Source organism: Schistocerca nitens, chromosome 4 (genome assembly GCF_023898315.1).
Source record: "Schistocerca nitens isolate TAMUIC-IGC-003100 chromosome 4, iqSchNite1.1, whole genome shotgun sequence".
Lineage (NCBI taxonomy): Eukaryota > Metazoa > Arthropoda > Insecta > Orthoptera > Acrididae > Schistocerca > Schistocerca nitens.
The window spans coordinates 75,315,519-75,387,607 of record NC_064617.1 but is presented as its reverse complement, the minus strand read 5'-3'; positions in this window follow the sequence as shown (position 1 = coordinate 75,387,607).

Below are 72,089 nucleotides of genomic sequence, written 5' to 3'. Positions count from 1 at the left end.
GTGTAACAGTTGCAGGTGCATCAGAGTGTGGTTAACAACCTCATGAAATGTGCCATGTCTATTTTTTATTCTTAAATGTTTATCGAAATGACTTTGATCATCATTTTTATTCAGTTAACTGATTTAAATGCAATTGTTTAATTCCTTTGTCACATAATTTTAATCATATCAACTTCTTCGTATGCCTTCATTTTTCTTCCTATCATTCTTTATCCACATGAAATCTTTGTTCCTGTGTTTTTAATTAATCTGATCAATTAAGTGTGATTTAATCTCGTTTGTATTATCGTCCTGTTTGTTCTTCGTTCACGTTATTGTGTTTATTACATCCATTTCTTATTTTACTTCTATTTCGTTCTACTTGTAAACCCGTTTTTCACTTAAATTTTCATCTGCGTTAGTTTGTCGATAATGCAGTTGGTATTTAGTTTATGTTTTAAATGTTTGTATGACGATTACTATGTAAAAAAATTGCACATTGTACTCCGCCTCCCCCTCTCTGTACAACTCATCTTGCCCCATACCTCTCTGCTCAGCCAAGCCCGTACGCTCGCGTACCACCTGGAATGCATGTTGATACTACCTGCACAACATGCCGGTCTTCCAGGGCAACCGAGACCTCAGATGTCAACAAACTTTTTCACCCCCACTCCCAATGAACACACTGTCAAGAAAGCGAGTTAGTGCTGCATTGTCATCCAGTGCTGAACTATGTTTAAAATTGCACATTATTGGGAGCTAGTTTAAACTCAAGTTCAAAATGTACCCTGACCACAAAGACAGACAGTGTGTTAAAATTAAAAAGTTAATGATAGGGCTGTTTTGATAGAATGTGGACTTCATTCAGTTTTAGCGTGCTAACCAAAGAGCATGAGTCCAACAAATGAAAAGGATAAGTTATAAATATGAGTTATGTCTGTTCTGTAAGATGCGTGCGACAGAAAAGAGACGACTCGCATCTGTAATTCTATGGGCGCAACGGCCGCTTGATGAAAACGTTTCAGTGCATATGCACAGCCAATTCCAAACTCCTACGGGAATCCGAATCTTCGAGTAAGGAATTAATGACCAGATGTCGCTGCGGTGCGGCGTGCGACAAGTTGGGAATTTTGGTCTGAAGGGAAGAGTGTCTGAATAGACGACGTTCTTAAGGCAGCTGTTCTAGAGAAGCGGAGCATACGAGCTCTAGTCACAGTCCGGCACAAACTTTCAACTCTCGCCGTAGCATTGGCGCAATGCCCCGTGTGACTGGAAGCCATTGTTTTCGTTCTATCTCTTTCCCATGCCGTTTCCTTTCCATTTCTTTCACCACAATTATCGATGAGGATGAGTAAGGTCGGGGCTGTTGACTTCTTTCCTCCGCAGGAGAGGCGTCTGGCGCTGGCGAAGCTGCTGCACACGGAGGCGGTGGAGCTGCTCAAGGAGAAGGGCCTCGCCTTCATGCCCACCCAGCCCTGAGGGCCCAGCTCTGAGGGCCCACGACCGCCGGCTCTGTTCCGGAGGGCTCGCACTGCCTCAGACACCGGCGTGTGTCCACCCTGCAGCACCTCTAAATCGTCGTGACTTTTTAAATAAATAAACATACGACAGATCGTCTAGTCAGACCTATTCTTGCTAAATTTCTGTACTATATGAGTTATGTTGTCAGCAATAGGAGATTTGAATACAAAAGAGGGGCCTGCCTGCACAACTAAGAAGCTGTTATTCATAGACTATTAGTACACTCTACATAAATCTTCGCAATGTTTTTTTCTTCCCCTCAGAGAAGATTTGTTTCATTGACAACGATATGCACCCTATCACTTTGTACTCGATGAAATTATACAAATAACAGCTGAGTACGCGATGTTGCCAGGGTATACATTTATTCTAATCATCTATTAGTCCAGCTCCTTGTTCCCCCTTCTCTGACCATCTGCTCCATTCTCTGTTCATTCTTTTCATATTCTCCTGCCCATCTCTCTATCTCCTCCTACGCCTCTCTCATCTGTCTGCTCTCCCCTCTCTCTGTCCGTCTGCCCCTAGGCCCTCTGTCCGTCTGCTCCTCCCCACTCTGTCATCTCCAGCACCCCTACCTAATTCCATCTCCTCCTCCCCAATCTCTTAGTCCATCTGCTCCTCCTCCTCTCTCTGTCCATATCCCCCTCTCTATTTCCTCCTCCCCTTCTCGCTGTCCATCCTCTCCTACCCCTCTCTCCGCATATCTTTTCGTCTCTGTCCATTTTCTCCTATTCCTGTGTCTGTCCACCCCCTCCTCTCTCCTCTCTCTGCCCTATTCCCCTCCCTCTCAGCCTGTGCACATTCTCCTCCCCCAGTATTTGTGTCCATCACCTCCTTCCCCCTCGTGGTCTGTCCGTCTACTCCTCTTCCTTTCTCTTTGGGTTATCACCCCTATCTCACGAGGAGGCTGGCGGTTCTAAACGCCACAATATTTCTTTCGAGATTGTAATTAATATGCGTACCAAATTCGGTTGTAATCGTTTCAGGGGCTTAGGATGAGCTCTTTACCCGTGACTTTGAACACGTATGCACATGCCAAATATATTTCACATATATTTGACATATTTCACTCATATTTACATACTTCTCTAGCGAATTTCGCCCTCTACTTTCATTTTCTCGTAACTGGATGTTTGTGACGTTGTATCTCCTGAACTATTTTGCAGGTACATCTAACGGTATAAGCGGCTACTATCTGTAAATTCTATTGTGTACAGAGTTAGGAACAAAAAAGTAATAAATTAAAACGTCATGCTTCGTGCGGCGGTTTTACTGCATGAACAGCGAAAATCTAATAACCAATAAACTTTTTTCCTATCACCGTTTTGCGGAGGTTGTCAGCGCGAAAAAGTATCATAGAGGCATTAATTATTTGTAAAATTTGTTTCAAGTCACTAAGAGCCCTCATTCACAAATACTGTCTGGAGAAAATATGGACATTTGGTCGTCGTGAGCTACACTGTTTGTTTAGCCCCACGGCTTTGCTAGACAAGCGGTTCCAAACCACACAGTGATTCTTGCTAGACAGTAAATGATATGTATACGAAGTTTGATTGATACCAGTCCAGTAGTTTGAGATTTGAAAATACCTACATGTAAATCAATTTCATAATATGTGAGAATGCGGATTTAGCTTATCTCAAAATTATTAGTGAAAACTGAGACGCGTGACTATGTTGATAGTAGAAACAAATACACTCCTGGAAATTGAAATAAGAACACCGTTAATTCATTGTCCCAGGAAGGGGAATATTTATTGACACATTCCTGGGGTCAGATACATCACATGATCACACTGACAGAACCACAGGCACATAGACACAGGCAACAGAGCATGCACAATGTCGACACTAGTACAGTGTATATCCACCTTTCGCACCAATGCAGGCTGCTATTCTCCCATGGAGACGATCGTAGAGATGCTGGATGTAGTCCTGTGGAACGGCTTGCCATGCCATTTCCACCTGGCGCCTCAGTTGGACCAGCGTTCGTGCTGGACGTGCAGACCGCGTGAGACGACGCTTCATCCAGTCCCAAACATGCTCAATGGGGGACAGATCCGGAGATCTTGCTGGCCAGGGTAGTTGACTTACACCTTCTAGAGCACGTTGGGTGGCACGGGATACATGCGGACGTGCATTGTGCTGTTGGAACAGCAAGTTCCCTTGCCGGTCTAGGAATGGTAGAACGATGGGTTCGATGACGGTTTGGATGTACCGTGCACTATTCAGTGTCCCCTCGGCGATCACCAGTGGTGTACGGCCAGTGTAGGAGATCGCTCCCCACACCATGATGCCGGGTGTTGGCCCTGTGTGCCTCGGTCGTATGCAGTCCTGATTGTGGCGCTCACCTGCACGGCGCCAAACACGCATACGACCATCATTGGCACCAAGGCAGAAGCGACTCTCATCGCTGAAGACGACACGTCTCCATTCGTCCCTCCATTCACGCCTGTCGCGACACCACTGGAGGCGGGCTGCACGATGTTGGGGCGTGAGCGGAAGACGGCCTAACGGTGTGCGGGACCGTAGCCCAGCTTCATGGAGACGGTTGCGAATGGTCCTCGCCGATACCCCAGGACCAACAGTGTCCCTAATTTGCTGGGAAGTGGCGGTGCGGTCCCCTACGGCACTGCGTAGGATCCTACGGTCTTGGCGTGCATCCGTGCGTCGCTGCGGTCCGGTCGCAGGTCGACGGGCACGTGCACCTTCCGCCGACCACTGGCGACAACATCGATGTACTGTGGAGACCTCACGCCCCACGTGTTGAGCAATTCGGCGGTACGTCCACCCGGCCTCCCGCATGCCCACTATACGCCCTCGCTCAAAGTCCGTCAACTGCACATACGGTTCACGTCCACGCTGTCGTGGCATGCTACCAGTGTTAAAGACTGCGATGGAGCTCCGTATGCCACGGCAAACTGGCTGACACTGACGGCGGCGGTGCACAAATGCTGCGCAGCTAGCGCCATTCGACGGCCAACACCGCTGTTCCTGGTGTGTCCGCTGTGCCGTGCGTGTGATCATTGCTTGTACAGCCCTCTCGCAGTGTCCGGAGCAAGTATGGTGGGTCTGACACACCGGTGTCAATGTGTTCTTTTTTCCATTTCCAGGAGTGTATATTCGTGGTACCAAGGATACGTAATGAGTACAATCTACGAGTATGTACATTATCCCTTCCCACAATTCCTTGTAAAAAGGAATTTCTTTGCATTTAGACATACTTCTTTCTTGGTAAGTGCCTCGCATACCGCAAATTCGCCTGTGAAATCGGTGCTAAAATTTGACCGTGAATGATGCTGTGGATCGTTTTTGCATCCGCTTGGTTCCTGGGGTTTTAGAAGCAAACTCGAATTATGAAGTTCTAAATGAACTTGTTCGTGGACCCTTGTGATGAATTCGAAGCCTGCCTTCGGAGTTATTTTAATAACGAAGATTAAAAATTTAATTCTTCACGTGGTTATTTGAGACATTTATTTACCTATCCTATTATTATTTGTTACTGATTTCGTTGCCGTATTGCTACTACTACTCCCAGCAATTTAGACACAGAGAAATCTGCCAAATGCATGTAGTAATCGAAAATAGGTCTTCTGTTCTCCAGCCTGTTGCGCTGATAGCTCGGCCAGCGCACCTTTCCTTGTGAGTGTTACCCTAGCGCGAAAGTAACTCGCAATCGTAAGAGTTCTCAATTACTCGGAAATTAAGCATTTACAGACCAAATATATGATGATGAAAAATGCTCCGTTTTCAGTTACCAACATATCTCGTCAATTTTGAGTCGACTGAACTTTGGGGCTTCTTTTCTCAAAAACGGTTAGGTAGTGAGCCAAAATATATGAACCTATGTGGTTTTACCATTTCGAATCACCACATATTGTTAAACCCAGGTATTTGCGTGAGTCGAGTGATTCCTGGTATGACTTATCGATATTGTGCTCACAAGATTTTAATTTTCACCGTTTGTGAAGTGCTCAGATTTACGTTTCTGATAATTTAAAGCACGTTTACAAGCTATGCTCCTTTTTGAAAGTTAGTAAATATGTGCTTTGATATTTTTTTTATCTTCCCATACAACTTTATTATAGGTAACATCACTGATCGCAAGAAATCCTAAGCTGCTGTTCATGTAATATGCCAGATTACAATGTAGGACATGAGGAAAGGTCCCAGTACACTTGTCTGGGTTACACCTGAAACTAATTTCGCTTCTAGAATGAGATTTCCACTCTGCAGCGGAGTGTGCGCTGATATGAAACTTCCTGGCAGATTAAAACTGTGTGCCCGACCGAGACTCGAACTCGGGACCTTTGCCTTTCGCGGGCAAGTGCTCTACCAACTGAGCTACCGAAGCACGACTCACGCCCGTTACTCGCAGGTTTACTTCTGCCAGTACCTCGTCTCCCACCTTCCAAACTTTACAGAAGCTCTCCTGCGAACCTTGCAGAACCTGTGAGTACCGGGCGTGAGTCGTGCTTCGGTAGCTCAGTTGGTAGAGCACTTGCCCGCGAAAGGCAAAGGTTAAAAAAAAAAAAGTTGGTAGAGCACTTGCCCGCGAAAGGCAAAGGTCCCGAGTTCGAGTCTCGGTCGGGCACACCGTTTTAATCTGCCAGGAAGTTTTAATTTCGCTTCTGTTGATGACTCTCGTTCTACGATAACACGATGCGTCGTCCCTACCTACATGTCATCGAGACAGTCATATACATGTCATCCATCCAGTCATACATTTTGTTTGTCACCCGATATGATCGGACTTCTGCTAATGAATGTTAGCGTGGCACCGAGTCGCGTGCTTAAATGAAATCAAGAAACTCGGCATCCACCTGATTACCTCGATGACTTGCGAGAAAAGAGCTAATTTCTTCTCGCATTACCGGTACCTTTGGAACACATTATGGTCGCCATCCAGGAGATTGTTCTGGCAGAGACACTCCATTTTGTTTGATTTCGAAATAAGTTCTAGGATTCTACTATAGATGGATGCCAATTAAATAGGAGAATAGTTCCGTTGATCACTTTTGGGATGTCATCTGTGCTTCCCACCGTCCTGCTACTGGGTTGTATTACTTAAGAATTCCTCGAGCTACCCACGTGGAAAGTATTTCTTTCTAAATCGGTGTTGATTTCTGGACGGGAATTTAATCTTCCAACATGGTCACGAATTCTGCAGCAAATCGACGTCATCGATACTGGTCTGTAGTTTTGTGGGTTTTGTGAGACAGTTTTCTGTATGTTAAATATGTTACATCGTTCTTAACATTTTGATAACAGTCTATACATATTATAAAATTGCAGATCTTCTCCTGGACCCCTATGTTGATTGTGTACCAATGTTGGTACACAATCAACTATTGCTTGGGAAGAAACACTGTGGAGGTAATTATCATCTACTTTCTTTTGGGGTGGTACATGGTTCCAAAAATGTAGTGTCTAAGGTGATGGACATAGAGTGAGAGGGGGGGGGGGCAAGGAGAAAATGGGGAGAGAGAGAGAGAGCGACGAAAGAGGTGGTGGACGGAGAGAGGGAGGAGGAGAAGATGGGGGTGGCAGAGGGGAAGGAGGAGTGGGGGGAGGGGTAAGGAGAAGATGGACAAAGGGAGAGGGAAGATAGACAGAGCGAGAGGAGGAGGTGGAGACGGACAGAGCAGAGGAGGGGAATATGTTAAGACAGGTTCAAGATGCAGAGGGTTAATGGACAGGAGGAAAAATAAGAGGATGTGGGAAGTGGAAGAGGGGGAGATTACGAGGATGCAGGTGAAAGACAGGTACGGTGTGAGTAGGAAAGTGGAAGAGGCACAGGAGGTAGCTGGATGAGGCGAGAGAGATACAGAAGGGTAACGTCTACCATCATGGATTTACTTGACTTGGAATACTTTTAAAGTATGAGGAGCAATTTGCTTCTTATTTGTGGTGTTCAGCGTGTGAACCAGGAGGCGAGAATGACTGCGGCTGCGCCCCTATATTTTCGTCACGGCGGAATACCACCGATAAAATTAACGTACCGTCCTGGGCTATATGGTGTAAAACAACAGGTTCAGATACATATAGCCGACCGTGGTGGCCGAGCGGTTCTAGGCACTTCAGTCCGGATCCGCGTGACTGTTACGGTCGCAGGTTCGAAACTGCCTCGGGCATGGATGTGTGTGATGTCCTTAGGTTGGTTAGATTTACGTAGTTCTAAGTTCTAGGGGTCTGGTGACCACAGATGTTAAGTCCCATAGCGCTCAGAGCCATTTGAACCATTTTTTTCAGACACATTGAGAGGCACCCACATGCGTTGCTCATACTGTGGCATCAAGCAGTCAGGTCTGCAAGATGAGTGGTCTGCCAAGCGAGAGGATTCTTTCTTATTTGACGAGTAACATGAACTCTAGTACTCACACTTAGTTACAAGTTATCCTCCTATATGATTACTACGCAACGGAAACGCATATCTGACTATCAGTGATTTACAGAACTCTGACTGTACACTACGCACTGGCAATACCACATTTTCTTTTTGTCTTTTATTTAACGGCTTTTATTAACACGTGGCCATCCCACTGAATATGAATGGCGCACACATTATAAATTCGGGACATTATGACAACATACAATTCAATGGAAAAGGCCACCAATCTTTTTCTTTTCACTATCTTATTTATTCCGATAAATTCTCTAACCTAAACACACAAATTCTATAACCTACAACAATAACATATGAGAAATTCCGCGCAGTGGGCATGGCTTTACATTAGTGAATCTCTATATTATGGTCTCGTAACTATTTAACTCTACAGTGCACTTTCTGGATAGGATGGTGGATCTTTTATTATACCTCACACTTCGACTCTCACAATCATCATCACGAAACTTTCCTCCAAACCGAGCGGTACCGAAGGAACAAGCATAACCCACTAATCTTTTGAAACTACCTTGCTACTCTCCCATGAAAACCACACTTACCCAAATTACATGACATACATCACACTACAACATGAATACAAAACACAAAATAGTCACAACATTATCACTTTCAGCTTTCCCACTTCAATTTGTATTTATCCCAGTTTCACACGACACTGCCCCACTTTGTAATTCTACTTTCCTACTGTGAACTCTGGAGATATATGCACGTCTTCCTGTGCAATGCAAGCCAAGTGGCGTTGCTGGATAGACGGCCGACTCACCTTGATTCTCTCTCAGAGTTTAAATCTAGCGTCACGCAGAATCCTATTACGCAAAGTAATATTAAGCACACACGCGAGTCCTCAACTGATACCATGGACGAGTACTTCTCTTTATCCTTTGTCTCATACACAGATTGAGACTCACACAGTACTCACCATGTGGAAGTACTCGTCTCTAATTTCAAGTCCTGCACACGCCATTTCTTAAATATTTCAACTTATGATACACACGCTATTTCTTAAATATTTCAACTTGTTGTACACATGCTAGTAATTCAGCTTAACTTAAGCACACGGGAGTATTTCAGCTTATTGCTACACGTGGTTTCAATGTGACCGTTGGTCACTTCCGAAGATTACTACAATCCCCTTAATATTACCTGCCTGACATTTAATTCTCCCCACAAAAGTTCCTGAGATAGAGAAATTATTATTTCAAACTACTCTTAAATATTCCACAAGCATACCATGTCTCCACTCTTTCGTCATTTCGGAGCACAACTAAAACAGGTCTTAACAGCACAAGATCCGGCGGCAGAGTGCTGAAACATGGCCGTATTCAGGTTCTCTCGCACCTCTGTCGAAGTGGGAGAAGCACCTTGCTACCTTATTGGTCAGCCACATTTCAGGCGCTCAAAGCTCTGGTAAATTTCATGTCTTTGGTCCCACCAAAGGTGGCCAAAGGATCGACTCAAAGATGATCATATATTCACATTCACTATCTCTGGTTAGCAGACGACCATACATTCATTCATTTCACAGATCTCACCAAACTGGATGTAGGGATTTACTTTGTGGGAGTGCACATGTGATCAATTAAATAAATAAATTGTCATTCTTTCCCACACTGGTATCCGGCTTCGCTGTATTAATTTAAATTGAGTTATTTTACAAAAAAATGTGTTGTTCTGACAAAAATAATGAAGTATTTTGTACCTATTTTCAATGTCGGGCGGTACTGTACCCTTTCACCACCGGCTACCCATGCAGAAAAAAATGGCACGGTACTATCCTTGCAATGCGAGGGTAGTTCCGAACATTTTTTTAGGAAAACTGTATTAGAACAAAAATAGCAAGTCATCAAATAACCAGGAGGAGACCTTAGCCCCTGGTGACCTCAAATTGACGACCAAATGTTGTTACTTTACCAAATTATTGACACAGTTGTTGCATTATTGTACTCTCCACAATGCGGAGTAACGTACACATACAAATTTACAACAATCCACATGACAAATAAAACATTACATCATACAACTAAAAAATAATGGTGAGATAAAAATTGGCTTAGTTACCGGGATCTCCGTTATTTTTATGAGTAATCCAAACTTCACTAATTCTATGACAAATGAAAGAAAATACTAATTGTACTCGTGAAATTTTAAATAGCTCACCGTCCAAACACAGAACAAGTAATCTGACATTCATAAATTGCGTTGTAATAATCTTTACCCGGCAATGTCTAAATACAAAACAAAATCAACAAAAGAAAAAAATTTCGTACACTAGTTGCACGTAGAAGTCAGGCTCCATACCAATACACGCAATAAATAGTTAGCAATAAATGCTTGAATCCACCAGTAGCTCTCGTATCTTACTCTACTGCTCATTTCTCTGTTGTCACACATTTAGACGACAAGAACTTGCATTTCGACTAGCCTTCGTTACACTTTAATGTGAAATATCACCACTGTGATAATGAAAATAAGTGGCTTCAGTCAACACACCAAAAAGACCATTACTGTCCACGACATCAAAATGCATCAATTTATTCCGATATTTGTTGTGCAATGCAAACTCTTGTCCCCTGTGACAACCTTACTGATCAATGCTACAAGAGCGACTACGTTAGTATTACGCCACTGGCTGATAATGAAAGCATCATTGTACAAAATATTCTAATAAACATGCTACGTGAACTTGATAACCCAGAACAAACCAAAAAAAACACTAACTATTCTAAACACAAATGTTAATGAAATACAATTACACTTGCTGTCCCTTCAGGAATGAAACATATAAAAAAAACATTTACACAATTACAAATACATTATTCCCTATCTTGCGAGTCACACGGAAACATTTCATTCTGTGATTTTCTTGGGGTCAAAAACTTGCTGATAGTTTTCCTAGAAACACTGTCTCGGTGTCAAAGCTCTCCCATGGTTAACCGGACTAAAGTCTTTAAGTCACTCAAATCGGCATTTTGAACACGCACTGAACAGTCTGTATCTCACATTAAACACAAATGTCATAGTCACTCTCAGCGTACCATTCACACGAATCTGGTCGTCCAGAAATGGCCCTACAACTACTATTACCCACGGTTCTGTCCTTTCAGTTCATGGTGTAATTAAAAGTCGTAAGGTCCAACAAACAGCACTTATTCCCGCACCAATTCAAGAAATGTCTCCTACTACAGACGCAAATGTCAATGTCCCACTCTAGTTTCTTGCGTTCATACAATAATTAGTCACCAAACGACAACTGTCCTCTTCAACAATACCAAGCGTCCCACATGCAATTCACAAAGCACACTTAACAAGTCACTGCCAAAGGTTTATGGATCCCACCATTCAGTGGTCAAGACAAAACAAAACGATCGTCCTGTCTGCTAAGGACAAAATCTTTTCCACCACTCACAACGTGGAAACACCAGTCCTTCACTTTCCACCTTATGGAGACATACGAGAAGTCATCTTGTTTCACGGCTCCACAGTCCAGTACTAGTTAATAGTTGCTGGTAACAAATGCCCGCCGGGCTCTGCCGCGCGTCGTCCATTCTGCCGTGGCGCCGCTGCGCGCGCCGTTGAGCAGAAGAAACCACCCGCTGTTGCCTCCGCGGGATACTTTCCCCAGTCGTAGGGTGGCGCAACTTATGAATGGCCAGTGGTACGTGCGTGTCGCCCCAGGCCGTTGACCTGCTGTAGCGAGCGCGTAGAGTGTACCTCGTCCGACAGTGGAGTGGGGAGTGCCGCGGCTCTGTCGCCCGTCGCCATGGCGACGTCAGCTCGGCCCGCTAGCGGTATGGGCGTTACGACTCCCAATCAGTCAGACCCTTTCGTGCATCTCGCAACATTACATACAAAAGGATATTCTTACATTATTTAAATACTCATTGATTACATGTATGATCTATTAGATACATTGGTAATAAAAGAATCTTTGTTCTAAAAAACATAAAATTATACACCCTAGTTTTCTACACATACAACATCAACATTTATCTCTTTTCTATATACAGCCCACACTTGTGCTATAGATTGTACCTGTCGTCCCTCATACAAAACATGAAAGTGTAAAATAAAAAACAAAAGGAATAAGAAACAATCTATACAACTCATAATTACAATATAAAATAGTAAACTACTCTAACATCCTATCACAGTGAAAATATTAGAAACTGTTGATTCTAAAGCTACAATATACAATGAAACTTTGCGTTTGTGACAGACTGAAATTAATACCCCTTGAAAGTGTTCTAACAAAAAAAATAAGAAATAATCTACACAGCTCTCAATTACCTAGCACAGGTTATTAAATATTAAACTACTTTAACATCCTATCACAGTGAAAATTTTAGAAACTGGTGACTTTAAATCTACAACAAACAATGCACCTTTGTGCTCGTGACAGACTGAAATTAGTATCTCTTTACACATTTTACATTTTATTATATATAACACCATTTCTAGGACACGTATGAACCATCCACATGATGTCATATCCTGACCTGCCATCGGGGTTCATCCAAATCAAACAATACATAATAATGTTTTTGTTACAGATCAGTAGCATCCCATTTACAGGAGTGTGCACATTGACCACACTACTCTACGACTCTCACTCGCCAGACATCACATTTTCCTTCTCATTCAATCCATTAATACACTAACAGAATAGGTCTAGAAGTCAGCTAACCTTAACACCACCACATTCACAACATACCATACCTTTGCTCCCTTATACTCATAACACCATCACACTCACGACAACATACCATACCTTTCCTCCCTTATACTCAACCACATAACACATGAAGCTGTTTCGGAGATAGCATTCCAGTCTCCGAATTCGTCCTTTCACTCTGGCACCTCTCTCCATCTGCTTACCTCTGCATTCACTTTATGCTAAATATCAACTTAGAATTGCGACATTTCATCTAAGAACAAAAAATACGCAAATTATTCCTCCTGCAAAATAACAGTACACATTATTGGTACCGTTTTGATTAGTTATACTGGTACCAGGCTTCAACAACAACAAAAAATAAATGAAACTGCCTCGGGCATGGATGTGTGTGATGTCCTTAGGTTGGTTAGATTTACGTAGTTCTAAGTTCTAGGGGTCTGGTGACCACAGATGTTAAGTCCCATAGCGCTCAGAGCCATTTGAACCATTTTTTTCAGACACATATTTGTGCAACATGTGTGACATATGGGTACACGAGCGAGGTAAAAAGCTAATAATAATAATTATGATAATAATAATCATATAATACAGTATTTCAGAATGGCGTGACATGTATGACATATGTATTAATGGAGTGAAATAAAAGGAAGAAGGAGGGGTTTGGTTAGATGAAATGATCGTATGGCATTGCTGGCCGGGAGGCCCCATCCGGGGAAGTTCGGCCGCCAAGTGAGAGTCTTATTTCATTATTTCAGTCGGCGCCACACTGGCGACTCGCGCGCATGTAATGACGATGAACTGATGCGGGAAGTAAGCACGTAACCACTTTTTTTTTCAGCAGTTCACAAACACTAAATGAAATGTATCGTCAGGAAAAAAAAAAACATCATTTTAAAACAAATCACAAATTTGAAGGAACAGGGATGTTGTTTTTATTTATTTATTTACTTATTTTCAATAAAGATCATTCTGTTAAAAGGAACATGTAGATCATTTCATGGTATAGTATGTGCATTACATATTGAGTGGTGAGTGAAGCGTGAGGTTCATTATCAGCTGTCAAATGTGCACACCGACTACACCCGGCACATCCCAACTGCATGGGGGGTCAAGGAAGACTGTCTGAAGATAGTTGGCAAAGGTTTTCCGATAGTGTGACCATCTATGAACCTCATTGTGGGCTTGCTGTAAGAAATACCAAAAGTTAAGTCGCGACTTGGCAGCATCCCCATAGAGGTACGCGACGGTCCACCCTTTGACCCAGATGGATCGACTGTGATTTAGTCGCCGGAAAGTAGTATCTCCGGATGTAAGAAGGCAGCAAGTGCAATATGTTGCGGGGTCACACGGAGGTAGCAAGCCACCATCTGTCTTCCTAGGAGCCATACGTCCTCCACCGCGATACAAGTTAAGCGGTGATGGTCGTCATCCACTTGGCGACATTTCGGGGTTAGTGGAGTGTCCACTAGTCCAATTGCATGGAGCCGTTGATTGGTGTTGAACTTGCCACAGGCGACAGAGAACAACAGTGCCCGAAAAAAGGTAGGAAGGAATTTTTGGTGCACATGTCTCCAAATCTTCGCCCAATGCAACTTGGGGTGTTTGAGTTCAATGACATTACGACTTATCCGTCGTAGCAGCCAAACATAAAAAGCCTTCGCGCATGGCGGTCTCGTGCGCGGAAGCTCGTTTCTGATATAACTAAGTTCCACGATAAATGTTGATACATGCGCAAAATGTGGCGTAATGTTGCCCACAGTCACCGTAAGTGTGAGGGACGCTGGAACCAGGAGGTCCAGTAGGCGGGATGTAAGGGAATCACGCCCGCTACGCCATTGCTTGTACATCGTGGCTAGAAGGAGCGCTGCCGCTCGGCGGTGAACATTCGTAAGTCCGAGTCCCCCCTTGTCCGTAGGGAGCGTGAGCGTTGCGTATCGCACATTGAGGGGCGACCCAATCATCACAAAATAGCCTAGTGCTGATGAAGTCGACGTTCCAACGTGAGTGGTAGGGGCAGGATCTGCGAAATATGCACCATTCGAGAAACCACATAAGTGTTCAGATACTCGACTCGCTGCAAAGGATCAAGGCGCCGTAGGAGATGCTGTCGGACCATGGTACGTGTTGTCTGTAAAATACGTCGGTAGTTAACTGCCGCAGTATGTTTTACAGATGAGGTAAAGTCAATTCCGAGATAGCGGAATCGTTGCACATAAGGAAACGGACTGATTTCTTCCGGCGTGCCCGCATCTCGTGGTCGTGCGGTAGCGTTCTCGCTTCCCACGCCCGGGTTCCCGGGTTCGATTCCCGGCGGGGTCAGGGATTTTCTCTGCCTCGTGATGACTGGGTGTTGTGTGCTGTCCTTAGGTTAGTTAGGTTTAAGTAGTTCTAAGTTCTAGGGGACTTATGACCACAGCAGTTGAGTCCCATACTGCTCAGAGCCATTTGAACCATTTTTTTTCTTCCGGCGTAAGGCCCCTTCCAACCGGCATTGCTGCCGATTTGTTCATGTTCACTGCACTACCCGCCGTCACAATGTGGTCCAACAACAGTTCAAGGACCGTCTTCACCTCTTCCTCAGAACGAACGATCAGCAGGAGGTCGTCCGCATAGGCACGACATTTGAAGGTGTAGCCCCAAGGTTCCATCCCAGAAAGAGAATTTGTTAGCCTCCCAATTAATGGTTCCAACGCTATCGCGAACAGCAGCATCGAAAGTGGGCAACCCTGGCGAATGGATCGTCGAATTTGATTGGGCCCTGCTATACGCCCATTAACCTGTACCAAGGATTGTGCGCCCCCATAAATCCTTCTAATAAGACCAGTAAAACGGTCTGGAAATCCAATTTGTTCCAGTACAGCGTACAGATAGTTGTGGCGCACCTTATCAAAAGCACTGTCAAAATCAACCGCCACCATCGCCGCTTTAAGCCGGCACTCCTCCGCCAGCGCTATCACATCACGGCATTCGCCAGTAGCTGTTTGCACATTCACCGATCCACCCGGTGTCGTCTGTTCTGGAGAGAGAACGCTACGAATTAATATACATCGGGACGCTAGCCAGATCTTATAGTCGGCGTTAAGCAGGGTGATGGGGCGATAATGTGTGACCGTAATTCCTGGCTTCGGTTTATGTACTGGCACCAAGAGGCCTTCAATAAAAGCCGGTGGAATAGGCGCATCGGAAAACATGTCGTTGTACATTTCCGTCCATCGCGGTGCCATTTAGTTGCGAAATTCTCGATGAAATTCAGCAGGAAGTCCATCAATGCCTGGGGACCGATTCAACGCACCCTGTGCGATCGCATCATGTACTTCCTCTCAGCTAATGGCTTCCAGTAAGGTTCCCGTGGCTTCCACCGTCAGTGTACGGGAGACTGACGTGGCTATACGGTCGAGGTCATCGAAAGAGGCTGCTTCTTCCCGATAGATGTGTTGGTAATGGTCGACGAATGCAGAGACAATGTCCGCTTGACGCGTCACCCTTCGGTCTTCGCGGGTAATTAATTCCCGTACCAAAACGCGTCGTCGGTGCTTTCGTTCATTCACGACGTGGTGCATGGAAGGAATCTCGTGCATTATCGTATCGTGACATCTGGCGCGCACCGTGGTTCCATGAAGATGTTTCCGAGCTAAAGCCACTAGTTTAGCTTTTATCCTTTCGCGTTCGATCCAGATGTCCTGTCCCGGCGGATCATCATCCAGGTCACGCAGTGCTGCAAAATAAAAGTCGGTCGTACGGCGGCGCTATTCTGCCATCTCCCTGCTATATGAGATGAACGTACTGCGAAGCGTCGGTTTAGCACAAGTCAGACAGCACCTTCCAACCCTTCGCTCGGACATCGTCCATGTCTCAAGGATCCGTGGACGGCATTCAGGATCATGTAGATGTTGAATGTTTAATTTCCACGGGGTCTTACTGTTCCACACCTCTCTACGGGGAAGAATCACCGTACAGATGTAAGCGCTGTGATCGGAAAATGCCAATGGCCAGCGTTCCGCGGCCTGGACATCATTTGCATGAGCCCGTGAGATATAAATGCGATCTAATCTGCTCGCCGAATGACTTGTCACATAGGTGTATCCCGGTGCATCTCCAAGTCGTAATTCCCACGTGTCACTAAGTACAAGGTCGTTGACAACGATTCGCAACTCCTGGCTGATGTTTGCTTGCGGCCATTGGTCTTTCTGGCTGAGAACACAGTTGAAATCTCCACCAATTATTACACATTCATAACGTCCATGGAATAGTGGGGCAATGTCTTTTGCATAAAATTGCGCCCTTTCCCGCCGCCGGTTGTTTCCCGACGGTGCATAAAGATTGATGACGCGTGTCCCAAACGTCGTGAAAGTCATTCCCCTGGCCGACGGAAGATAACACACGTTTTCCACTGGGAAGCCATCTCGCACGTAAACTGCCACCCCACTCCCATTGTGATCTCCATGTGACGAGTAGGACTGGTAGCCTGCGATGTATGGGAGTGCAGCTATGTGGACTTCCTGCAGCGAAGCAATATCCACATCAGATGCCCAAATCGTTTCCTTCAGTAGGTGTATTTTGGCCGGTGAACGCACGTCATTTATATTTAATGTCGCAATACGGTTCGCATGGCGTTGAATCCCACTCTGTCGAGACGCAACATCTCCCTGCATCGACGCTGGAGGCTGAGTTAGAAGACGTTGTCTCGCCCCTCTCCCTTCACCTTCAGCAATTATTAGGCCGTCTTCGTGAGTGCCGGCTGCCTCTGTATGACATCCGGCGCCTCCTCAGTATCGTCATACCACATCTTTGCAGGCAGTGATATATTCGTGTCCATAGCCACAGCATCTGCGTCTGGAGAGCCAACTGGTTGTGATTCCTCTTCAGCATCACCACGTCTCGGTACCGTCAATGTGACAGACCGCTGCGGGTCTTATCGAACAGTTTCCATTGCCTCATCCTGTTTCGTAGAGGCTGTTGTGTCGTCTTGGTCCACAGGCACATCGTCGTCGGGGCAAGGGGAGTCATCCCGAGGAGATGTCGTCCGACGCCGCCGTTTCCTCCTTTTCGGGGAACGTTGTTTGCGTAATCTTCCTTCCGTGTCCTCAGATTGTAGGGAATCACGGCTGCCCGACAGAAAAGCATCCGTAGGAACTAGAAGTGTTTCGAATCCCATCGTTGTACTTGGCAGGAGTTTGGTCGAAACTGATGTTGTCGTCACACAGTGCGTTCCAGACGGAACAGCATCCGTAGTGGCTGGAACTGCTTCGTGTACTATCGGTGTGCTTGGTGGGAGTTCGGTCTCATCTGATGTTGTCGCCGTAGATTGTATGCTCGATGGAGCAGCATCCTCTGTCATCCCAACGTCTGCTACAAGGCTTCGGAGAGTGCAATTTTGATCTTCCACCGGGGCTGTGTCCTTTCGGTCATCAGCGGACGCAGTGAGGGCTTTGGCATAGGTGATCGGTAGTACTGTCATCGCCGGCGACGGCTCCCGCACATCTGAAGGCAGTTGCGTAATCCGCCGTTGCATACAGTTCGACCTGAGGTGTCCCTCCTGGCCACAGCCAGAACATGTACGTGGTTGACCATCGTAAATCACCACCGCCCGACAACCACCAGTTGTCAGATAGGACGGTACATGCTTCTGAAGATCAATAGTGATCTGTCGCACTCCGTTAAGAACGGGGTACGTGGCGAATTGTGTCCAGAGTTCTGCTGTGTGACCATGTACCGTGCCGTATGGCTTAAAAGCCTCGATAACATCTTCAGCCGGGAGCTCAAATGGCAGCTCAAAAACACGTATTGTCCGTTCACCCAGACCAGCATGTTCTACAGTTACCGTGCCGACATTCCCGTCACTATGGCAAAATCGGAGACCTGCTTTTGTCGCCTATAGAATTCTCTCACACGCCGCGTCATTTACCATCTTAACATATACCGTGGGACTAATGATGGATAGGTGAATTCCGACAATATCGTTTGGCGGTATCTTGACTTCCTCTCGAATGAATCGTTCCACTGCTAAAGCCTTTGGTCGTGCGTAGTCTTTGCAGAAATTGAATCGTAATGTAGTTTTCCTATACTTGTTCGCCATGATCGTTGTTACTAGGCCGCGTGCAGACTAAGTCCACAAGTAAACAAACACTCGCACACGCCGCACAGGCGGAAGTATCGGACCTCCGCTTCGCATGGCCGCTAGCGACGAACTGATTTTTTATTTTCATTTTGTTCACTTTAGTTCGTTGCATCTGCTCGGGGCGGACGTCGTAAGACATCCCTTTAAGTTCGTTGTTGATCGATTAGCTCAGTTTTTTTACTACAGAGGGCTGCTAACCCTCTGACCGAACACGCTGAGCTACCGTGCCAACCACTCAGCTAAGCAGGCGAGGCGGACAGTGGTTAGATTACGTGGAATGATGAAGCGCCCCCTTCGCCAGCAGCAGCACGGCCTGCCGTTGACAGACCAGCGTGTCGCGGCGTGTCAGACGGAAGTGGTGTTTATTTAAGACGTGACTTCATCAGCGGGTCGTTCGCAAACAGGCACCGGTCGCCCCGAGCACTCATAAAATTGCAGGAAGTGACATAAAGCCCGCCGAGTGATTCTTAAAGATGCAGAACCGGCCCCACTCATCTCTCCAGAAACGAAGTGGAATGGGCTGCACAAATAAGACCACGGGACGTATGCAAAGGAGCGCGGTGGACATTTGCTTTGCAAATGGCTGTGGTGCGGCGTAATGGCGGTGATTCCACAGGGCGCCTCGGGCTGCGCAGTCCGTCTGCCGGCAGCCCCTGCCCACTTGTGTACTTTGGCCGATTTAGATGACTATAATGTCCGCAGCCCTAAGCGGCCGCTCTAAGTCACCGTTATGCAGAGCTGCGCTGCAGCCTTACCTCTGCCCCGGCCCACGGTCTGACGGCGGCGCCGTAACACCGGTAGCTGAATTGACGACTCCGGGCTGAGAAGTGTTTTACGATACTCTGCCCACGTCTGCACTGTCTATAACAGGAGGACGGCTTTTGAAAGATTCATAAACCCAGTCTGGTTAGTAGAGCTGCTTATTGAATCGAGAAAATATTTCAGTCCAACAAGTTGTGATACCGGTACACTGCTCATTCCATTCGGACAGTACAGACTTAGGTGTGGAATGGGCAGGTGCATTATTGGTCGGAATAGTAAAGTCAAAGATTTTGCGAAACATAATGACAATTTTGAATCGATTCAGAGTCATTATTATCATCATCTTCATTTGCCATTTGACATCCATTTCATTGTTTTGTCTGGGGTGTGGCACTATATGGGGCAGAAACGTGGACGCTGAGACGAGAGGATGAAAAAAGGTTAGAAGCATTTCAGATGTGGATGTGGAGGAGAATGGAGAGAATAAGCTGTATGGAAAGAGTGAGTAATGAAAGAGTATTGGAAAGGGCTGGTGAGAGAAGAGACCACGGCGCTCCTGTTCTCATACTGTCCTTGATGTTGCCTATCTTGCACATAGACTACGCAGTTTGTATATTTTGTTTATTTTTTTCATAGTTCCACACAACTTCTTCCTGTTTTCTCGATTAATCTGTGTTCAGTTTTTCAAGGCCTATCCACTGTGCCAACTTATAACTAAATCTGAGGGGGGTGCGATGGGGAGGTTCCCTTGTAAGGAACAACCGGCAGTTGCTGCGGAACACCCGACTAATGATACTAAAAGGAAATCCGGACCGCGGGTCGTGTTAACTGCGGCAAAACCTGTGCAAGAACGCTTATGCATTCAACAGTTCATGCAGTGCGGCGCCTGACGAAAGTTGCTATGGAAACGATTAGTGCGACATTCCGTGTGGTACGGAAACATGTCTGCAGGACATCATTTGTGTGTTTGTGATCACGTAGGAGCAGCTGGGCGGCGCGAAGCCGGTCGAAGTGTCACTACTTTGGCTACAACAATGGACGTGCGCAAATGTGTCATCTCGCGACTGAAAAACACTGCTGAAAGCGGAAATGCTATGAGAAAGCATGCCGGTGGTCTCAGACGGACCACCGCATCGCAAAAGGATCGATACGTAGCTCTTGTGGCGATAAGGAACGTACATCTGACTCCTAGGCAAATTGCTGCAGCCCTCGCAACCGCTACCGGTACACATGTCTCTGCCAGAACCATTTCGCGGTTATAAAATCAGGCTGATACGTATGCTTGGATGCCAGGTATATGTATCGCACGTCAACCACGCTTTCGTTGAAAAAGAATTATTCGGTGTCCGTAGCATGTTTGTTGGGGTCACCAGCAGATGTCCAGAGTGATGTTCTCCGACGAATCCTGTATCGCTGTGGACAGTGTTTCTGACCACCACGTAATATGGAGAGAGAGGAAAACACGTTACACACCACGGAATGTTCTTGTACGTCAACGGGATGGCCTGGGTGTTATGGCATTGTGGTGCGGGCAGGCAATATGCTCAATGACCGAACACCGCCGCATATATTTGCACAAGGCACTGTTAGGACACAGCGATATTGCAGGGAGATTATTCTGGATCATGTCTGTCTGTTTAGTGATGTAGTAAGTCCCGACTTCAACGTTTATGGGCGACAATAGCCAGCCCCACAGGACCGCTGACATGTCGAACACACTCTGAAGTGGAGATATTGAGAGTATGGAATGGCCTGCATAGTCCCTGGACCTAAACCTAATCGAGAATTCCTGGGATGCTCTTGGTAGAAGTGTTTGTCAATTAATACCCCTCTCCCCCAACAGTGCAAGAACTGAACGCCTTGAGCGATGTGAAAATATCCAACAAGGGCCCTTCAGCAGCTTGATAGCCAGCATGAGCAGCAGCTGCAAAATGTATATTAGTGCCCATGGAAAGAATATTCCTTACTAGGAGTCCGTTATCGCCCATTATGCAGGGAGTCTGACGCGTGTCAAATGTACACTCCTGGAAATGGAAAAAAGAACACATTGACACCGGTGTGTCAGACCCACTATACTTGCTCCGGACACTGCGAGAGGGCTGTACAAGCAATGATCACACGCACGGCACAGCGGACACACCAGGAACCGCGGTGTTGGCCGTCGAATGGCGCTAGCTGCGCAGCATTTGTGCACCGCCGCCGTCAGTGTCAGCCAGTGTGCCGTGGCATACGGAGCTCCATCGCAGTCTTTAACACTGGTAGCATGCCGCGACAGCGTGGACGTGAACCGTATGTGCAGTTGACGGACTTTGAGCGAGGGCGTATAGTGGGCATGCGGGAGGCCGGGTGGACGTACCGCCGAATTGCTCAACACGTGGTGCGTGAGGTCTCCACAGTACATCGATGTTGTCGCCAGTGGTCGGCGGAAGGTTCACGTGCCCGTCGACCTGGGACCGGACCGCAGCGACGCACGGATGCACGCCAAGACCGTAGGATCCTACGCAGTGCCGTAGGGGACCGCACCGCCACTTCCCAGCAAATTAGGGACACTGTTGGTCCTGGGGTATCGGCGAGGACCATTCGCAACCGTCTCCATGAAGCTGGGCTACGGTCCCGCACACCGTTAGGCCGTCTTCCGCTCACGCCCCAACATCGTGCAGCCCGCCTCCAGTGGTGTCGCGACAGGCGTGAATGGAGGGACGAATGGAGACGTGTCGTCTTCAGCGATGAGAGTCGCTTCTGCCTTGGTGCCAATGATGGTCGTATGCGTGTTTGGCGCCGTGCAGGTGAGCGCCACAATCAGGACTACATACGACCGAGGCACACAGGGCCAACACCCGGCATCATGGTGTGGGGAGCGATCTCCTACACCGGCCGTACACCACTGGTGATCGTCGAGGGGACACTGAATAGTGCACGGTACATCCAAACCGTCATCGAACCCATCGTTCTACCATTCCTAGACCGGCAAGGGAACTTGCTGTTCCAACAGGACAATGCACGTCCGCATGTATCCCGTGCCACCCAACGTGCTCTAGAAGGTGTACGTCAACTACCCTGGCCAGCAAGATCTCCGGATCTGTCCCCCATTGAGCATGTTTGGGACTGGATGAAGCGTCGTCTCACGCGGTCTGCACGTCCAGCACGAACGCTGGTCCAACTGAGGCGCCAGGTGGAAATGGCATGGCAAGCCGTTCCACAGGACTACATCCAGCATCTCTACGAACGTCTCCATGGGAGAACAGCAGCCTGCATTGCTGCGAAAGGTGGATATACACTGTACTAGTGCCGACATTGTGCATGCTCTGTTGCCTGTGTCTATGTGCCTGTGGTTCTGTCAGTGTGATCATGTGATGTATCTGACCCCAGGAATGTGTCAATTAAGTTTCCCCTTCCTGGGACAATCAATTCACGGTGTTCTTATTTCAATTTCCAGGAGTGTATGTCTGGCATCCTACCGTCCCAGGTGATGAAATCCATACCTGTTTCGGTATAAGTGTACCACCTCACCTCTGTTGCGTATGTACTGTGTTTCATGTTGTCTATCATTGGCTGCGATTATTCCTGGCCAACAATGTGTCTGTTCCATCTTAGTTGTCACGGAGCGTAAAAAGAGGCGAGCAGTTTAACCACTTTCAGGGGAGATTTCGACATCCGCCCACTGGACTGGAATTCCGCTGACAGTTCCTTAGCTGCCACCACCTGGCCACTAACAACTTCCGCCAATAATAATTACAAAAAAACGGCAATACAGCTCAAAGTCGGTCAGGAAGTAGTTGCACAAAATCATCGCTTTCAAATTCACGCGGAAACAAATCAAGTTTATTGCCTTCAATTCACCATAGCCTAGTATGTCACTTTTGACCAACACTACCTACAGCCGGCTAAAGAGTCCGCGCTCTATTCTGAGATCTCTTTTTACAGAACAAGTCCGCCCTCACTGGTGTGCAACACCCGCCGACAGAAACAGGGAAGTGCCTTTGCAGATTTAGACGCCCCTGCATCGGGAACGCACTTTCGAATGCTTCGTAGTGTTTCCGCACAAGAAAAGCAACCTAGCTGATCACGAAGCATCACTGGCTCCCGGCTTCCGAAATGACGACCAGATGAAAACAGAAATTACGCCCTACAGTGCCGATGACATGGCAAGCTCCAGATCGCTCCACGAAATTACTTAACCTTTAGGCACTGCAGCCAACCAGTATCAGGAGGAGAATGCAGCCTTCTCATTGCTCATTTGCTGCTCCCACGAACATAGCCTCCCTAAGGTGCTGCCTTCTGGCAGGACTTTAAGAAATTTTTCTGCAACGGATATAGAAAACACTGGCCGTAAAGGAGAAATCTCTCGTCCTGTAGGCCAGCCATGCAGGCTACGGCCACAACCCATTTAGGAGGATTATGATAATTCCAGCCCCCCAGCTCCAGGTTGAAGAACGCCACCTTTCCCTAAGACCCTGTAGCAGACAATGGCAGAAGGAAAGAGCGCACAAACACGTTCAGGAAATGACATGTTACAAATAAGGCAGTTGCTCGAAAGCGACTTAAATATATGTTCACACAAAATGTTAAACAAAGACAAATAATTAAATTCAAAGTGATTTCATGCACTATCGCACTATCGACTTCTCTTGACAACAGCACGTGTAACTGCTGAAATTCGCTAAGCGGTTTTTTTTACTTGAGTCACGCTATTCATAATCCCTAGTTACTTTCCTGTCTCTAGTGTTTTTTTTTTTTTTTTTTTTTTTTTTTTTTTTTTTTGAGACTCCACCTTTCAAACGACCCAACAGCAAAAATCGAAAGGGGGAAGGTCTGGAGTGGCACCTGGTGGCCAAGAAATGTGACCATTTGTGACGAATGTAAGAATATGTTTTTAATATTGTGAAGCTGCTCACGAAAGTATATGCGTTTGGGGTGAGCCGATTGAAACGAAGTGCAGGAGTCTCGTCTCCTCAGATACAAGACGTCCCAGGAAGTACGGTCAATATTCAGGGATAAGACAGGAACGCTCATTTGACGCAAAGATCATCATACGGACATATGCCCTATTCTGAGTGGTTCCTGAGATAGAATACATTCTACAAGACGTGTGAAGAGCATCTCAGCCGCCATTACACTAATCCCGGTAGTTCCAATAACTGGCCGCCAAGATCGCCAGACCTTACACAGTTAGTTTTTGTGTATGAGGTTATCTGAAGTCTGAGGTGTACACACGAAAGCTGAATACGGGATATAAACTTCTTGGTCGCGGCATGGACGCTGCTACACTCATCAGGGAACGTGCATGGCACTCCAACGGGTAGCACAGCTGTTCTCACAAGGGCGCACAATGCACTCAAGTTGACGATGGGATGTTCGAACATTTATTGGGAACTGCAGAACAGCTTTAATGTGACGTGCACGATACTGCTTGGACGTGAATGAGTTAAAAATACACTACTGACCACTAAAATTGCTACACCAAGAAAAAACTGCAGATGATAAACGGGTATTCAATGGACAAATGTACTATACTAGAACTGGCATGTGATTACATTTTCACACAATTTGGGTGCATACATTCTGAGAAATCAGTACCCAGAACAACCACCTCTGGCCGTATTAACGGTCTTGATACGCCTGGGCATTGAGACAAACAGGTACAGCTGCCCATGCAGCTTCAGCACTATACCACAGTTCATCAAGAGTAGTGACTGGCGTATTGTGACGAGCCAGTTGCTCGGCCACCATTGACCAGACGTTTTCAATTGGTGAGAGACCTGGAGAATGTGCTCACCAGGGCAGCAGTCGAACATCTTCTGTATCCAAAAAGGCCCGTACAGGACCTGCAACATGCGGTCGTGTATTATCCTGCTGAAATGTAGGGTTTCGCAGGGATCGAATTAAGGGTAGAGCCACGGATCGTAACACATCTGAAATGTAATGCGTCCACTGTTCAAAGTGCCGTCAATGCGAACAAGAGGTGACCGAGACGTGTAACCAATGGCACCCCATACCATCACGCCGGGTGATACGCCAGTATGGCGATGACACGCTTCCAATGTATGTTCACCTCGATGTCACCAAACACGGATGCGACCATCATGCTGCTGTAAACAGATCCTGGATTCATCCGAAAAAATGATGCTTTGCCATCAGTGCACCCAGGCAGGCGCTCCTGTCTGTGAGGCAGCGTCAAGGGTAGCCGCAGCCATGGTCTCCGAGATGATAGTCCATGCTGCTCCAAACGTCGTCGAACTGTTCGTGCAGATGGTTGTTGTCTTGCAAATGTCCCCATCTGTTGACTGAGGGATCGAGACGTGGCTGCACGATCCGTTACAGCCATGCGGATAAGATGCATGTCATCTCGACTGCTAGTGATACGAGACCGTTGGGATCCAGTACGGCGTTCCGTATTACCCTCCTGAACCCACCGATTCCATATTCTGCTAACAGTCATTGGATCTCGACCAACGCGAGCAGCAATGTCACGATACGATAAACCGCAATCGTGATAGGCTACAATACGACCTTTATCAGGTCGGGAACGTGATGGTACGCATTTCTCCTCCTTACACGAGGCATCGCAGCAACGTTTCACCAGGCAACGCCGGTCAACTGCTGTCTGTGTATGAGAAATCGGTTGGAAACTTTCCTCATTTCAGCACGTTGCAGGGTCGCCACCGGCGGCAACCTTGTGTGAATGCTCTGAAAAGCTAATCATTTGCGTATCACAGCATCTTTTTCCTGTCGCGCCTGTAGCACATCATCTTCGTGGTCTAGCAATTTCAATGGCCAGTAGTGTAAGTTTTTTCTGTTCATAATTTGCAAAATGGATGTTGTAACGTTTACTAAGTGTCGTACGTGTGTACATTTGCACTCCTGATAGTGTATCGAATGATGAAGAAAATAACAGTGTACATGAAATTTGTTCTCTCTCGGAAACCATTCGGAATAGGGCATATGTCCATATGAAAGTTTTTTGCTTCAAATTAGCATCCCAGCCATACCCCTGAATACTGAACATTGCTCCTTGGACAGCCTGTTTATTATGAGATCTTTTGCGTGTAGGGCAATACTGGTACGGTGGTTGGTGGATCCTAACACGACCTTTTCAGAATTACGGATTTCATGTCCACCGATCTGCACTGGGTAGCGTCAAAATACATAAAGTACTACCGCACATACCTTCAAGAGAGCAGTCATAGCAATGAACATTAAAGTTTGTTACTTCCTTGCCTGTTATTACACAGTCAATGTCTTCTCCTGTTCGATTAGTGTCTGCAGAAAAAGAGCATGCGATTTATGGGTTCACCTTGCTGCGCATCGAGAAACGCCCTTGTTTTAATGACGTCCACCCCAAATCATGTATCATTTCAGTGACACTCTCTCCCCTGTTTCGTCATAATACAAAACATGCTGCCCTTCTTTGAACTTTTTCGATGTACTCCATCAGTCCCACCTGATTAGCATCCCACACCGCGCAGCGGTATTCTAATAGAGGACGGACAAGTGTAGTGTAGGCACACTCCTTAGTCCTGCTAATACAACTCCAACTTTGGTTAGACTTCCACACAACATTTTCTACGTGTTCCTTCCAATATAATTTGTTCGTAATTGTAATTCCTAGGTATTTAGTTGAATTTACGGCCTTTAGATTTGACTGATTTTTCGTGTAACCGAAGTTTAACGGTTTCCTTTTAGTACTCATGTGGATGACCTTTCACCTTTCATTATTTAGGATCAGTTGCCAATTTACTCACCATTCAGATATCTTTTCTAAATCGTTTTGCACTTTCTTTTGATCCTCTGATGACTTCATAAGTCGATAAACGACAGTGTCATCTGCAAACAACCTAGGACTGCTGCTCAGATTGCCTCCAAAATCGTTTATATAGATAAGGAACAGCAAAGGGCCTATAACACTACCTTGGGGAACGCCAGAAATCACTTCTGTTTTACTCGATGACTTTCCGTCAATTACTACGAACTGTGATCTCTCTGACAGGAAATCACAAATCCAGTCACATAGCTGAGACGATATTCCGTACGTACGCAATTTCATTACAACACGCTTGTGTGATACAGTTTTAAAAGCCTTCGGAAATCAAGAAATACGGAATCAATTTGTAGTCCCTTGTCAATAGCACTCAACACTTCATGCGAGTAAAGAACTAGTTGTGTTTCACACGAACGACGTCTTCTAAATCCGTGTTGACTGTGTGTCAATAGACCGTTTCTTTCGAGGTAATTCATAATGTTCGACCACAATATATGTTCCAAAATCCTGCCGCATATCGACGTTAATGACATGGACCTGTAATTTAGTTGATTACCACCTACTACCTAACTTGTATGTTGGGGTGACCTGTGCAACTTCCAGTTTTTGGGTACGGATCTTTCGTCGAGCGAACGGTTGTATATGATTGTTAAGTATGGGTCTAATGCAGCAGCTTACTCCGAAAGGAACCCAATTGGTATGCAGTCTGTTCCAGAAGACTTTATTTTATTAAGTGATTAAGTTGCTTCACAAGTCCGAGGATATTTACTTCTACGTTACTCATGTTGGCAGCTGTTCTCCATTCGAATTCTGGAATATTTACTTCGAATTGTTTTGTGAAGACATTTCGGAAGGCTGTGTTTAAATGGTTCAAATGGCTCTGAGCACTATGGAACTTAACATCTGAGGTCATCAGTTCCCTAGAACTTAGAACTACTTAAACCTAACTAACCTATGCCCGAGGCAGGATTCGAAGCTGCGACCGTAGCAGTCGCGCGGTTCCGGACTGAGCGCCTAGAACCGCTAGACCACCGCGGCCGGCGGGCATCACACACGTCCATGCCCGAGGCAGGATTCGAACCTGCGACCGTAGCGGTCGCGCAGTTCCAGACTGAAGCGCCTAGAACCGCTCGGCCGCACAAGCCGGCGGCTATGTTTAGTAACTCTGCTTTGGCAGCACTGTCTTCCATAGTATCTCCATTGCTATCGTGAACAGAAGGCGTTGATAGTGTCTTGCCACTAACATACTTCACATAAGACCAGAATCTCTTTGGATTTTCTGCCAGGTTTCGAGACAATGTTTCGTTGTGGAAACTACTATAAACGTCTCACGTTGAAGTCCGCGCTAAATTTCGAGCTTCTGAAAAAAATCGCCAATCTTGGGGATTTTGCGTGTGTTTAAATTAGGCATGTTTATTTCGTTGTTTGTGCAACAGTGTTCTGACGAGTTTTGTGTACCAAGCAGGATCAGCTCCGTCGTGTTTTAATTTATTCGGTATAAATCTCTCAACTGCTGCCGATACCATTTCTTTGAATTAAAGCCAAATGTGGTATACAATTTCATTGTTAGTTTTGAAGGAGTGGAGATCGTCTCTCAGGAAGGCGTCAAGTGAATTTTTATCTGCTTTTTTGAATAGGTATATTTTCCATTTATTTTTGGAGGATTTGGTGTTACAATATTCAGTCTCGCTAGGACAACCCTGTGTTCACTAATTCCTTGTCCGTTTCGATGCTCGTTATGAACTCAGGATTATTTGTTGCTAGGAGGTCAAGTGTGTTTTCACAGCCGTTTACCATTCGCGTGGGCTCATGAACTAACTGCTCGAAATAATTTTCAGAAAATGCGTTAAGCACAATTTAGGATGATATTTTATGTGTACCTCCGGAATGAAACATGTATTTTCGCCAACATATCAAGGATAAATTAAAGTCACCACTAACTATAGTCGTATGAGTCGTGTACGTGTTTGAAATTAAACTCAAGTTTTCTTTGAACCTTCCAGCAGTTGTATCATCTGAATACTTTCCAGTATTACTATATAGAACAAACACGCAGGCTTTTTAGAATAAAGTACTCGTAACACATAAGAACTGTGAAGACAGACAGTTCACATTTCACTATTGTAGCTCATTTAGTGAATAATGACCAACACCCGACAAATACAGGAACAGGCCTACACAGCAGTTCGCTGCATCGAAGATAACATTTTAAGAACGCTGATACATGCAAATAGCATTATATGAAGGTGAAAACTAATAAAAGACCAAGGTACACTCTGTAACAAGACACTCGTCACTTCCACAACGCAACTGACAAATGACACAGAACATTATTTAGACACACACACACACACAAACGCGCGCGCGCGCGCGCAGATTCAGATTTCGGATTCACACTCTGCTCCCATATCACCTGTCGACATCTGATAAACACAGTTCTCCACAGTCATTCCCGCCATCCAAACTCCCACGGCATACATGTCAAAAACAAGATGGAGTAACAGATGAACTCTTGTCGACGACTTTTGTCGCTTCTAGTGAAACAGTGTTGAGCAACGCCGTTTCCGGGAACAGAAACACGACCTGTAGATGTGAGAGCACTAAATAAATACATTTTAATCCTGTTTTCTCGTTTAGTAGCACCGCACATTACAAACTGGTCTAATATATAAATAGATGGCCAGACGAGTACTTAATATGACATGGAACTGCAGAGCAATCTCTAGCCCATCTTATAAACAGAAACGTATTTTTAAAGCAGTCGAAAAGCAAATAGACACCAGCAAATTAATTAACACAGCTTCTTCTCTCTTAGGATTCGTCGAATCATCAAATTACAGCCGTAAAGTCACATTTTAGGTGTGTAACGTTATTTAAGGTCAAAAATAAATTTAATGAATAACAGGCACTCTTGATGCAAATGGCATGCCGTATGAGAAACACACAACATGTAATGAAACAATGACATTCGAGAAGATAAATTAAAGGTACCGTGCTGTACTGAGCGTAAGCTAAAACTAATCAAATCAGTAATTAAAAATTAACATGTTCCACTATGTAACAATCTACACTGCATATGTTCTAGCATTTATTAAAAGTCCCCACTGGTGGTTTCTTATCGCTGAAATAATTTTGGAGGAATAAACGAAGTGTTTTGCACGAATTATGGTATACTGATAATTTTTACTTGTGGATCGTCTGACAGCAACTGAATAAAACACAATTTTAGTGCCATACGCGTTTCGCCTTTATTTTCTGCAAGGCATCATCAGTAGCCTGGAATATGTACATATGTTTGCTATTTAATTTACATTTTGGTCACTGTACCTACAGGTTATAAGCAGTTCTGGTGGTTGGTATTTCCTATTGAGTAGTAATGGTTTGAACTGTACTTACAAGTTGCGTGGACGATTTCCTACATATTATGCTCCTCTTGCATTTTTGGTGTTGTTCTACTTTTTATAAATGGCAATTTGTGGTTTTTCCCCCCATTTCACAGCACTGTAAACTGAACATTTCTTTCGATGTAATGTTTTGGTTTCTGTTGCCGACTGTCAGATGTTTTTGCCAAACATCGAATGTTATTGCCAAACTTTCGAGTGTCGTTATTGAAGTATCTATGATCTGTTCGGGTATGCATTTGTGTGTGTGTGCGTGCGTGTGTGTGTGTTTTGGTGTGTGATATAATTTTATTTTTCATTTTATTTTAACCTTTTTTGTAGGCAGTGTGTGTGTGTGTGTGTGTGTGTGTGTGTGTGTGTGTGTGTGTGTTTGTCCAGAAGGGGAAGTGCAAGAGTTTTCTTCCCTCTGGATGTGGGAGAGGAACGATTGGTTTCTTTACTTTTTTATTTTTTTAATTTTATCTTATTATTTCTTTTGTTAAGTGTAGTAGGGAGCCTGTGCTGATGTGTGTTTGTTCATTTATCACATGTTTGTTTTCAGCGATGGCTTTCTGAATGTGGAAGTTTTCTTGCACTTGTATAAGATGTGTGCCCGCATCTCGTGGTCGTGCGGTAGCGTTCTCGCTTCCCACGCCCGGGTTCCCGGGTTCGATTCCCGGCGGGGTCAGGGATTTTCTCTGCCTCGTGATGGCTGGGTGTTGTGTGCTGTCCTTAGGTTAGTTAGGTTTAAGTAGTTCTAAGTTCTAGGGGACTTATGACCACAGCAGTTGAGTCCCATAGTGCTCAGAGCCATTTTATAAGATGTGTGTTATGGTTACTTATTCTCATTATTTTCATTTCTTGTTCCATGTTTGTAGGATGGTGGTTATGGTGTTTTAAATGTTCTGCAAATGTGGAATGGTTTGTTTCGTACTTCCAACACCTGATGTGTTCTTTGTATCGTGTTTTAAACTTCATGTCATGGCTATGTATACTCCATCACAACTTTGACATTCAAGTTTATATATTCCTGATTGTTGGAACTTGCTGCTCTTGGTAGCTGGTTGGCTTAGGTGTGATTGGAGGGTTTGCCCAGACTTACATGCTATTTGGAATCCCTGTTCTTCAGGATGTTTGCAACTCTGTGTATTAGTATACGTGTTTAGGTCATGGTGTACCATCTGGTTCTTTTCTGTGTGGTGTTGTCATTGTGTGTGTTTGTAAGTTTTCAGCTTGTGAGTTCTCTTGTATTCTGGGAATGTTGTGTTTGCCCATAAATAAATATTATCAATATACCGTATTATTACACGCAACTGAATCAGACAGGACAACAAAAGTTGAAGATGTTTTGCACGAAGTTTCTTTTTCTCTCCTTGTTTATTTCTCTCTCCATTAGCTGATACAAGAACAAATTTCAGTAAAAGCAGTTGCAATTAGACTGTTTCTTCTGTCAGAACGCACAGTTCCGCTTGCTCAGCAGTACAAAAGCCATTGTAAGTTCCCTGAAAGGGGCCACAGACTGCAGGAGGTCCAGCAGTGGTGAGAGCTCATTCAGACGGGGCAACACGCCCCCTCCCCCCCCCCCCCCCAGCCAACCCTTCTGTCACCACCTGTGGAGAGGTCAAACACCTCTTTGGCCATACCTCTTCGTACGAGTACAGTGACCTTTTCTCTCACAATGACCGCCGTGGTTATTGTGTCAATCACCTCTGGAAGCTGCGATTCAAAAATTACGAACTGGCTGTCAACCATGATAATAATTTTATTTGGCCATTTATATTCTCAAGTTGTTTGAGATCCTTTGAATCAAAGCTACTTAATCATAGATCAGATGATTACAGTGCGTGAATTTTACAATACAAGGTGGCATTTTCATTGTTTCTTGGGTGCGCAAAACAATCAGAGGATGCACACGTAATGCTGAACGAAATTGAAATGTTATGTACTATTTTTCAAGCAACCTAATATTCATGCAACTATCGCTGCATAGTTTCACGTCACAAATGATACGTCGGAAGAGCGTAAAACTAATTTACACATAAAATGTTAAAATCATAAAGATTTCGAGAGCTGCTTTACCTAGACGAAACACGTTGGTAACTAGCTTCTTGGAAACTTTCAACAAGAAAACGTTGGGAAACATTACATTCCAACTGGGCTCGACTGATTACGGTACTTGACGATTGTACTGGGACGAATGCGGCATATTTTTCCTCGTTTGTGTCCTCCGCATACTGCCAACACGAACCAGGGAGTCTGCTGCCTGTGCCATCTGCGCAGGATTGACCGTTCGGCAGTAGGTGGTATCTAATGTAGTTCTTACAAACATTCCTGAATTATTGGTCAAATAATACATCGGAAGAGGAAGTTTCGTATGGAAAGTATCTGTACATTGTGCTGGCGATAGTTCTGTATCCTCCCGAACCTGTGGGCAACGTACTAGTAAATGACCTAACTCATTTGGTTTATATGATGTGTACAACTTTTTCATGTCCATACATACTTGGAATAATTTATTTTTCTTAGATGTGCAATATTTATTCACTATTTACTGGTTATTATTTGAGCTCCTGGTGGTCCACTTTCTTCTTCCCATCTGTCCATCTCCTCCTCACCACACTCTCGCCCCCTCCTTCTGCCCTCCCCCCCATCTTACCGGCCTTTTCATTCTCTTTCCTTTCTCTGCCAATTTCCGCCTCCCCCTCTCCAAGTGTAAGGGATATGTGTACCAAGTTTGGTTGAAATCAGTCCAATGGTTAAGGAGTAGATGTGCAACATACACACATACATACATGCATTTTTGGAATATGTTTGGATCCCACAATGAAGTAACTGCGTGCACCACTCATAGTGGCAGATGACATGTGGACCACAGTCATGCTGGTATCCCTCTCTTACATATCCATGCCGTCTTTCCTGCCTGACTGAGGAATTGAGTCCTGCAACTACTCGTAATGGCTGAGATATTGCGCTCACGGCGGTCATGAGACAGGCAAAACAAATTACAGGTCTTGAGTGACTGAGCTTCCTGTAAAAAGCATTGCTTATTGCAATCTAACAGAGGTTTTTTGACTGTAACTATTTTATTAACTTCTACTTAATTTTTAAATTTGTAATATGCATTAATTGTGAGGTATGTTTCGACTGCCTTTAAAAGTAAATATATTTTTCATATCTCTTTCTTCTCCTGGCGCAAATTACCATGCAATTTTATTGCACAGTTGGAAATTATATTTATATTTATATCCGTACCCAAAGACTGGAAAGTTGCACAGGTCACACCAATATTCAAGAAAGGTAGTAGGAGTAATCCAATAAATTACAGGCCCATATTGTTAACGTCGATATGCAGCAGGATTTTAGAACATATATTGTGTTAGAACATTATGAATAACCTCGAAGAAAACGGTCTATTGACACACAGTCAACATGGGTTTAGGAAACATCGTCCTTGTGAAAAAAACTAACTCTTTATTCACATGAAGTGTTGAGTGCTATTGACAACGGATTTCAGGTCGATTCCTTATTTCTGTATTTCCGGAAGGCTTTTGACACTGTACCACACAAGCTGCTCGTAGTGAAAATGCGTGCTTATGGAATATCATCTCAGTTATGTGACTGAATTTGTTATTTCCTGTCAGAGAGGTCACAGTTCGTAGTAATTGACTGAAAGTCGTCGAGTAAAACATAAGTAATTTCTGTCGTTCCCCGAAGTAGTGTTATAGGCCATTTGCAGTTTCTTATCTATATAAACGATTTGGGAGACAATCTGAGCAGCAGTCTTAGGTTGTTTGCAGAAGACGCTGTGGTTTATCGACTAATGAAGGCATTACATGATGAAAATAAATTGCAAAACGATTTAGAAAAGATATCTGTATGGTGCGAGGATTGGCAACTGATCCTAAATAATGAAAAGTGAAAGGTCATCCACATGAGTACTAAAAGGAATCCGTTAAACTTCGGTTACACGATAAATCAGTCAAATCAAAAGGCCGTAAATTCAACTAAATACCTAGGAATTACAATTACGATCAACTTAAATGGGAGGAACACGTAGAAAATGTTGTTTGGAAGGCTAACCAAAGATTGAATTGTATTAGCAAGACACTTAGAAAATGTAACAGATCTACTAAGGAGAGTGCCTACACTAGGCTTGTCCGGCCTCTATTAGAATACTGCTGCGCGGTGTGGGGCCCTTATCAGATGGGACTTATGCAGTACTTTGAAAAAGTTCAAAGAAGGGCAGAACCTTTTGTATTATTACGAAATATGGGAGAGAGTGTCACAGAAATGATACAGGATTTGGACTGGGCATCATTAAAATAAAGGCGTTTTTAGTAGCGACGGAATCTTCTCACGAAATTCCAATCACAAACTTTCTCCTCCGAATGCGAAAATATTTTGTTGACGCCGACCTACACAGGGAGAAACGATCACCGTGATAAAATAAGGGAAATCAGAGCTCATACGGAAAGATGTATGTGTTTGTTCTTGCCACGCGCTTCCCCAAGGTAGTTTCATAGGCCCTTTCGACTGCCCAATAGGAAATGCTATTCTGAAGTTTGAATTTCATATTCGGTGATATATGTAAGTCTGAACTGATGAAAATTAAAACTGTTTCACCACCAACACCTTTTTCGAACGCCACCACACTGATATTCCAGTGTTTCCACACCTGCACTACGAGTGGATTAAAATTTCACCCTGTCGCGAGACTGTTTTCACTATTTTCAGTGAAGGAAAAAAAAAATACATTCCTGCTGATGAAAAATGGTGTGAGCACTTGATAGGTGTTGCTCTATCTAAGAAAGTGGAATGCTTCAGCAAGAGATCACTGCACTGCAGGCCCAGAGGCGGTGCACGTGAAGCCAGCGGGGTCCTGCACACTCGTCTCTCGTCGGGCGCCAAAGGATGCTGCTTTCTCGGATAGCTAATCTTCAGTTCGAGCAAATCACAATAACAGTTTTTATTTCAATAAAGCAGGTTGTTAATACTCAGGTCTGTATTTATAAGAGCGTGTCGCCAGGGCCGGCCTTAGCCATCCAGGTGCCCCGGGCGAGTCGTCCAGTTGGCGCCCTTTATTGTATAAATAGCGAACCTGGCAGTGCTTTGCAACACGGTATTTGACTGTTTTCTAGAAATCGTCTTAAGTGGTTAATGGCGTCATCTTATGATCATAACATGGTTTTTTCCATCGTAAATTTGAGTATTTTATTTTTTTAAATGGAAATGAAATCCAAATAATCTGAAAGCCCGCTAAGACGCTCCATGTGAGTCTTGTGTAGCCTGTGACGTCAGTCCAGCATGCTGCTGTCGCTGCCGTAACAGTCAGTATAGCAGTGATATATTGTTTGGGCATTCACGTTTTGGGAAATTGTCTAAAAATATTGCGTAGTACTGCACTGTACATCTACAACAACTCCAGAAAATTGTTTTTGCGTGTTCCAAACAAAGAAAAGATGCGTAAAATGTGGTTGAAACAGGCTCGTATATCCCAAATATTTCTTTTATTTTCTGAAGCACCCCTGTACTAAAGCGAACAAAACAAAACAAAAATTATTCAAATTGGTCAAGCCATTTCTTTGTTTTGGTGAGACTAACACACAACAATTGAATTTTATATACAGGAGGTAATATGTATAACGAAAAAACACTAATTTTGAATTGGGTACCATATTTTTATTGAATTTAATATAACTGTAAGCCATAAACCTATATTTTCTGTCAGTCATCTGAACACAAAACATATTACGCCTAATGAAAAACAATTATAAACGACTAAAATTTTACTTTTCTCGCTTTTCTGTCGGCAAAGTCTCTGATCAGATTAGCAAAGTTCAGGTTTTCTGCAACTTCATTTTCAATGGACAGTGAGGCCAAACTGGTTAGTCTTGTTTGAGACATTGTAGACCGCAAGTACGTTTTTATCAACTTCAGTTTGGAAAAACTGCGTTCGCCGCTTGCGACAGTCGCTGGTATTGTTAGCAAAATACGTAACGTTATACAGATGTTGGGATATAACTCTTGAAGATTATGCTTTTTTATGAAGTTTAAGGCTTCAATAGGGCTGTCTTCGAGATAGTGTTGCAGGCCTAAAATTTCGTCGCACAGCAAATTTCCATCAATATCTGACTTCATGTTGACAGTTAACTTTTCTTGTAATTTAGAACAGCATTGTATTAGTTCTTCTTTATTTTGATTTTTTTTCATGTCAAACAAGAAACTCCACGTCGCAGAAAATTCTTGCATCTGTTCAAATCTTTCTTTCATGGATATGTGCACGGTGTCCAACAGTGCATTGAAAAACTCTACTTTAAACTTCTTTTTTGGGTCAGTTATTTGATCATCAACAGCCTCTTCACCCGGCCTGCGTTTAATACGTCTTAATCGCATTTGTGGTTTAAATAATGGCTGCGTATCAAGATCCGAAGCCAGTTCAGTTGCTGTTACAATAGCTTGTTCGAAACCTGTTTGTCTATATGTTTCCAAATAAGAGCAACATTTGTCAAGGATTCCCATAAACTCGACAAAGTTGATTGTGGGTGACTGACTTGCTTTACTCACAACGTTAATTTGAAACAGAACATCATACCATGTCACGAGAGAAACAATGAAGCTGAAGTCTTTTAATTGTCCTCCTAGTGTTGTCGCTTCGTGTGACACCGCAGCATCGCTTTGTTCAGTAGCATCGGCCAAGGAAACCAAAGCGTCATGCATTTCGCATAATTGATAACGAACAGCTTTGACGCTATCAATTCGAGCTTCCCAGCGTGTGTCACTTACATTTTTCAGGGTGTATATCTTCAAATGGTCGGTCAAAATTTTCCATCTATTTACCGATCCAGCAAATAGATTAAACATTTTTTGTAACATTCCGAACAGTGTCACGTATTTTACTGATGATTTTGCCGCATCACACAATACCAAATTATAACTATGGCATCCACATGGCACAAAAAAAGCTAGTGGATTTAACTTCTTAATTCTGTTCTGGACGCCTTTATTTTTCCCCTTCATGTTCGCGCCGTTATCGTAGCCCTGTCCTCTGCAGTCATTAATGTTAAGGTCAAGATCACTCAATGTTTTTAAAATGCTTTCTGTGAGGCCTTCACCGGTTGTATCATCTATTTGCAGAAATGAGATGAAATGTTCTTTTACACTTACGCCATCCTCTGTTATGTCGGCGCATCTTAAAGTTATCGAAAGTTGTTCTTTGTGGCTTATATCTGGAGTACAGTCAGCTATGATTGCATAATACTTTGAACCCTTTATGCGGGATACGATTGTAGACATAACGTGTGATGCCATGAGTTCTATTAATTCATTTTGTATATTTTTGCCGCAATAATGGTCAGCCAAATCATCATTCAATGCCAGTCTGCCGTGCTCTTCCATGATTGGATCAAACTTTGCCAATAACTGTACAAGACCTAAGAATTTTCCATTATTTGGGGTAAATAATTTATCTGATAACCCTCTGAATGCCATATTATTTTCAGCCAAATACAAAGTAATGTGCATCAATCTTTGAAGCACATTGCTCCATCGTAAACTTTCTTTAGAAATTAACTTTTGTTCTTCCTTGTCAATAGTTAATCCAGCTTTAAACCTGATTTCAGCTTCAGTCCATTGAGTAAATGCTTTTTTGTGGTTAGGACTATTTTCATGCAGTTTCAGAGCTTCACTTAAATGTTTCCAATTTCTGAAACCCACAGTGGTAGTCAAATTAGTAGTTGACTTTAAATCAAACAGTCGACAACAAAAGCAAAAGACACTGTCGTTTGATACAGAATAAACTAGCCACCGTCGTCTGATAGTTTCTTCGTTTGATAGTTTTCTTGTGTAATGAGTTGAAGAGAAATGACGCCCATTTTCATCTTTTGGAAAGTTATTTAGACATACTTGTGAGGGTCCACATATTATAATGCGATCTATATCTCTAGCATTAAGTGCTTTTGGCCACGTACCTACATCAGAAACATTGTATTCTTTTATTGCAAGAACGTTGATACTTTCATCGACCACAGATGTCATGTGTTGATTTTGACTTGGAGAAATATCAGAGGATTCATGCAAAGAAGTACTGCGCTGGTGAATTTGATCACCTTCAATAGGTGGTTGTATATTTTTTGTGTATAATTGTTCACAGTCTGAAGAAATATTTGCTGATACATGGACTTTTGATTCAATATCTGAAGTATTTGCCTTAGAATTTCCTTTAAGGTACTTATAAATATTCATGTGCTTTTTAGTTTATTCAAGAACTTTTTCTTTTTCAGTTTTTCTTTTCCGATTTTCTGAACCAGAAAGCTTTTTTTTAATCATTTCCTTCTCTTCTGGCATGATTTAATAATTTGACAAATTATTGCTTGGACACTGCTCTATTTCGCGACCACAATATTCGATCTATAACAAATAAAGAAATTCACCTATCAGTAGACGTAACTAGAAAAAAACCTGAACTGAAAGATAAAAATGTTTTTCGCACCTACCAGAAAATTAAAATGTTGACACAGTCACGACACTCGTTTCACTCACAATTATTCAGCCACGAAAACATGACCGCTGCCTCCGACTCTTACTGACAATTACTGACATGCGGGTGCAAATCGTAGCGCTGCAACATATGCAGTCTAACAAACATTGTGTGGCGCTGTATTATTTCAGTAAGTTAGGGGAGAATTCTCTATGAATGCAGTGCACGCATTGCATGATCTATTAATTAATGTACATGAGTCATTAAGTCACAAATATTCGATATAAATACATTCGTATTAATTAAATCATAATGTAATGTATATTTCACAGTCTGTATTTTCTTTTATTTGGAGCGACCGGTAGTTTCTGTTGTAAACGAGAGATGGTGCGGCTGCATGGGCTCTTCCTTGTTGCAGTTCTTGAAACAAATAAGAGAGGCGCTTTGGTAGAGCCCGTGCTAGCCCGCGTCAAACATGGATGGTTGCAGACAATACGAAGATTGCATTCAGCATGATTTCTCTTCTGCTACCCCGAATTCATCGCGCATTCGTCAGATTAGCGACGTATGTTGAATGAGACTGAATAATATTTTAGTTTCGCGAAATGGGTGATTGTAAATTGTATATATTTTTTTTACATGCGTTTAGTACGTGGCGCCCCTTGGGCCCCGGCGCCCTGGGCGACCGCCCGAGTCGCCCCACCCTAAAGCCGGCGCTGCGTGTCGCAAGCGATGAGTGACATGCAAACAGTCAGGCCTTCACTATATACACTACTGGCCTTTAAAATTGCTACACCAAGAGGAAAAGCAGATGATAAACGGGTATTCATTGGACGAATTATTATACTAGAACTGACATGTGATTACATTTTCACGCAGTTTGGGTGCATAGATCCTGAGAAATCAGTACCCAGAACAACCACCTCTGGCCGTAATATCGGCGTTGATACGCCTGGGTCAGAGTTTGGATGGCGTGTACAGGTACATCTGACCATACAGCTTCAACACGATACCACAGTTCATCAACAGTAGTGACTGGCGTATTGTGACGATCCAGTTGCTCTGCCACCATTGATCAGACGTTTTCGATTGGTGAGAGATCGGGAGAATGTGCTGGCCAGGGAAGCAGTCGAACATTTTCTGTATCCAGAAAGGCCCGTACAGGACCTTCAACATGCGGTCGTCCATTATCCTGCTGAAATGTAAGGTTTCGCAAGGATCGAAGAAGGGTAGAGCCACGGGTCGTATCGCATCTGAAATGTAACGTCCACTGTTCAAAGTGCCGTCAATGCGAACAAGAGGTGACCGAGACGTGTAACCAATGGCACCCCATACAATCACGCCGGTTGACACGCCAGTATGGCGATGACGAATACAGGCTTCCAGTGTGCGTTCACCTAGATGCCGCCAGAGACGGATGCGACCATCATGATACTGTAAACAGAAACTAGATTCATCCGAAGAAATGACGTTGTGCCATTCGTGCACCCAGGTTCGTCGTTTAGTACACCATCGCAGGCGCTCCTGTCTGTGATGCAGTGTCAAGGGTAACCGCAGCCACGGTCTCGAAGCTGATAGTCCATGATGTTGCAAACGTCGTCGACCTGTTCGTGCAGATGGTTGTAGTCTTGCAAACGTCCCCATCTGTTGACTCAGGGATCGAGACGTGGCTGCACGATCCGTTACAGCCATGCGGATAAGATGCATGTCATCTTGACTGCTAGTGATACGAGGCCGTTGGGATCCAGCACGGCGTTCCATATTAGCCTCCTGAAGCCACCGATTCTATATTCTGCTAACAGTCATTGGATCTCGACCAACGCGAGCAGCAATGTCGCGATACGATAAACCGCAATCGCGATAGGCTACAATACGACTTTTATCAAAGTCGGAAACGTGATAGTACGCATTTCTCCTCCTTACTCGAGGCATCACAACAATGTTTCACCAGGCAACTTTCAACTGCTGTTTGTGTATGAGAAATCGGTTGGAATCTTTTCTCATGTCAGCACGTTGTAGGTGTCGCCACCGGCGGCAACCTTGTGTGAATGCTCTGGAAAGCTAATCATTTGCATATCACAGCATCTTCTTCCTGTCGGTTAAATTTCGCGTCTGTAGCACGTCATCTTCGTGGTGTAGCAATTTTAATGGCCAGTAGTGTACAATGTCCATGTAAACAATCTCACGCGCTCATAAGTCACTGCCATCGTTAATATCACTGCTCGTCTAGGCCTCTCTGCTAGTCCCGCCAAGTACTGTGCCGGTCTGCTGGTGCTGATCTACTACTGTGCGGCCGAGTCTGGAAGGAGCGGCGGTTATATTTTCTTCTTGTAGAGGCCGCTCCTCTCGTGGAGCGGTCCTCGTCAGCGGACTATTGGCTGACGTCGTCTCACAGCCTTCTCTGTAGTTATGTTCTTGATCTTCGTGCCGGAACAAAGCTTATCGCTGTCTTTCGGACTTTCAGAACCAACGGCCTTGCTGGTTTGATAACAGCAGTTCACGTCAGATCACTGAAGCTAAATGCTGTCGGACTTGGCTAGCACGTGCGTGGCTGACGGTCCTGGGTCTGCCGCGAGCTGTTGGTAAGTCCGGTTGAAACATAAGCCTCTCCATCTTCCTCTGTCCTCCCACTGCTCTTCCCTCTTATGCTGTCTCCCTAAATAAAGAGACTTATTTCCGACCGAACAACGTCCTGTCACGGCCGCCATTTTGTAATATAATATAATAATGGAATAAGTGATGATAAAATGTTGAAATGCGTGGCTGTTTAAAATTTATTGAATTAATGAGATTAATTCTTCAGCATTAATGACAAGCACAATAAGCTGAGTATGCCTGGAAATATGTTCGCATTAGTTCATATTATTTTGCAGGTGGAAGTAGTTTCTTTCTCTGCTGTAGCTTTGTGCTTACCCTTCTTTATAATGCTACGTTTGGTCGCCGTGTTCACCTTAGGAGTCATGACCGTGTTCCCATTGAGCTTATCGGATCTTCGTAATGTTCCAAAGTACACAGGTGGCCTTCAGTTCTTGTAATTATCGTACTACTTGAAATAACAACTCACATGACCTTTCTGTTAATAAAACTGCGGTGAGCGTACTGTAAGACCTTCAGTACACACACCATCAGATTATTTGACTTGTCGCTCTAACGAAGTAGGCGAACTTTAAACAGAACATGATTAATTTTCACACACATTTATTAAAATAGTAACAAGCATAAACCTTACATAACTTGATTCTGGATGCTATTTACAATTGACAATCTGAAGATCCTTTGGTCTTGGTACGTTAATCTTATTCTCACATATGATACTTGACAAAGTGTCTATACATTTCTCTTCATGGCTATGTACAGGAATATGATAATCTTAGTAGGTGCAGACTGAAACTTGACTATAGACTGGTACAGACTGATGCAGACTGGTACAGACTGGTGCAGACAAATGCAGACTGACTAATCGTAGGTCTGTACACTCGTTATAATACCTCATGCATGCTGGTTTCACTGCGCGAGTGTGATCCGCGAGGAGAAAAGGTTTTACGTTAGCAGCAATCTCATTGGCTGTGTTACATATTAATACGTGGATCGGCGGAAGCAGGATTTGGTCCGTCTCTAAGGCAGCGCCATCTCGTAGTGCGAAGACGGACGAGCGCTGCGCCTGCGCTGTTGTGCTTAGCGGGGCGCGCTCTAGTGGGAAAGTTGTGTACGCGCTGACTACGCGGAACTATGTACACAACAAAAACAATACTGTATTTTTCTAAACGGTCCACATATGAAATACATACTCCTCACTTATTCATAGCGACCCCAAAATGGCGTGCTTCTAACTCGTTCACTAGCTGAGCGCGAATCCTTCCTTCCCCCTACTGGTACAAGAAAATCTCCCCTCTTTTTTAACAACTGAAAATCAAAAATACATGACGGTAGGCATAGGCTCTATGATGGGCTACCGCTTCATTTTTTCTCTTTGCCTTTAAAGGAGACGAAAACATTATATAAATGCAAAAGGTTTATCACACTCTCCACACTGTCCCAGTCTTCTCCTTTCTTCATCACACATTCCTTCGTTCATCCGTCTCTCGGTCTTCCTCTAGGCCTTTTGCCTTCTATCTTTAATTTGTCTCGGTATCTTGCCAACTCCCATTCCTGTTACCAAGCCTGTACCTCCTTAATATTGTCTTTTCTATGGGCTTTTGGTTGAACTTCTCTTTCGCTATTTCTCTTATAGTCTCATTTCTTTCTGTCTGCACCCTATTAGCTCCTATCCTGCTTCCAAAAACTTTAGTCTCGGAAGTCTGTATCTTGCTCAAACTGCCTTTTCTTCATTGCCCACAGATCAGTTTTGAATGGTAATATGTTGAGTATAAAATCTCCATGACTACTCGTGATACATCTTTGCCTTAGATCATTCTTCCTACACTTTGCAGGAACCCATGTGCTTGCCTTCCCTCTCAGTAATCTCCCTATAATTCCGGCTGCTGTCTTCTGTTATGCTCTCCTGGTACTAAAAATTGTTTGGTGCTTGGCTTCTGATACTTACATGCATTACTACTCACAACTTATTCCACACAGTCACGATTCCTTTCCACTTCTTTACATTCAGTTTCAATGTGTGGGGTGTCCCACAACTGCTTTTTATACATTTAATCTTCCTTGTACCTCTCCATTTCCATTCTCCGACAACATTAGATCATGTAGAAACACAATACCACTCTAATCTTCATGTTCTGTTTGTGTTGCCATTCCTTCCATTGTCCATAACGTTGACAGAAGAAGTGAGGATAGCCAGTTTTCAACTATGTGTTTCATATTTCTCCAGACAATGTATTCATGACTGTTCTGGACTGATGTTACACACTTTTCTGAAAGAGCTAACCTGCTCTTCCAAGCATTTACTTTCTTTCCCCTTCTTTCCTCCTCAAAAAGTAAGCTTATACGTCTATCATTTTCAGTTGCAAGGTGTAACAACAGGAGGAATGTCAAGGAGAAATCTTGGAACGGACGAGGTAATACTGACTGTACGACTTACGTTACAAATATAGAAGGCAAATTTATGTTTATAGGTTGGTAGACCTAGAGAAAGCATTTGACAATACTGACTGGAATATAGGGTTTGAAATGCTGAATGTATCAGAGGTAAAGTAGAGGGGGCGATAGGATATATATAACTTATACAAAAACCAGTCGGCAGTCATAAGGTCGAAGAAGTAGGGGGAACCGAGAGAAAAGAATGCTAAAGATTAGTTATGTAGATCACATAACTAATGAAGAGGTACTGATTAGAACGGGGAATAAAGGAATTTGTGGCATAAAGGGACTAAAAGAAGGGATCAGTTGTTTCGACACATTCTGTAACATCAAGAATCGTCAGTTTAGTGTTGAAGGGAAGTCTTGGTGATTCAAATTTGCAGAGAGAGAACAAGAGATGAGTACAGTAAAAACAAAAAGATTCAAATGGGTGCTGGATGCTGTAGTTATTTGGAGATGAACAGGCCTACACAAGGCAGAGTGGTATGGGGAGCTGCATCAAACCAGTCTTAGAACTGAAGACCGCAACCACAATGTATCCTGGCCACGAGGAGAAGTGTTTGCGCACGCACCTAGATGAAACTACTTCGCTCTGAAGCAACAACAAATGTAATTATTTGCGTCTGCGTTTCGTTACATTCCTTTTCGTAGAAAGTGCGATAGTACATTACGAGTTTCAGAAAAAAATTGAAACAAGAAGTCTCTTGCATAGGCGATACTGGTCAGTTGATATCGTGAAGAAGTGTGTTGGTAGACGTGGGAAGTCTCTCAGGACGGCAGAGAGGCCTCGGCCACAGAATGCGGGACTGCGGTCGTGGTCGGGGTGCGAGGCTGCGCCATCTGTCTGGGCGGCAGCGTTTGTGGAGGCTGGAATGCCAGGTGTCCGGGGAATGTCCATTGTGGCCCCGTGGGAACCTCAGCAGCCTCTTACAGCAGCCGGCTGGCCACCGCTCGACAGATGTCGGGCCATAATGCGCAAACAGCACCGCAGCAGCTCCCTGACTCACCGCTGCGGAGGGGGAGGGGACCGCTGCTGACTTGTTTGACCTACCCTCTCTCGCCGCTTTTGTAACGAGCATAAACACGACGTGTACACCCCGCTCTCGAAAGCAGCCGGTCACCGGTGTTAAAGCGGTTTAAACGCAAAGGGGAAGCGAGAGTTTTATTGTCCACTGGGTGAGCTCTGAGGTTCCACATACTTTTCCTTATCTGATCACGTGTCTCTTCTGTGACATCCTACTTGGCTGGTAAACTGTCGCGTCTCACACAGTTTCCGCAGCAAACTTACAGACATAGGATTGCCAGGTGTCCGACTTTAGCCAGACACGCCCAACTTTTTCCTCTCTTGCCTGGCCAAAAGTATAAAAGTCCTGCCTGTGCGGCTTTTGTTAGGATTTTTATCGATGAACTTAAGGATCCACAACTGAGATGTGTCCCAAGCTAACGTCATTAGTGCAAACAACAAGTATAAGCCATTGTTATTTATAATTCGTCTTTTGCAAAAAAATATTTATTCACATGACCGGTTTCGGTTCCTCTAGAACCATCTTCAGAACGGTAACGATAACGACACTTATTTACTATTTCACAAATGCAAACCGTTTTCATCCTATCCAGTCAATATGAAATGTACCAGAACGTACCCGCAATTTCGGTTACAGGAGTAACCGGTCCATACGCAGCAGCCTTCACATGCTGCGTCACATAAAATTGGTTGGCAAAATGCACGTCATTTATATTAATTATAAAACTATTACCGACAGGTGGCATCTGGTGCATTTGTTACATTACATATGCACATACTGTATTAAGAGATTTTTATAATTTACTTTTATCTCTGAAAATACTTAATTAAAATCTTTAGATGTCAAGGTTAAAATCTGTGCTTGTCAATATTAAAATACGCAGTAAAATTATCATTTTTATACCATATAAAACCAAAGGGCGATTTCTATATCCATGGCTCTGGTGTAGACTTGTTTTCCTCCATGGTCTGCTTCCGTGGTTCCCGCCATTTCGGTGTTATGTCGCGATCCGCCCAGTCGTCTGACGCCCATCGCCGCGGGCAAGAGGGCCACGCAGGAGGGCCCCGTCAACGACGCCAGGCGCTGCACGCATCTCCCAGCTTCCCCACAATGCACCATCTCTCATCCCTCGGCTTGGACCCCCACACGCAACAGTTTCATCTCAGGAAGACGTCATAAATACTAAAATAGGCGTTATGATTGAACTCGCTTTGCTCGCTGGGGATTAAATCCGGATCTTTCTTTTTGTGGGCGTGTATTTCAGTTTCTTCCAAAACGATAAGAAACCGTCCCTTATGAGCTCTATGCAGGATGTCTAAATTTTGTTCAATGTTCGAGACTGAATGTTTCAAGGCTGATATATGCGCCCCAAATGCTGTTTTGTTTTGAGAGCAGGTGTGCTCCCTGAATCTGGTCTCAAAGTTCCTACCAGTCTGCCCTATATATTGTTTACTGCAGTCATCGGATTTGATCTTATATGCACCTGAATCCTGAAATTTATTCCTACTATTACATATTTTGTGCCGGAGCTTCAATTTTAGCATGTTGTTTGTTCGGAACCCTATTTTAACGTCGGATTTGCAAAAGCATCTTTCAGTCTTATCTGTAATTCTTCCACTGTAAGTGAGAGCCACGTATTTTTTCTTGTTGTTCCTCTTAACTGCAACTTGACTTCATTCTGTTTGTTTCATTTGCCTCTTCTTTATCTTATTATAAATATTCATCACATCCTTACACGTATATCCGTTCGCTACGGCCACTTGTTTTAAAAAAACTTGGTTCCTTTTCTATTTCCTGTTGACTTAGTGGCAATCTTAGTAGCCTGTGTACCATCGAAGTAAAATACGCCCATTTGTATCGCGGTGGGTCACAAGAGCGCTCATTGATAACTAAATCTGTACACATATGTTTTCTGAATATGCTAAACTCATGCTTCCCATCTTTCTTTATTAGTGTTAAATCTAAGTAATCTATACGGTTGTCTTCTTCAAAATCCATAGTGAATCTAATTTTCGGGTGTTGAGAGCTCATTTTTTGTACTATAAGGGCGTATACTATCAGAATATATATACAGGGTGTTTCCGTAACAACGTGTAAAATTGTAACAGGACATAGGGAATGCTCCACTGAACAACTTGAGATAGGGAAAGTGGGGTCGGATAAACCAGCTTAAGGAACATAGAAGTAAACTAATCTGCTAGGAAGTTTCATTGAAGTAAACTTGTCTACCGCTTTCTATAGCATTACTGCTTTCCAGCTTATTTACAATTAACATTCGTAGAAGTTTACACGTACTGTGCTGTTTATTTACATGTGCGTTCTTTATTTCCTGCAAGGAAACGAGGAGGAAGAGTCTGTTTACCTGTATGATGCAGGTTTTTTTGTTTACTTGTCCATAAGGCAGCTCTGTTGTATCGTATTTACATTGTCCCATGACAGAATATGCTACGAATCAACGACAGACCCATTCATTCGTTACTCAGTGCCATTAAGAGCGATACAGTACAAGGCGATGGAGCAGCACCGGTACTACATGCCCTGGTCGCTGAATGGGAAGGGGAGGTCCTATTCCAAGGAGTGCGGGGGTCACCTGACCTGAATCCTGTTCATTATTTCCCATAGGGATCTCTAAAGTCAGCCGGCCGCTGTGGCCGAGCGGTTCTAGGCCCTTCAGTCCGGAACCGCGCTGCTGCTGCGGTCGCAGGTTCTAATCCTGCCTCGGGCATGGATGTGTGTGATGCCCTTAGGTTAGTTAGGTTTAAGTAGTTCTAAGTCTAGGGGATTGATGACCTCAGATGTTAAGTCCCTTGTGCTTAGAGCCATGAACCATTTCTAAAGTCACTTGTGTATGAGATCCCAGTGGATACAGAGAAGGAACTAGTTGCCAGAATTGTGGCTGCGTGTGATGTAATTCGAAACACACCGGGGATGATTCAAGAATATTTTCACTCTGCAGCGGAGTGTGCGCTGATATGAAACTTCATGGCAGATTAAAACTGTCTGCCGGACCGAGACTCGAAATCGGGACCTTTGCCTTTCGCGGGCAACTCTACCAACTGAGCTACCCAAGTACGACTCACACCCCGTCCTCACAGCTCTGCTTCCGCCAGAACCTCGTCTCCTACTTTCCAAACTTCACAGATGCTCTGCAAAGTTCGCAGGATAGCTTGGGTTGTTTAGAACTCTGCGTTGCCATACTATTAGTTCTTCAAGTCTCTGAAAAGGTATGTGTTGGAACAGCGTGAAAACTGCATTTTTTATTGAGAAACAATTGCACAAATCTTGGAGACACAATTCTTCTCAGTATTCATGTTGGGATGTAGTAACGGTTTCGTTTCTTCTGTTGATACTTAGGGTAATACCAGTGGGGCGAATGCTCGGTCTGTTCCACCATTTGTAGCTAGGAGGAAATGGTGATTCCAGAAAAGTTGATTTGCGATCCAGTAGCGGGTCTTGGCGTTAGTTTTATCACTCCACCGACACCAATGGGGGTGTCTTGCGAGATGGCCACAGGTTGTCCACGCTAGAGGCTTGTTCACGTTCGTGTATGGTTAATTTGTTTATGGTTCCTTTTTTCTTTTCGGTGTGGCTATATTAGGGTTATCCCTTATTGGTGGTTTCCGATTCGCGATTACGCTTATGGATAGTTGCCTATGGTGCGATATTTTTTCGCAGGTGGTACTTTTACGAGTGTGGTTATGGCTTATGGATCATAACACCAATAATATGATGATATTTGAGTTGTGGTCTTTTGATTGTGAATCATCAGCGTCAGAAGTGCGTCATTGGCGAAGTTTTGTATTACATGGCCTGAGTGCATGGAGTGCGAGTCACGGTAGTTTTAGAGGAAGAGGAAAGATATGGTGAAAGGGACCGGATAAAAACGGGAGATAATCACAAATCCTTATGCACTATAAATTATAAAAACCAACATTTTATATCTTTACAAAATGGCTCTGAGCACTATCTGACTATACATCTGAGGTCATCAGTCCCCTAGAACTACTTAAACCCAACTAACCTATGACACACATCCATGCACGAGGCAGAATTCGAACCTGCGACCATAGCGGTCACGCGGTTCCAGACTGAAACGCCTAGAACCGTTCGGCCACACTGCCAGCTATGTCATTACAGCAGCTGGCATTTGATGATATCTGTGTGTAGATTTTTGAGAGAGCTGTAGTTCAGTTTCAGAAGGAAAGATGCATTCGTGCCAAAATCTGATACATCCTGACAGCGCAGTAAGGATTGTACAGATAGCGGCGAGTGGGGTTTGACCCAGATTCTGCGCCAGATGGCCGCATCAGCGTCACCATCCAATAAGCTGGCATCAGGAGAAGTACCAAAAGCCAGATTACCGTAAAATACACTCCTGGAAATTGAAATAAGAACACCGTGAATTCATTGTCCCAGGAAGGGGAAACTTTATTGACACATTCCTGGGGTCATATACATCACATGATCACACTGACAGAACCACAGCACATAGACACAGGCAACAGAGCATGCACAATGTCGGCACTAGTACAGTGTATATCCACCTTTCGCAGCAATGCAGGCTGCTATTCTCCCATGGAGACGATCGTAGAGATGCTGGATGTCGTCCTGTGGAACGGCTTGCCATGCCATTTCCACCTGGCGCCTCAGTTGGACCAGCGTTCGTGCTGGACGTGCAGACCGCGTGAGACGACGCTTCATCCAGTCCCAAACATGCTCAATGGGGGACAGATCCGGAGATCTTGCTGGCCAGGGTAGTTGAGTTACACCTTCTAGAGCACGTTGGGTGGCACGGGATACATGCGGACGTGCATTGTCCTGTTGGAACAGCAAGTTCCCTTGCCGGTCTAGGAATGGTAGGACGATGGGTTCGATGACGGTTTGGATGTACCGTGCACTATTCAGTGTCCCCTCGACGATCACCAGTGGTGTACGGCCAGTGTAGGAGATCGCTCCCCACACCATGATGCCGGGTGTTGGCCCTGTGTGCCTCGGTCGTATGCAGTCCTGATTGTGGCGCTCACCTGCACGGCGCCAAACACGCATACGACCATCATTGGCACCAAGGCAGAAGCGACTCTCATCGCTGAAGACGACACGTCTCCATTCGTCCCTCCATTCACGCCTGTCGCAACACCACTGGAGGCGGGCTGCACGATGTTGGGGCGTGAGCGGAAGACGGCCTAACGGTGTGCGGGACCGTAGCCCAGCTTCATGGAGACGGTTGCGAATGGTCCTCGCCGATACCCCAGGAGCAACAGTGTCCCTAATTTGCTGGGAAGTGGCGGTGCGGTCCCCTACGGCACTGCGTAGGATCCTACGGTCTTGGTGTGCATCCGTGCGTCGCTGCGGTCCGGTCCCAGGTCGACGGGCACGTGCACCTTCCGCCGACCACTGGCGACAACATCGATGTACTGTGGAGACCTCACGCCCCACGTGTTGAGCAATCCGGCGGTAGGTCCACCCGACCTCCCGCATGCCCACTATACGCCCTCGCTCAAAGTCCGTCAACTGCACATACGGTTCACGTCCACGCTGTCGCGGCATGCTACCAGTGTTAAAGACTGCGATGGAGCTCCGTATGCCACGGCAAACTGGCTGACACTGACGGCGGCGGTGCACAAATGCTGCGCAGCTAGCGCCATTCGACGGCCAACACCGCGGTTCCTGGTGTGTCCGCTGTGCCGTGCGTGTGATCATTGCTTGTACAGCCCTCTCGCAGTGTCCGGAGCAAGTATGGTGGGTCTGACACACCGGTGTCAATGTGTTCTTTTTTCCATTTCCAGGAGTGTAGAAAGATTCAGAGGTAGCTGGACTTGGTAATGGATAATTATAAGTAAATGTTTCATGGTGCAAAGGTGAGTGCTTAATTTATGAATGTGCAAGCTGTGCCGGCTTAGTCCATTGGGGAGCAAGAGTTGCGTTTAGAAACTAACACTGACATACGCAACAGCTAGATGACTTCACGCCTAGAAAATGAGTCGTTTATGTCTTTTAGATGAGCAGTTAATTATCGACGTTTATTAAAATCCAAAGGATCTGTAAGGCATTGCATTTTTAAAGAGCATTAGTGGTAACATAGTTTATATACACTACTAACCATTAAAATTGCTACACCAAACAGAAATGCAGATGATAAACGGGTATTTATTGGTCAAATATATTTTACTAGAACTGACATGCGATTACATTTTCACGCAATTTGGGTGCATAGATCCTGAGAAATCAGTACCCAGAACAACCACCTCTGATCGTATTAACGGCCGTGATACGCCTGGGCTTTGAGTCAGAGCTTGGACTGCGTGTACAGGTACAGCTGCCCATGCAGCTTCAACACGATACCATAAGAGTAGTTACTGGCGTATTGTGACGAGCCAGTTGCTCGGCCACCATTGACCAGACGTTTTCAGTTGGTGAGACATCTGGAGAATGTACTGGCCAGGGCAGCAGTGGGTCATTTTCTGTATCCAGAAAGGCCCGTACAGGACCTGCAACATGCGGTCGTGCATTATCCTGCTGAAATGTAGGGTTTCGCAGGAATTGAATAAAGGGTACGTGTAACCAATGGCACACCATACCATCACGCCGGGTGATACGCCACTACGGCGATGACGAATACACGATTCAAATGTGCGTTCACCGCGATGTCGCCAAACTCGGATGCGACCATATGATTCTGTAAACAGCACCTGGATTCATCCGAAAATATGACGTTTTGTCATTCGTGCACCCAGGTTCCTCGTCGAGTACAGCATCGCAGGCGCTCCTGTCTGTGATGCAGCGTCAAGGGTAACAGCAACCCTGGTCACCGAGGTGATAGTCCATGCTGCTGCAAACGTCGTCGAACTGTTCGTGCAAATAGTTGTTGCCTTGCAAAAGTCCCCATCTATTGACTCAGGGATCGAGTTGTAGCTGCACGGTCCGTTACAGCCATCCTGATAAGATGCCTGTCATCTCGACTGCTAGTGATACGAGGCCGTTCGGATCCAGCACGGCGTTCCGTATTACCCCCCTGAAGCCACCGATTCCATATTCTGCTAACAGTCATTGGATCTCGGCCAATGCGAACAGCAATGTCGCGATACGATAAACCGCAATCGCGATAGGCTACAATCAGACCTTTATCGAAGTCGGAAACGTGATGGTACGCATTTCTCCTCCTTACACGAGGCATCACAACAACGTTTCACCAGGAAACGCCGGTCAACTGCTGTTTGTGTATGAGAAATCGGTTGGAAACTTTGCTCATGTCAGCACGTTGTAGGTGTCGCCACCGGCGCCAATCTTGTGTGAATGCTCTGAAAAGCTAATCATTTGCATACAAATCTTCTTCCTGTTGGTTAAATTTCGCGTCTGTAGCACGTCATCTTCGTGGTATAGCTATTTTAATGGCCAGTAGTGTAAAAGGAAGCAGCAAGGCAAGTTCCATGTTTTCGCGTTAATAATATTTAAAGTTACAGCTACAAACAGTTCATATTTTCTTGTTCTTGTAAGCATTCAATGCAAGAATACGACACTAAAATATGCGCACAGGACTGTGGCATTCCGAACAGTGAACGAGAAGCAGACCCTTGGCTGGCCATGGCTGGAGACTGGGCTGGCGGCAGACATCACAACGCATCTTGTGGGGCTGTTATGATGTGGCATGACCTCGCCTGATGGGCGAGCTGCAGCGCACGCAGGTAATGGTGTGACATCACCACATGACTATCCGCCTCATAAGCGACCAGCTGATGTGATGTCACCACACGGCCAAGTGAGCAGTTGCCAGCTGTAGGCGACCCATCGCCCGTCTCTCTCCCCTGAGGCGCTAGGGCAGGCAGCCGGCGGATGTGACTACATTGAGGTGGCTCACAGGCGATAGAGGCATGCACACAAAGCCACGCTCATCCCTTTCACTCATGCCAATGAAGAGAGAAAGCAATTTCAGGCGCTCAAGAGTGTCAGCAGGGGAACCTCACCTGCAGCCAGCATCTAACGGAGTCATGCGACCACTGCTGTGTGACACAAGAGTATCGAGAGAGCTGACCTGAAGGCACTGAAGGCAACGCTGCTGCCTAAAAAAAAAAAAAAAAAAAAAAAAAAAAAAGGGCAGACTAAAGAGCACCAAACCAAGAGACTGACATGTGCAGACACTCGCCACAACACAGACAACTGCTGCTGGAGGACCGTCTTCACTAAGAGTGACTGTTTGCCAACTGCTGCCCCATCTCTAGACTGTCAATAGTCCAGATGCCTACCTGTTGCTGCCGCAGACAGGAGACTGGTCTTGCCAAAGTCACTCCTGCCACTACTGATGACGTTAAGTACAGAGGCAACCCTTCTCTTAGCACCCACTAGCCCCTACAGCTGCCATGTCCAACATATGACTAATGTTGTTGTTGTTGTGGTCCTCAATCCTGAGACTGGTTTGATGCAGCTCTCCATGCTACTCTATCCTGTGCAAGCTTCTTCATCTCCCAGTACCTACTGCAACCTACATCCTTCTGAATCTGCTTAGTGTATTGATCTCTTGGTCTCCATCTACGATTTTTACCCTCCACGCTGCCCTCCAATGCTAAATTTGTGATCCCTTGATGCCTCAAAACATGTCCTACCAACCGATCCCTTCTTCTAGTCAAGTTGTGCCACAAACTTCTCTTCTCCCCAATCCTATTCAGTACCTCCTCATTAGTTACGTGATCTACCCACCTTATCTTCAGCATTCTTCTGTAGCACCACATTTCGAAAGCTTCTATTCTCTTCTTGTCCAAACTGGTTATCGTCCATGTTTCACATCCATACATGGCTACACTCCATACAAATACTTTCAGAAACGACTTCCTGACACTTAAATCTATACTCGATGTTAACAAATTTCTCTTCTTCAGAAACGATTTCCTTGCCATTGCCAGTCTACATTTTATATCCTCTCTACTTCGACCATCATCAGTTATTTTGCTCCCTAAATAGCAAAACTCCTTTACTACTTTAAGTGTCTCATTTTCTAATCTAATCCCCTCAGCATCATCCGATTTAATTTGACTACATTCCATTATCCTCGTTTTGCTTTTGTTGATGTTCATCTTATATCCTCCTTTCAAGACACTGTCCATTCCGTTCAACTGCTCTTCCAAGTCTTTTGCCTTTTGACTAATGTGAAGTTAATTTCTGGACACCCTAAAGACCCTTGAGAAGGGAGCAGTAAGAGACTTAATATATTTTGTGTTTTTTTTCTAAAATTCTTAATTTTTCGTGCCATGCTGTATTTATTTCTTTAGGTTAAAATGTAATTTTTCACTTTTCTGTCTTACTATGTTTTGTCGTGAGGGACACTATTTTCAGATATGTACTTACCTCAGTGCTTACCTCAGTAAGATTACACACATCAAGCACACTAATATTCAAACAAATTTTTGAAACCTACTCACATATTTATTTTGGTCTTCGCCATTTGCGTAAAGTCTCACCATGTTTCATGTGTCATTTAAATATTGTTTCCTGTAACACCATCTACACCATTGTATTAAAACAACAGAAAGACACCTTACTATGAAATAAGGTTAACAGATGGCACATGTCACCAGAACACCCACTTGATTTGCCTAGATTTTCTGAATGCTTGGATGGAATTCCGTGTTATTCGTCTCCATAGAGGACTGAATCGCTGTGAATGCTTGAGCAGGGGTTACAAGTCTCTGAGGCAGAGAATGACCAATGCTCAACGAAAATGTATTGTGGTTAGGGAAACAAATCTTCTCTGACCTCAGGTTCGGTGTGAATGGGTTAATCAAATGTCTGCATGACCTTTTAACAATTCAAATGTTGTATTCAGAGTCAGGGGTGTATGTCAAAGACCTGAGGATCCACAGGAAAAATTTGAGTAGCTTCCACCTCACTGTATGCTTTGCGTATCAACTAACTTCCCTTATCTGATTTGTGTTTGTCATTTTGTAGAAGATTTATCACCTAGTTGTAGTTACAGAAGGTTTTCTAAAACTAGTCATTATTTTGTAAACTTAAATACGCCTCTGGTCTCAGTCATACTCCATCTGCTATTCACATTTTTTTTGTTTTGTTGTGGTATTTGAGTAGCTTCACTCAGACATATATTTATGACTAAAGCAAGTGACAGCTTGCAGATTTAAGAGAAAATAATCACAAACTTGCTACAAGAGAGAAAGACATGAAAGTAGTTAGAATAAATAATGAAAGATACCTCATCTTACAAGAAATTTACCACATATACTAAAAAAGAAGACTGAAAGAAAGATACTATTAAATGACCAAGTGAATATGACTAACTATTCGCTGTTTACCCTGATGGGTCATGCAATAAAGAGTAATTCTAAAAGATGATCGCAAACTCTATTTTTGACCCAATTATATGAATGTGTGTGTGTGGAAAAAGGTACACACACGCACAGAACTTACATTAGCACACATATATTCGGAGGAAAAACAATTGAAAGCAAAACCAGAGAAAGTTGGCAACACTCAGAGGAAGGAATGACATTCTACACACAGACAATGCTAGTTAAAGAGCTATACTTTTAAAACAGTGGCCAAATGAAAATTGCAAACTTTAACCAGTTTGTCACACTGTTTGACTTAAAAATAATGAATTAGAGCCTGACCGTAGGTGCTTTTCCATTTTAATACAAAAACTTCAGTGAAGTGTTTTTATTCTATAACGTATATGTGCAAACGATAACCTATAACTGCAAACGAAAAATCGTGTCATGTTTCAGAACATCCACTGAAGTTGCCTTGTAGCTAAGCCGAAACGTGTCTGGGCGCGCAACATAAATAGCAAAGCTTAATGTGCAGCTTATGAAAGGCATTTATCTTTTGAAGTACCGTAATTTAATATTCACGTAGTCTTCCGAAGGAAAGTGAGGGCGTATAATAGAGAAAGCGGAAAGGCACGTTAAGGCAGCCAGGACTAATAATGTAATTCTTTGCTAATGCAAGTCGTCTGAGAAATTTATTTGCCTACCTTGTTATTATTCTTTATTGATTACCTTATTAACCCTACTATACATACCGCTTTCGACACGAAAAAAATACAAATGAAAAACACGGCCAGAATGTACTTGGGAATCAAACACCTGTTGTTCCTTGCCCAATCAAGATGCCTTGGTCGCTACATCAGCGGCGCTTTCATTGAACGAAGTTTACTGATGGGTGCGTATGTGACAGTCGTAACAGGATCTTTCCTCGATTTTTAGGAAACTATGCGATTTTAGACGCTAGATATGATGACGGAAAAGTCCGGTTTTCTGTTATCTATCGAGCTCGTCAATTTTGAGTCGATTACGCGCAATGAAAGTTAGGGGTTGATTTTTCAAAAACGGAGGGGTGGAGTATTGAGCCAAATAATCTTTAGTCTTTAATTATAGGTTTCAGGTTGTACACAAGCGACCTGACAAGTATGAGACGAATCGGAAGCCCCTGTCTAACAAGGGGAGGCCGCCAATTGTGAAATTCAGATTCGATTCATACTGCGCATAATAATAGCTCATGGCCAGAGGTGTAATGTGGCAAAGCACCAAGATGCACTTCTCAGCCGTTGTCGAGAAAATCGACAGTTAAAAGAAACCGTTGTGGTGAAATGCTCTCTACGACTAATAATGTTCAACAGCGTCGTGGCGCAGCGGTAAGCGCTCGGGTTCAAAATCCGAAGGTCGCCGGACCGAATCTCGCGCCCCACAACCTTTTTTTTGGTATTTGTTTTTTGTAATTCAAATTATATATATATATATATATATATATATATATATATATAATTCCCGGCAATCAGTTGCAACAATTATGCATATAATAAGTTGTTGAAAGTCGTTTCTCGTGGAAAAGCTGGCGACTTCGAACATCATTACGTTTTCCGCAAACAAAGTTGTATTTCACAAATGTTATTAATTGTCTTCATAATGTTAACCACGTATAGTTAACGGAAGACGTAGAAACGATATTCCGAAACGAATACATATAGCGTAAGTCAAACGTTCGAATTAGAACAGAGACCCCACGAACACAAATTTGCTGTGGGAGGTATGAAATATAAACTCCGTTACTCGCTCACACTTGAAGGACAGATGTTGAATGGGCCGAAACGAGCAGCCGCATAACAGCGTAGTTGCCTGCTAACTTCGAAAGAAAGTAGATGCGGTCCCTAGCGCAACTTCGAACATCGTCCAAAATCAGTGCGGACGGGAGAGCTTTGGTACACCCTGTTAAACAAACTGAAAAATGGAGGCGGTACAATTGGAGAGCGATCCGCCTTCACCAACATGCATAAGCAATTCATTAATAGTTTATATATATATATTTGAATTACAAAAAACTAATAAAAAAATTGCATGGCGCGAGATTTGATCCGGTGACCTCCGGATTACGAACCCCAGCTCTTACCGCTGCGCCACGACGCTGTAGAACATTATTAATCGTAGAGAGTATTTCACGGCAACGGTTTCTTTTAACTGTCGATTTTCTCGACAACGGCTGAGAAGTGCATCTTGGTGCTTTGCCACATTACACCTCTGGCCATGAGCTTTTATTATGCGCAGTATGAATCGAATCTGAATTTCACAATTGGCGGCCTCCTCTTGTAAGACCGTCCCTAACGTGAAACACTATAATTTTTCACTCACTCCACAGGCGTACAGAATGGGACATAAAACACATACTTACATACAAAGTACTTTCCGGCATGTACTGCGCAGCGGTTTTCTTGCTGCATGTATGAACTCTCGCGAAGCAACACGTCACGTGCCAGAGTGTCATTTGTTTTGTCGATTCTGAGACGCTTAAGCAAGTCGCCAGAGGAACCGGATTTCGCCAGGCGCCGCGCTTTGCGGCTGACTTCGGCCCAAAATAGAGCGGATACGTTTCTGCAGAAGGACCGCGAAGTAGTCAGCTTCTCGGAATGCGAGAGCGCTGTTTGTGGGGAACCTCTGAGAGCGGTGAGTGGGCCAAGACGCTGCACAATGGGCTCAGACAAAGGAAATAATTCGCCTCGATAGTTAAATACTACACGCTCGGTAGCAGTGGGAGATGTGGTGAAAAGCGCCGTTTTCCTGTAACAAGATATACCGTTATTACGAGATCTCCACTTTTATTTACTGTATCACACACTCTAAGACAAAACAAAAGGAGTCCCACGTAGGAATTATCTGAATGGGATGGATATCGGTACGTGTGATGTACATGTACAACCAAACAAATTATAATATTATCAGAAAATTTACGATCTATTCAAGAGTAAGGGCTTCAGAAACTTTGCGTATCAGTAACGCCTTAATGCACCTCTGGCCCTTATGCAAGCAACTATTCTACATCTACATCTACATGGGTACTCTGCAAATCACATTTAAGTGCCTGGCAAAGGGTTCATCGAAACACCTTCACAATTCTCTGTTATTCCAATCTCGTATAGCGCGCGGAAAGAATGAACACCTATATCTTTCCGTGCGAGCTCTGATTTCCCTTATTTTATCGTGGTGATCGTTTCTCCCTATGTAGGTCAGTGTCAACAAAATATTTTCGCATTCGGAGGAGAAAGACGGTGATTGAAATTTCGCGAGAAGGTTCCGTCGCAACGAAAAACGCCTTTCTTTTAATGATGTCCTGCCCAAATCCTGTATCATTTCTGTGACGCTCTCTCCCATATTTCGCGATAATACAAAACGTGCTGCCTTTCTTTGAAATTTTTCGATGTACTCCGTCAGTCCTACCTGGTAAGGATCCCACACCGCGCAGCAATATTCTAAAATGCTGGCATTGATTCATAGAGCTGTTGAATGTCTTCCTGAGGAATATGGTGCCAAATCTGTGCAATTCGAGAATTAGGTCGTCAAAATCCCGAGGTGGTTTGAGGGCCCTGCCCATAATTCTCCAAACTCCAAACATTGGGTTAAGGCCCGGCGACTTTGCTGGCCAAGGTAGGGTTCGGCAAGTATGAAGAAAAGGAGTAGAAACCCTCACCATATGCGGGCTGCCGTTATTTTGCTGAAGTGTAAGCCCAGGATGGCTTGCCACAATGAGCAAACAAACGAGGCGTAGAATGCCTTTGATGTACCGCTGTGCTGTAGAGGTGCAGCGGATGGCAACCAAATGGGTCCTGCCAAGGACAGAAATGGCATCCCAGACCATCATTTCTGGTTGTCGAGCCTCTGGGGCGTCTCTAGACATGTCTTCTGTAGTCACTCGGGCTCAGTTCGAAGCGGCACTCATCACTGAAAACAGTTCTACTCCAGTCCATGAGATTTCAGGCCGAAGATGTGTGCGGAGATACCTGTTGGGTGTCGCCCGCCATACGGCAAAGAGAACGAGTAGTGATGGTCCTGTGTCCCATTTCTTCTCAAAGCAGAACTCCTTCCTTCGTGGCAAGCCATCCTGATTTCAGTAAAATAATCTAAAATAATCCCTACCCGCACACGGCCAGGGGTTTCTATATTTGTCTTCGGCTTGGCAAACACGACCTTGGCCAGCATAGTTGCCTATCCCCAGTTCAGAACATTTGCTGCATTACGGGTAGTAGCTTCCAACCATTTCGGGATTTTGAAGATATAACGCTCGCATTGGACACAATCTGGCACGATATCCCTCACGAGGACATCCAACTACTCTGTCAGTCAATGTCAAGCAGAATAATTTCTTCCATGGGAGCCAGAGGAGGAACAGCACGTTATTCACTTGCTCAACTTGTGAACCTCTTTTCCTTGAATAAATCATCGAATTTTTCTGAAACTTTAATGATTTTTTTGTCTGTGCATCACACTTACAGATTTCTGTCAAGTCTGGATAACTCCTTTGTGGTCTGTAGTTGGAAGTCTTTGCCTCGAGATAAGCTTTATACGCAGATGGAGAATGGAAAAAGTAGAAGACATACAGTACATATAGAGAGAACAGAAGCTCTTTCGTTGTGGTGCTGCAGAAGAATATTGTAGGTGCCGGCCGCTGTGGCCGAGCGGTTCTAGGCGCTTCAGTCTGGAACCGCGCAACCGCAACGGTCGCAGGTTCGAATCCTGCCTCGGGCATGGATGTGTGTGATGTCATTAGGTTAGTTAGGTTTAAGTAGTTCTGTTCTAGGGGACTGATGACCTCAGATGTTAAGTCCCATAGTACTCAGAGCCATTTGAACCATTTTTGAATATTTTAGGTTAGATGGGTAGATCAGATAACTAGTGAAGAGATATTTCATCGAACTGGGGAGAAAAGAAAATTAAGGCAAAACTTGAATACAAGTAGAATTCGGATGACAGGGCTCAATCTGAGTCATCGTTTATTGTTAATTTGGTAACGGTGAGATATACAGGGTATTACAAAAAGGTACGGCCAAACTTTCAGGAAACATTCCTCACACACAAAGAAAGAAAATATCTTATGTGGACATGTGTCCGGAAACGCTTACTTTCCATGTTGGAACTCATTTTATTACTTCTCTTCAAATCACATTAATCATGGAATGGAAACACACACCAACAGAACGTACCAGCGTGGCTTCAAACACAGGAAATGTTCAAAATGTCCTCCGTTAGCGAGGATACATACATCCCTCCTCCGTCGCATAGAATCCATGATGCGCTGATGCAGCTCTGGAGAATGGCGTATTGTCTCACAGCCGTCCACAATACGAGCACGAATAGTCTTTACATTTGGTAACGGGGTTGCGTAGACAAGAGCTTTCAAATGCCCCCATAAATGAAAGTCAAGAGGGTTGAGGTCAGGAGAGCGTAGAGGCCATGGAATTGGTCCGCCTCTACCAATCCATCGGTCACGGAGTCTGTTGTTGAGATGCGTACGAACACTTCGACTGAAATGTGCAGGAGCTTCAACGTGCGTGAACCACATGTTGTGTCGTACTTGTAAAGGCACATGTTCTAGCAGCACAGGTAGAGTATCCCGTAGGTGGGAGAACATAGGGCCCGATCAAGACATCACCAACAATGCCTGCCCAAACGTTCACAGAAAATCTTTGTTGATGACGTGATTGCACAATTGCGTGCGGATTCTCGTCAGCCCACACATGTTGATTGTGAAAATTTACAATTTGATCACCTTGGAATGAAGCCTCATCCGTAAAGAGAACATTTGCACTGAAATGAGGATTGACACATCGTTGGATGAACCATTCGCAGAAGTGTACCCGTGGAGGCCAATCAGCTGCTGATAGTGCCTGCATACGCTATACATGGTACGGAAACAACTGATTCTCCCGTAGCACTCTCCATACAGTGACGTGGTCAACGTTACCTTGTACAGCAGCAACTTCTCTGACGCTGACATTAGGGTTATCGTCAACTGCACGAAGAATTGCCTCGTCCATTGCAGGTGTACTCGTCGTTCTAGGTCTTCCCCAGTCGCGAGTCATAGGCTGGAATGTTCCGTGCTTTCTAAGACGCCGATCAATTGCTTCGAACGTCTTCCTGTCGGGACACCTTCGTTCTGGAAATCTGTCTCGATACAAACGTACCGCGCCACGGCTATTGCCCCGTGCTAATCCATACCTAAAATGGGCATCTGCCAACTCCGCATTTGTAAACATTGCACTGACTGCAAAACCACGTTCGTGATGAGCACTAACCTGTTGAAGCTACGTACCGATGTGCTTGATGCTAGTACTGTAGAGCAATGAGTCGCATGTCAACACAAGCACCAAAGTCAACATTACCTTCCTTCAATTGGGCCAACTGCTGGTGAATCGAGGAAGTACAGTACATACTGACGAAACTAAAATGAACTCTAACATGGAAATTAAGCGTTTCCGGACACATGTCCACCTAACATCTTTTCTTTATTTGTGTGTGAGGAATGTTTCCTGAAAGTTTGGCCGTACCTCTTTGTAACACCCTGTATACCGTGGAGAGCTACATCAAACCAGTCTTTCGACTAAAGATCACAACAACAACACATCATGTTTGCTCATATATTGCAGTTTACCAGTATGGTAACACCCATTCCATAGTGAACAGTCATGCAAAATTCGAGTCTCTCGTTTCCATTCGCAGTTTCAGCATATTGAGTCTAATTTACTTATCCGTTTGCATGGTATTGAAAATTACAGCGCAACGATAACTGGAATCATAATTCAAAAGAACGTTTACTAATACATAAACGGTTAATGTGGTCTCGTTATTGAGAATAACAGTAAAATCTAGACACGAATTTTATTACGGTAGGATACATGTGCTATATCGTGAGGCAAACACAAACCATTGTTTTTCTACACTACTGGCCATTAAAATTGCTACACCACGAAGATGACGTGCTACAGACGCGAAATTTAACCGACAGGAAGAAGATGCTGTGATATGCAAAAGATTAGCTTTTCAGAGCATTCAGACAAGGTTGGCGCCGGTGGCGACACCTACAACGTGCTGACATGAGGAAAGTTTCCAACCGATTTCTCATACACAAACAGCAGTTGACCAGCGTTGCCAAGTGAAACGTTGTTGTGATGCCTCGTGTAAGGATGAGAAATGCGTACCATCCCGTTTCCGACTTTGATAATGGTCGGAGTGTAGCCTATCGCGCTTGCAGTTTATCGTATCGAGACATTGCTGCTCGCGTTGGTCGAGATCAAATGACTGTTAGCAGAATATGGAATCGGTGGCTTCAGGAGGGTAATACGGAACGCCATGTTGGATCCCAACTGTCTCGTATCAGTAACAGTCGAGATGACAGGCAACTTATCCGCATGACTGTAACGGATCGTGCAGCCACGTCTCGATCCCTGAGTCAACAGATACGGACGTTTGCAAGACAACAACCATCTGCACGAACAGTTCGAAGACGTTTGCAGCGGAATGAACTATCAGCTCGGAGACCATGGCTGCGGTTACCCTTGACGCTGCATCACAGACAGAGTGCCTGCGACGGTGTACTCAACGACGAACCTGGGTGCACGAATGGCAAAACGTCATTTTTTCGGATGAATGCAGTTTCTGTTTACAGCATCATCATGGTCGCATCCGTGTTTGGCGACATCGCGGTGAACGCACGTTGGAAGCGTGTATTTGTCATCGCCATACTGGCGTATCACCCGGTGTGATGCTATGGGGTGCCATTGGTTACACGTCTCGGTCACCTCTTGTTAGCATTGACGGCACTTTGAATAAAGGACGTTAAATTTCAGATGCGTTACGACCCGTGGCTCTACCCTTCATTCGATCCCTGCGAAACCCTACATTTCATCAGCATAATGGACGACCGCATGTTGCAGGTCCTGTACGGGCCTTTCTGGATACAGAATATTTTCGACTGCTTCCCTGGCCAGCACATTCTCCAGATCTCTCACCAATCGAAAACGTCTGGTCAATGGTGGCAGAGCAACTGTCTCGTCACAATACGCCAGTCACTACTGTTGATGAACTGTGTTATCGTGTTGAAGCTGCATGGGCAGCTGTACCTGTACACGCCATTCAAGCTCTGTTTGAGTCAATGCTCAGGCGTATCAAGGCCGTTATTGCGGCCAGAGGTGGTTGTTCTGGGTACTGACTTCTCAGGATCTATGCACCCAAATCGGGTGAAAATGTAATGACATGTAAGTTCTATCATTATATATTTGTCCACTGAATACCAGTTTATCATCTGCATTTCTTCTTGGTGTAGTAATTTTAATGGCCAGTAGCGTATTAACAAAATGTGCGTTCTGGTCCACGTTAATGCACACCCCATGAAAGACGATGAAACGCCGCAACGCCTGGAACAGTTTCAACAAAACTTACGTGACTTACTATCAAGGAAAATAACATACCCATAGTCCGATTAAAATTACCTGACAGTTTACGTCTGTCACCTGCCGCTGCAGTGTTGCCACATCGGCCGCCGGTTACCGCTCCTTTATAGGCGACACAAAAGCAACAGCGGATCGCTTCACAAGTGCTGTTATTGTATATCTCGGAGCAATGATATGAGTGGCTGCCGCGAGCTACGAATGGAAATGCGATACACTCTGTCGACAGTAATGTTATGTGAGCAATGCCTGAACTGCGGCTGGCGACGCGTTTTGTAGCCCTGAACTAAAACTCCTGTCCTAACGTAACTACAACCTCGGAATGTGCAATATATTTGAGAAAACGGCGGTCATGTATCTTCGGCAGAACTAAAAATCACCATTCCTTTATTCACGGCGATTAAAACTAACCTCTACGAGCAACGTCAGACAGAAATATTTCAGTTTCAGTGGTAAAAGTAAACTGTAATTTCTCGCAATCCTTGGCTACCTGGAACTAGCTGCCGCGTTCCGAACCGATAAGCAATCCTGGTTGGCGCATGGCTGCAGATTATAGGCGGTATGGGCAGATAGGGAAAGAAAAAAAAAACGACAGGAAGAAGAATAAGGACAAATAAAAAGGTCAATATGATGATGGAAATGATGCGGCAATGTATTGGAAATAAAAGAATTACATTTAAACTAGTTAACTGTGTAAATATAATGATCAGAGTCACGAGTTTCCAACCTATGATCTATACGCCAGGTCTATATACGCTAACCACTGCTGTATACCTGTACGGCAGACGAGTATATTGGTTCAAATGGCTCTGACAAGGGAACCTCCCCATCGCACCCCCCTCAGATTTAGTTATAAGTTGGCACAGTGGATAGGCCTTGAAAAACTGAACACAGATCAATCGAGAAAACAGGAAGAAGTTGTGTGGAACTATGAAAAAAATTAGTAAAATACACAAACAGAGTAGTCCATGTGGAAGATAAGCAACATCAAGGTGAGTGTTAGTTCTACAGCGCCGTGGTCCCGTGGTTAGCGTGAGTAACTTCGGAACGAGAGGTCCTTGGTTCAAGTCTTCCCTCCACTGAAAATTTTACTTTCTTTATTTTCGCAAAGTTATGATTCGTCCGTTCGTTCATTGACGTCTCTGTTCACTGTAATAAGTTTAGTGTCTGTTTTGCGACCGCAGCGCAAAACCGTGCGATTAGTAGACGAAAAGACGTGCCTCTCCAATGGGAACAGAAAAAATTTGTCGCAAGCTCATAGGTCAACCGATTCCTCCACAGGAAAACACGTCTGATATATTCTATAAGACACTGGTGACGGCATGTGCGTCACATGACAGGAATACGTTGTCGACCCACCTAACTTGTACACTTAGCGAATGGGTAAAAAGATTCTTCTATCTTGCCCGATTTAGGTTTTCTTGTGGATGTGATAATCACTCCCAAAAAAGTGATGAAAACATAAGTGTTTGTCACATAAACCGAAAATAAAAAAAATTAAACTTTTCACTCGATGGAAGACTTGAACCTGGGACCTCTCGTTCCGTAGCTGCTCTCGCTAACCACGGGACCACGGCGCTCCTTGCCTCGCGTTCGCCTTGATGTTCCATATCTTTGTATGGACTACTCAGTTTGTATATTTTACTAATTTTTTTCATAGTTCCACACAACTTCTTCCTGTTTTCTCGATTGATCTGTGTTCAGTTTTTCAAGGCCTATCCACTGTGCCAACTTATAACTAAATCTGAGGGAGGTTCCCTTGTGAGCGCTATGGGACCTAACTGCTGAGGTCATCAGTCCCCTAGAACTTAGAACTACTTAAACCTAAGCAACCTAAGGACATCACACACATCCATGCCCAAAGCAGGATTCGAACCTGCGACCACAGCGGTCGCGCGGTTCCAGACTGTAGCGCCTAGAATCGCTCGGCCACTCCGACCGGCCGAGTATATTGTCTTTATGACTTCTGTCACCCACGTGCAACACAGATTATTGTAGCCTTCAAGAATTAGGTATCACGCACCGTCGTGTGAAGCTTATCTAATGTAAGCAGATCTCTGTCAGTAAAATAACTATGTATGTGACGCTGAATAGCGTCTTGTAGTAGTGTTTGCTTAGTGCTGTACATGGAATTTGTGTTTCGTTAGCATCGTTGTGTGTGTGTGTGTTATTTTTGATGCGGTTATCATGTGTGATGAAATACGAAATACCGGGTGATCAAAAAAATCAGTATAAATTTGAAAACTGAATAAATCACGGAAAAATGTAGATAGAGAGGCACAAATTGACATACATGCTTGGAATGACATGGGGTTTTATTAGAAGCAAAAAAATACAAAAGTTCATAAAATGTCCGACAGATGGCGCTTCATCCGATCAGAATAGCAATAATTCAAATGGCTCTGAGCACTATGGGACTTAACAGCTATGGTCATCAGTCCACTAGAACTTAGAACTACTTAAACCTAACTAACCTAAGGACATCACACAACACCCAGCCATCACGAGGCAGAGAAAATCCGTGACCCCGCCGGGAATCGAACCCGGGAACCCGGGCGTGGGAAGCGAGAACGCTACCGCACGACCACGAGATGCGGGCAATAGCAATAATTACCATAACAAAGTAAGACATAGCAAAGATGATGTTCTTTACAGCAGATGCTCAATATGTCGACCATCATTCCTCAACAATAGCTGTAGTCGAGGAATAATGTTGTGAACAGCACTGTAAAGCATGTGCGGAGTTATGGTGAGGCATTGGCGTCGGATGTTGTCTTTCAGCATCCCTAGAGATGTCGGTCGATCACGATACACTTGCGACTCCAGGTAATCCCAAAGCCAATAATCGCACGGACTGAGGTCTGGGGACCTGGGAGGCCGAGCATGACAAAAGTGGCGGCTGAGCACACGATTATCACCAAACGACGCGCGCAAGAGATCTTCCACGCGTCTAGCAGTATTTGTTTTTTTTTTTTTTTTTTTGGTTCTAATAAAATCCCATGCCATTCCAAGCATGAGTGTCAATTTTTACCTCTGTATCTACATTATTCCGTGGTTTATTAAGTTTTCAAATTTATACTGACTTTTTGATCACCCTGTGTACATGGGCCAGCCACAGGATTGGACATCCAAATACATGAAGAAAGAAAGCTGGACCAGGAATTGGAAGTGAAATGACCTGCTGTTGTGGCACTTTGGCAACGGTCAACAGTTCAGGTGTGACGTTGCGCACTCTGATTGGAGAAAACCAGCGCATGAAGACACCCTTGCGCTTGTTAGGAAAGGTTGTAGTACGTGACATCCAGAAGGAACACTGCCCTCTGCAGTAAAGTGCGCCCTCTTTTCCAAATTCCTAGCAGGTTTAAAGTGCATACCGGGTCGCTACAACGAACTCTGCTTTCCGAACTACGTTTCCAGTTCGAATACCGGAATAGATTGGGTCTCTTTGTTTTCCATAAAAATTAGAAGTGTATCATTGCGCTGGTATAAAGATGATTGGTGATTCATTCGATACATGTGAAAGAAGTCAAATTTAAAATGTGTGTCCTGTGTGTAATACCGTAAATACACTCATGCTCATAAATTAAGGGTAATTGCAGAATGTGGTGCCACTTGTATTGCTGACAAGTTGACAAAACCGTCCCGAACTCACATGTGCTACAAAACGTCACTGTTTCCTGCTCATGTACCCCGACATCAATATGGGATATGATCACCACGCACACATACACAGGCCGCACAACGGGCTGGCATACTCTGGATCAGGTGGTCGAGCAACTGCTGGGGTATAGCCTCCCATTCTTGCACCAGTGCCTGTCGGAGCTCCTACAGTGTCCTAGGGGTTTGAAGACGTGCAGCGATACGACGACCGAGAGCATCCGAGACGTGCTCGATGGGGTTTAGGTCTGGAAAAAGGCAGGCCACCGCATTCGCCTAATATCTTCTGTTTCGAGGTACTCCTTGCAGCTGGGTGACTCCGTGCGTTATCATCCATCAGGAGGAAGGTGGGACCCACTGCACCCCTGAAAAGACGGATCTATTGGTGCAAAATGACGTCCCGATACACCTGACCTGTTGCAGTTCCTCTGTCAAAGACATGCAGGGGTGTACGTGCACCAATCATAATTCCCCCCCACACCATCAAACCACGACCTCCATGCAGGTGCCTTTCAAGGCCATTAAGGGGTTGGTATCTGGTTCCTTGTTCACGCCAGATGAAAACCCGGCGAGAATCATTGTTCAGAATATACCTGGACTCGTCCGTGAAAATAACTTGGGACCATGTCGGGTGATCTCGGTAGCTAAATCATTCGTTCGAATTTTCGTGAATGCTCTTCCAACCAGTCGGGAATAATTGTGGCCCCGTGACACGGAGCGTCGTTATTTGGGTACATGAAGTCATCAATGGCTGCAAATAGTCTCCAAGTAGCCGAAAATAACCGTTTCCAGTCAACTGTCGGTTCAGTTTCCATGAAGACAGAGCCCACTCCGTTATGGAGCCGCCACCAGCTTGTGCAGTTGAGAACCTGGGTCCATGGCTTCATGAGGCCTGCGCCACACTCGCACCCTACTATAGGCTCTTACCAAATGAAATCGGGACTAGACCAGAATTTTCCTGCCGTCTAGGGCCCAATTGACTGGTCACGAGCCGAGGAGAAGCGCTGCAGGCGATGCCGTTCTTTTAGCATGGGGACTCTTTTCGGTTGCCTGCTGCTATACCCCATTGACGCCAAACTTCGCCGCACTGTCGTAACGTATACGTTCGTCGTAGGTTATAGACTGATTTCTGCAATTACTTCACGCAGTGTTGCTTGTCTGTTACCACTGACTACTTTGTGCAAACGCCACTGTTCTCGGTCGGTAAGTGAATGGCCGTCAGCCACTGCGTTGTCCACGGTCAGACGCAATGTCTGGAATTAGATATCTACGTCACACTCTTGACACTGTGGGTCGAATTCCCCAACAATTTCCGAAGTGAAATAGCCCATTCGTTTAATTCCAACAAACATTCTCGTCCTGCATCCATAATCGAGTAGGAAACCTTTCCACGTGAATCACCTCATTTGATATTACAACTCCTTTTACACATTGTGTCAGCAATGCTACCGCCAACTGCATATGAGCATATCCGGTATCCCATGACCTTCGTTATGTCAGTGTAGACGTAGACTGTCCGAATGTTAGTGATCGAGTACCGAGGGAGATGGCGCAGCGCTTAACACACTGGACTCGCATACGGGATGACGACAGTTGAAACCCCGCGTCCGGCCAACCTGATTTAAGTTTTCGTGATTTCCGTCAATCGCTTCAGGCAAATGCCGGGAGGATTCTTATGAAAGGGCGTGGTCGACATCCTTCCCCATCCTTCCCTCCTAATCCGTGCCGTGCGGTTCTAGGCGATTCAGTCCGGAACCGGGCTACTGCTAGGGTCGCAGGTTCAAATCCTGCCTCGGGCATGGATGAGTGTGATGTTCTTAGGTTAGTTAGGTTTAACTAGTTCTAAGTCTAGGGGACTGATGACCTCAGATGTTAACTCCCATAGAGCTTAGAGCTATTTGAACCATTTGAACTGTCATCCGAGGGAACAGATGACCTAGCTGTTTGGTACCGCCCCCCCCCCCCTTCCCCAAAAAAAAATTATCAACCAACAAACCAACTGACCAAGTAGTGATTCGATTAGTGTAACTGAGACTGTTAGGTCCTGTGTCAAGTGTTATACGACAGTATAGTGAAATACACTACTGGCCATTAAAATTGCTACACCACGAAGATGACGTGCTACGGACGCGAAATTTAACCGACAGGAAGAAGATGCTGTGATGTGCAAATGATTAGCTTTTCAGAGCATTCACACAAGCTTGACACCGGTGGCGATACCTACAACGTGCTGACATGAGGAAAGTTTCCATCCGATTTCTCATACACAAAAAGCAGTTGACCGGCGTTGCCTAGTGAAACTTTGTTGTGATGCCTCGTGTAAGGATGAGAAATGCGTACCATCACGTTTCCGACAGCCGGCCGCGGTGGTCTAGCGGTTTAGGAGCTCAGTCCGGAACCGCGAGACTGCTACGGTCGCAGGTTCGAATCCTGCCTCGGGCATGGATGTGTGTGATGTCCTTAGCTTAGTTAGGTTTAAGTAGTTCTAGGTTCTAGGGGACTGATGACCACAGATGTTAAGTCCCATAGTGCTCAGAGCCATTTGAACCATTTGAACGTTTCCGACTTTGATAAAGGTCGGATTGTAGCCTATCGCCATTGCGGTTTATCGTATCGCGACATTGCTGCTCGCGTTGGTCGAGGTCCAATGACTGTTAGCAGGATATGGAATCGGTGGATTCAGGAGGGTAATACGGAACGCCGAGCTGGATCCCAACGGCCTTGTAATCACTAGCAGTCGACGTTGTGTTGGCAGAAGAGCCAACACCGTGTTACTAGTGGAGGCCGAATTGCACGCGTTTTTGCTCACGCAGGCTGGCGTGAGGAGGGAAGAACTATACTGACGTGAGGTCTGGAACATGACAAGGAATTAGAATTCAGAAAGTGGATGTAATTAGTTTGATACTTAACTTTAATCCATTAATGATGAACGTCGCTCTTGACGGTACATGATTCACAATATTATCTGTTCAGAATACATTCATAGTAACTGAATATGGCGCCCTGCTAGGTCGTAGCAAATGACATAGTTGAAGGCTATGCTAAACTGTCGTCTCTGCAAATGAGAGCGTATGTAGACAGTGAACCATCGCTAGCAAAGTCGGCTGTACAACTGGGGCGAGTGCTAGTGAGTCTCTCTAGACTAGACCTGCCGTGTGGCGGCGCTCGGTCTGCAATCACTGATAGTGGCGACACGGGGGTCCGACGTATACTAACTGACTGCGGTTGATTTAAAGGCCACCACCTAGCAAGTGTGGTGTCTGGCGGTGACACCACAGTCGACATGACAGGCATCTTATCCGCATGGCTGTATCGGATCGTACAGCCACGTCACGAACCCTGAGGCAACAGGTGAGGACGTTTGCAGGACAACAACCACCTGCACGAACAGTTCGACAACGTTTGCAGCAGCATGGTCTATCAGCTCACCCGGCATGATGGTATGGAATGCCATTGGTTACACGTTTCCGTCACCTCTTGTTCGCGTTGACAGCACTTTGAACAGTGGACGTCACATTTCAGATGTGTTACGACCCGTGGCTCAACCCTTTACTCGATCTCTGCCAAACTCTACATTTCAGCGGGATAATGCACGACCGCATGTTGCAGGTCCTGTACGGGCCTTTCAGGATACAGAAAATGTTCGACTGCTGCTCTGGCCAGCACATTGTCCATATCTCTCACCAATTGAAAACGTCTAGTCAATGGCGGGCGAGCAAGTGGCTCGTCACAATACGCCAGTCACTACTCTTGATGAGCTGTGGCATCGTATTGAAGCTGCATGGGCAGCTGTACCTGTACACGCCATCCAAGCTCTGTTTGACTCAATGCCCAGGCGTATCAAGGCCGTTATTACGGCCAGAGGTGGTTGTTCTGGGTACTGATCTCTTAGGATCTATGTACCCAAACTGCAAGAAAATGTAATAAAAAAATGGTTCAAATGGCTCTGAGCACTATGGGACTTAACGTCTTAGGTCATCAGTCCCCTAGAACTTAGAACTACTTAAACCTAACTAACCTAAGGACATCTCACACATAATGCTCGAGGCAGGATTCGAACCTGCGACCGTAGTGGTCGCGCGGTTGCAGACTGAAGCGCCTAGAACCGCTCAGCCACACCGGCCGGCAAAATGTGATCACATGTCAGTTCTAGTATAATATATTTGTCCAATGAATACCCGTTTATCATCTGCATTTCTTCTTGGTGAAGCCATTTTAATGGCCAGTAGTGTATTACGCAAAGCACACAATCAGGGCAGTGGGTGACTAGCACAATGTATCCCTGGTCCTTTCGACTCAGCTTGTGAGCAACAGTGTAGTCTACCGGTATGCACACTGTGCGAAATGCTCCTCGGACGCGCAGATAAGGAGAGACTCACACACGCGCTTGCAGTGTGTGTGGTAGCAGCGCCTGCGGCCATTGCCTCCATCCGCGACGTGTCGCGTGAGGACTCGAGGAGCCGCCGTGCGCGGCCGCTTATCTGCTGTCGCTGAGGCGGGCTATCGCTCACTGCTCACTGCTCACTGCTCACTGTCGGGCGCCAGCTGCGCTCCGCGCGGCCCGAAATAGCCTTCCAGGCGGCGAC